At 38.2% G+C, this 53,737-nt stretch overlaps 1 protein-coding gene and 1 long non-coding RNA gene across 2 annotated transcripts; both read left to right on the top strand.

Moving 5' to 3' along the window:
• The first annotated feature begins 17,323 nt into the window (after positions 1–17,323).
• On the top strand, positions 17,324–21,713 carry LOC306869586. The gene is made up of 4 exons (XR_013784180.1): positions 17,324–17,471; positions 19,726–20,165; positions 20,261–20,407; positions 21,368–21,713. It is a non-coding gene; the product is annotated as an uncharacterized lncRNA (long non-coding RNA).
• Positions 21,714–21,783: 70 nt separating this feature from the next.
• Positions 21,784–33,078, top strand: LOC306868715 (5-hydroxytryptamine receptor 5A-like; the record flags this gene model as incomplete). The annotated part of the gene is made up of 2 exons (XM_079415013.1): positions 21,784–22,491; positions 32,746–33,078. The coding sequence occupies 2 exons, from the start codon at positions 21,784–21,786 to the stop codon at positions 33,076–33,078; spliced, it is 1,041 nt and encodes a 346-aa protein (XP_079271139.1).
• Between the last annotated feature and the right edge of the window lie 20,659 nt (positions 33,079–53,737).

The raw sequence follows: 53,737 nt of genomic DNA, 5'->3' as shown, positions 1-53,737 counted from the left end.
ATATACCATTTAATGTTTATCAAAATCAATTCCAAAATGTGTTAATATATTATTACATTTTAAAGTTTTATCTTTTGAACATGACTATTTTTCTAATATTAAAAATATTTTGTTCATTGTTAGTTCGTTGTAAGTTCATACTATCAATGAAGAATTAACATGCTGTAAAAAATATATTTTTCATTGTTAGTTCATGTTAATTAATGCATTCCCTACTGTTAACAAAAGAGACTTAATTATAAAGTGTTATCAAAACCTTTAATGCTTTATAAGCATTTTTTAAGGATTTTATTGAGAAGTTTAAACAGACTCTCTCTCTCTCTCTCTCTCTCTCTCTCTCTCTCCCCCTCCACACTCACTGAACTCACACAGTCAGTCACCCACCCAGTCACCTACCGCACACATTAGAAGCACAGAGACAGGAGATCTCTGATAGTTTTAATTTTCTGCTCTCCATAGTGTATTGTAAATTCATGAAATTAATCACATATCTCAGACTGTCTTGTTCTGTGTATGTAATTTTTTATGAAGTGTTTGGAAGCTGCTCTTTAAAGATAAAAAAAAAGTGTTATTTTTTACTGTAACTTTAATAAATTGCCATTAAATCACCGTTCAAGATATCCTAAATCAGTCCGCAATGTAGCATCTTCAGTATCTTGGAAGCATGTGAAAAAATGTTTGGTGTGAATTTTTGGTTTCTGCTTGAAGGAGTATGAATTTGTTTACAGCCCGTTTAAAAAAAAAAAAAACACATAAAAAAAAAAAATAGCCGATTTCCTGTTGGTCGTAGCTAATGACTGTAAATTAGAAAGTTGTCCGGATTAATAAGAACAATTTATGTACCGAGTTTGGTGTCTGTAGCTATCATTATATATATATATCATTAATAATTATATACCATTTAATGTTGATCAATATTAATTCCAAAATGTGTTTATATATTATTACATTTTAAAGTTTATCTTTTGAACATGACTAATTTTCTAACATTAAAAAGATTAATAAATGCTTTAAAAAAATTGTTCTTTGTTAGTTCATACTATCATGGAAGAATTAACATGCTGTAAAAAATATATTTTTCATTGTTAGTTCACGTTAATTAATGCATTTCCTAATGTTAAGAATTGAGACCTTATTATAAAGTGTTATCAAAATCTTTAATGATTTATAAGCATTTTTTAAAGATTTTAAAAAACAGACCCTCTCTCTCTCTTTCTTTCTCTCACCCACTGCCTCAATCCACACAGTCACTCACACAGTCACTCACAGCCCACCCCACCCCCACCCCTCACTCAGCTGCAGGCTGGCAGGGATCTCTCACTCAGAAGCAGTCTAAGTCTAACTCTCTGATAGTTTTCAAATTTTCTCCTCTGCATAGTGTATTGTAAATTCATGAAATTAATCACATATCCTCAGACTGTATTGTTCTGTGTATGTAATTTTTTATGAAGTGTTTGGAAGCTGCTCTTAAAAGATTAAAAAAAAAAAAAAAATGATCTTTTTTACTGTAACTTTAATAAATTGCCATTAAATCATCGTTCAAGATATCCTAAATCCGTCCGCAATTTAGCATCTTCAGTATTTTGGCATCATGATAAAAAATGTTTGGTGTGATTTCCGTGTTTCTGCTTGGAGGAGTATTAATTTGTTTACAGCCCGTTTTTAAAAAAAACCCACATTAAAATAAATATAGCCGACTTCCTGTTGGTCGTAGCTAATGACTGTAAATTAGAAAGTTGTCCGGATTAATTAGAACAATTTATGTACCGAGTTTGGGGTCTGTAGCTAAAACTAACCCCCTCATTTTTGACAAAAGGTGGCGCTATAGAGTGCCTCTTCCACGCCCGTTTATGAGCTTTTTCCAGTTTCTAACTATCATTAATACTCATATGTGTGTTGAGTTTCATGACATTCTAAACATGTTATCTGCCTCAAAATCACCAGAAACGAATTTTCAACTTTGACACGTTGCCATGGCAACACAGTTTTAGATATCAATATTCCCTTCACAGTTTTACATCGGCCGTGTTTTGACATTATTCTGGTGAAGTTTGAAGCAAATCGAGTAAAAATAAGATGCTGAATTCAAATCATTTTGAAAACGACACACTTCCTGCAGCCAGTTGGTGGCGCTATAACTTTCAGTCATAATAGTCACATCTATCCGATCGGCATCATACAACGAACAAATCACTGAAGTTTGATCTACATCATACAATGTATGTTGACGTTATTAGGCATTTCCTGGGTCTCATTTTTCGCCATAAATTCATCGCCTCGCCACGGGCAAACCGTTCGACATATCAAAAATATCTTCGCAATTTAGCGTCCCCAATGTCTTGAGATCATGTTCACCGAGTTTGGTGGCAATCGTATGGAAATCCTCAGAGGAGTATATCAAATTCCAGAGCATGCGCTTTTTAAACAGCCCTGAATAGCCGACTTCCTGTTGGGCGGAGCCTAAGACATGCTGCGCGGAAGTTGTTCGGCTCAATGAGTTCTATATGTGTACCGAGTTTCATATGAATACGTGCAAGTATGTGTGAGCTATACATCAAGTTTTCTGACAATTTTCCAGGGGGCGCCGTAGAGCCCCTGTGCCACGCCCGGGTCCCAGCCTCAGCGGCGTCCTAATGGCCGCAGGTTCCAATGTGCGTGCCAATTTTCGAGAGTTTTCGGGCACGTTAAGGCCCCCAAAAGTGCCCGGATGATTGAAATAAAAAAAAAAAATAAAAAAAAAAAAAAAAAAAATAAAAATAAATATAGCTGCAAGCAGCGATGACGGGCCCAAGCCGTCAGCATACGCCACCCCGGTGGCATCGATAAAACGGTGCCCGGTGAGCACACGCATTACAGTAACCCTCTGGCAGTTTGGTTTTAAGGGATACGGCAATTAAAGGGTTAATCCAAACCATCAACTCTGTGAAACACACACACACAGAACAACATATAAAACTTGGAATTCTGTGAAAATATATTTTTCATTGGTAGTTGATGTTAGTCAATGCATTTACTAATGCTAACAAATGAGAAATTATTATAGTTACCAAAGCTTTTAATGATTTATAAGCATTTTTTAATTATTTATTTTTCCATTAACTAACATGAATAATTTACTAACAAAAATGAATAAAGTAAAAAATATATTGTTAATATTTAATATTATTTGTGAATTAACCAATGTTAAAAAACAACATTATTTAACTGTTGTTAGTTAACATCAACAATAATTATATACCATTTAATGTTGATCAATATTAATTCCAAAATGTGTTAATATATTATTAAATTTGAAAGTTTTATCTTTTGAGCATGACTATTTTTCTAATATTAAAAATATTTTGTTCATTGTTAGTTCATTGTAAGTTCATACTATCAATGAAGAATTAACATGCTGTAAAAAATATATTTTTCATTGTTAGTTCATGTTAATTAATGCATTCCCTACTGTTAACAAATGAGACTTAATTATAAAGTGTTATCAAAACCTTTAATGCTTTATAAGCATTTTTTAAGGATTTTATTGAGAAGTTTAAACAGACCCTCTCTCTCTCTCTCTCTCCCCCTCCACACTCACTGAACTCACACAGTCAGTCACCCACCGCACACATTAGAAACACAGTGACAGGAGAACTCTAAGTTTTAAAATGTTCCTTTCGCCATAGTGTATTGTAAATTCATGAATTAATCACATATCCTCAGACTGTCTTGTTCTGTGTATGTAATTTTTTATGAAGTGTTTGGAAGCTGCTCTTAAAAGATTAAAAAAAAAAAAAGTGTTCTTTTTTACTGTAACTTTAATAAATTGCCATTAAATCACCGTTCAAGATATCCTAAATCCGTCCGCAATGTAGCATCTTCAGTATTTTGGAATCATGAGAAAAAATGTTTGGTGTGAAATTTTGGTTTCTGCTTGGAGGAGTATGAATTTGTTTACAGCCCGTTTAAAAAAAAAAAAAACACATTAAAAAAAAAATAGCCGATTTCCTGTTGGTCGTAGCTAATGACTGTAAATTAGAAAGTTGTCCGGATTAATAAGAACAATTTATGTACCGAGTTTGGTGTCTGTAGCTATCATTATATATATAATCATTAATAATTATATACCATTTAATGTTGATCAATATTAATTCCAAAATGTGTTTATATATTATTACATTTTAAAGTTAATCTTTTGAACATGATTATTTTTCTAACATTAAAAAGATTAATAAATGCTTTAAAAAAAATTGTTCTTTGTTAGTTCATACTATCATGGAAGAATTAACATGCTGTAAAAATATATTTTTCATTGTTAGTTCACGTTAATTAATGCATTTCCTAATGTTAAGAATTGAGACCTTATTATAAAGTGTTGTCAAAATCTTTAATGATTTATAAGCATTTTTTAAAGATTTTAAAAAACAGACCCTCTCTCTCTCTTTCTCTCTCTCACCCACTGGCTCAATCCACACAGTCACTCACACAGTCACTCACAGCCCACCCCACCCCCACCCCTCACTCAGCTGCAGGCTGACAGGGAGCTCTCACTCAGCAGTTTAATAACTCTCTGATAGTTTTTTAATTTTCTGCTCTCCATAGTGTATTGTAAATTCATGAAATTAATCACATATCCTCAGACTGTATTGTTATGTGCATGTTATTTTTTATGAAGTGTTTGGAAGCTGCTCTTAAAAGATAAAAAAAATTAAATAAATCTATTTTTTACTGTAACTTTAATAAATTGCCATTAAATCATCGTTCAAGATATCCTAAATCCGTCCGCAATTTAGCATCTTCAGTATTTTGGCATCATGATAAAAAATGTTTGGTGTGATTTCCGTGTTTCTGTTTGGAGGAGTATGAATTTGTTTACAGCCTGTTTTAAAAAAAAACCCACATTAAAATAAATATAGCCGACTTCCTGTTGGTCGTAGCTAATGACTGTAAATTAGAAAGTTGTCCGGATTAATAAGAACAATTTATGTACCGAGTTTGGTGTCTGTAGCTAAAACTAACCCCCCCATTTTTGACAAAAGGTGGCGCTATAGAGTGCCTCTTCCACGCCCGTTTATGAGCTTTTTCCAGTGTCTAACTATCATTAAAATGGATATGTGTGTTGAGTTTCATGACATTCTAAACATGTTATCTGCCTCAAAATCACCAGAAACGAATTTTCAACTTTGACACGTTGCCATGGCAACATAATTTTAGATATCAATATTCCCTTCACAGTTTTACATCGGCCGTGTTTTGACATTATTCTGGTGAAGTTTGAAGCAAATCGAGTAAAAATAAGATGCTGAATTCAAAGCATTTTGAAAACGACACACTTCCTGCAGCCAGTTGGTGGCGCTATAACTTTCAGTCATAATAGTCACATCTATCCGATCGGCATCATACAACGAACAAATCACTGAAGTTTGATCTACATCATACAATGTATGTGGACGTTATTAGGCATTTCCTGGGTCTCATTTTTCGCCATAACTTCATCGCCTCGCCACGGGCAAACCGTTCGACATATCAAAAATATCTTCGCAATTTAGCGTCCCCAATGTCTTGAGATCATGTTCACCGAGTTTGGTGGCAATCGTATGGAAATCCTCAGAGGAGTATATCAAATTCCAGAGCATGCGCTTTTTAAACAGCCCTGAATAGCCGACTTCCTGTTGGGCGGAGCCTAAGACATGCTGCACGGAAGTTGTTCGGCTCAATGAGTTCTATATGTGTACCGAGTTTCATATGAATACGTGCAAGTATGTGTGAGCTATACATCAAGCTTTCTGACAATTTTCCAGGGGGCGCCGTAGAGCCCCTGTGCCACGCCCGGGTCCCAGCCTCTGTGGCGTCCTAATGGCCGCAGGTTCCAATGTGCGTGCCAATTTTCAAGAGTTTTCGGGCACGTTAAGGCCCCCAAAAGTACCCGGATAGTCGAAATAAAAAATAATAAAAAAAAAAAAAATAAATATAGCTGCGAGCAGCGATGACGGGCCCAAGCCGTCAGCATACGCCACCCCGGTGGCATCGATAAAACGGTGCCCAGCGAGCACAAGCATCACAGTAACCCTCTGGCAGTTTGGTTTTAAGGGATACGGCAATTAAAGGGTTAATCCAAACCATCAACTCAGTGAAACACACACACACAGAACAACATATAAAACTTTAAATTCTGTGAAAATATATTTTTCATTGGTAGTTGATGTTAGTTAATGCATTTACTAATGCTAACAAATGAGAAATTATTATAGTTACCAAAGGTTTTAATGATTTATAAGCTTTTTTTAATGATTTATTTTTCCATTAACTAACATGAATAATTTTTTCTAACACAAATTAATAAAGTAAAAAATATATTGTTAATATTTAATGTTATTTGTGAATTAACCAATGTTAAAAAACAACATTATTTAACTGTTGTTAATTTACATAATTAATAAATATATACCATTTAATGTTTATCAAAATCAATTCCAAAATGTGTTAATATATTATTACATTTTAAAGTTTTATTTTTTGAACATGACTATTTTTCTAATATTAAAAATATTTTGTTCATTGTTAGTTCATTGTAAGTTCATACTATCAATGAAGAATTAACATGCTGTAAAAAATACATTTTTCATTGTTAGTTCATGTTAATTAATGCATTCCCTACTGTTAACAAATGAGACTTAATTATAAAGTGTTATCAAAACCTTTAATGCTTTATAAGCATTTTTTAAGGATTTTATTGAGAAGTTTAAACAGACCCTCTCTCTCTCTCTCTCTCTCTCTCTCTCTCTCTCTCTCTCTCTCTCTCTCTCTCCCTCCACACTCACTGAACTCACACAGTCAGTCACCCACCCAGTCACCTACCGCACACATTAGAAGCACAGAGACAGTAGATCTCTGATAGTTTTTAAATTTTCTCCTCTCCGTAGTGTATTGTAAATTCATGGAATTAATAACATATCCTCAGACTGTATTGTTCTGTGTATGTAATTTTTTATGAAGTGTTTTGAAGCTGCTCTTAAAAGATAAAAAAAAAGAAAAGTGTTATTTTTTACTGTGACTTTAATAAATTGCCATTAAATCACCGTTCAAGATATCCTAAATCCGTCCGCAATGTAGTATCGTCAGTATCTTGGAAGCATGTGAAAAAATGTTTGGTGTGAATTGTTGGTTTCTGCTTGGGAGGAGTATGAATTTGTTTACAGCCCGTTTAAAAAAAAAAAAAAACACATAAAAAAAAAAATAGCCGATTTCCTGTTGGTCGTAGCTAATGACTGTAAATTAGAAAGTTGTCCGGATTAATAAGAACAATTTATGTACCGAGTTTGGTGTCTGTAGCTATCATTATATATATATAATCATTAATAATTATATACCATTTAATGTTGATGAATATTAATTCCAAAATGTGTTTATATATTATTACATTTTAAAGTTAATCTTTTGAACATGATTATTTTTCTAACATTAAAAAGATTAATAAATGCTTTAAAAAAAAAAGTTCTTTGTTAGTTCATACTATCATGGAAGAATTAACATGCTGTAAAAATATATTTTTCATTGTTAGTTCACGTTAATTAATGCATTTCCTAATGTTAAGAATTGAGACCTTATTATAAAGTGTTATCAAAATCTTTAATGATTTATAAGCATTTTTTAAAGATTTTAAAAAAACAGACCCTCTCTCTCTCTTTCTCTCTCTCACCCACTGCCTCAATCCACACAGTCACTCACACAGTCACTCACAGACCACCCCACCCCCACCCCTCACTCAGCTGCAGGCTGACAGGACCTCTCACTCAGAAGCATTATATCAACTCTCTGATAGTTTTTAAATTTTCTTCTCACCATAGTCTATTGTAAATTCATGAAATTAATCACATATCCTCAGACTGTATTGTTCTGTGTATGTAATTTTTTATGAAGTGTTTGGAAGCTGCTCTTAAAAGATAAAAAAAAAAAAGTTTTCTCTTTTTTACTGTAACTTTAATAAATTGCCATTAAATCATCGTTCAAGATATCCTAAATCCGTCCGCAATTTAGCATCTTCAGTATTTTGGCGTCATGAGAAAAAATGTTTGGTGTGATTTACGTGTTTCTGTTTGGAGGAGTATGAATTTGTTTACAGCCCGTTTTTTTAAAAAACCCACATTAAAATAAATATAGCCGACGTCCTGTTGGTCGTAGCTAATGATTGTAAATTAGAAAGTTGTCCGGATTAATAAGAACAATTTATGTACCGAGTTTGGTATCTGTAGCTAAAACTAACCCCCCCATTTTTGACAAAAGGTGGCGCTATAGAGTGCCTCTTCCACGCCCGTTTATGAGCTTTTTCCAGTGTCTAACTATCATTAATACTCATATGTGTGTTGAGTTTCATGACATTCTAAACATGTTATCTGCCTCAAAATCACCAGAAACGAATTTTCAACTTTGACACGTTGCCATGGTAACATAATTTTAGATATCAATATTCCCTTCACAGTTTTACATCGGCCATGTTTTGACATTATTCTGGTGAAGTTTGAAGCAAATCGAGTAAAAAGAAGATGCTGAATTCAAAGCATTTTGAAAACGACACACTTCCTGCAGCCAGTTGGTGGCGCTATAACTTTCAGTCATAATAGTCACATCTATCCGATCGGCATCATACAACGAACAAATCACTGAAGTTTGATCTACATCATACAATGTATGTGGACGTTATTAGGCATTTCCTGGGTCTCATTTTTCGCCATAACTTCATCGCCTCGCCACGGGCAAACCGTTTGACATATCAAAAATATCTTCGCAATTTAGCGTCCCCAATGTCTTGAGATCATGTTCACCGAGTTTGGTGGCAATCGTATGGAAATCCTCAGAGGAGTATATCAAATTCCAGAGCATGCGCTTTTTAAACAGCCCTGAATAGCCGACTTCCTGTTGGGCGGAGCCTAAAACATGCAGCGTGAAAGTTGTTCAGCTCAATGAGTTCTATATGTGTACCGAGTTTCATATGAATACGTGCAAGTATGTGTGAGCTATACATCAAGCTTTCTGACAATTTTGCAGGGGGCGCCGTAGAGCCCCTGTGCCACGCCCGGGTCCCAGCCTCAGCGGCGTCCTAATGGCCGCAGGTTCCAATGTGTGTGCCAATTTTCAAGAGTTTTCGGGCACGTTAAGGCCCCCAAAAGTACCCGGATAGTCGAAATAAAAAATAATAAAAAAAAAAAAAAAAAAAAAAAAAAAAAAAAAAATAATAATCCTTAGGGGAACAATAGGGCCCTGCGCCTTACTGGCTTGGGCCCTAAATATAGCTGCGAGCAGCGATGACGGGCCCAAGCCGTCAGCATACGCCATCCCGGTGGCATCGATAAAACGGTGCCCAGCGAGCACACACATTACAGTAACCCTCTGGCAGTTTGGTTTTAAGGGATACGGCAATTAAAGGGTTATTCCAAACCATCAACTCTGTGAAACACACACACACAGAACAACATATAAAACTTTAAATTCTGTGAAAATATATTTTTCATTGGTAGTTGATGTTAGTTAATGCATTTACTAATGCTAACAAATGAGAAATTATTATAGTTACCAAAGGTTTTAATGATTTATAAGCATTTTTTAATGATTTATTTTTCCATTAACTAACATGAATAATTTATTCTAACACAAATGAATAAAGTAAAACATATATTGTTAATATTTAATGTTATTTGTGAATTAACCAATGTTAAAAACAACATTATTTAACTGTTGTTAATTTACATCATTAATAAATATATACCATTTAATGTTTATCAAAATCAATTCCAAAATGTGTTAATATATTATTACATTTTAAAGTTTTATCTTTTGAACATGACTATTTTTCTAATATTAAAAATATTTTGTTCATTGTTAGTTCATTGTAAGTTCATACGATCAATGAAGAATTAACATGCTGTAAAAAATATATTTTTCATTGTTAGTTCATGTTAATTAATGCATTCCCTACTGTTAACAAAAGAGACTTAATTATAAAGTGTTATCAAAACCTTTAATGCTTTATAAGCATTTTTTAAGGATTTTATTGAGAAGTTTAAACAGACCCTCTCTCTCTCTCTCTCTCTCTCTCTCTCCCCCTCCACACTCACTGAACTCACACAGTCAGTCACCCACCCAGTCACCCACCGCACACATTAGAAGCACAGAGACAGGAGAACTCTGATAGTTTTAATTTTCTGCTCTCCATAGTGTATTGTAAATTCATGAAATTAATCACATATCTCAGACTGTCTTGTTCTGTGTATGTAATTTTTTATGAAGTGTTTGGAAGCTGCTCTTTAAAGATAAAAAAAAAAAGTGTTCTTTTTTACTGTAACTTTAATAAATTGCCATTAAATCACCGTTCAAGATATCCTAAATCAGTCCGCAATGTAGCATCTTCAGTATCTTGGAAGCATGTGAAAAAATGTTTGGTGTGAATTTTTGGTTTCTGCTTGAAGGAGTATGAATTTGTTTACAGCCCGTTTAAAAAAAAAAAAAACACATAAAAAAAAAAAATAGCCGATTTCCTGTTGGTCGTAGCTAATGACTGTAAATTAGAAAGTTGTCCGGATTAATAAGAACAATTTATGTACCGAGTTTGGTGTCTGTAGCTATCATTATATATATATATATATATATATATATATATATATAATCATTAATAATTATATACCATTTAATGTTGATCAATATTAATTCCAAAATGTGTTTATATATTATTACATTTTAAAGTTTATCTTTTGAACATGACTAATTTTCTAACATTAAAAAGATTAATAAATGCTTTAAAAAAATTGTTTTTTGTTAGTTCATACTATCATGGAAGAATTAACATGCTGTAAAAATATATTTTTCATTGTTAGTTCACGTTAATTAATGCATTTCCTAATGTTAAGAATTGAGACCTTATTATAAAGTGTTATCAAAATCTTTAATGATTTATAAGCATTTTTTAAAGATTTAAAAAAACAGACCCTCTCTCTCTCTTTCTCTCTCTCACCCACTGGCTCAATCCACGCAGTCACTCACACAGTCACTCACACCCCACCCCACCCCCACCCCTCACTCAGCTGCAGGCTGGCAGGGATCTCTCACTCAGAAGCAGTCTAAGTCTAACTCTCTGATAGTTTTCAAATTTTCTCCTCTGCATAGTGTATTGTAAATTCATAAAATTAATCACATATCCTCAGACTGTATTGTTCTGTGTATGTAATTTTTTATGAAGTGTTTGGAAGCTGCTCTTAAAAGATAAAAAAAAAAAAGAAATGATCTTTTTTACTGTAACTTTAATAAATTGCCATTAAATCATCGTTCAAGATATCCTAAATCCGTCCGCAATTTAGCATCTTCAGTATTTTGGCATCATGATAAAAAATGTTTGGTGTGATTTCCGTGTTTCTGCTTGGAGGAGTATTAATTTGTTTACAGCCCGTTTTTAAAAAAAACCCACATTAAAATAAATATAGCCGACTTCCTGTTGGTCGTAGCTAATGACTGTAAATTAGAAAGTTGTCCGGATTAATTAGAACAATTTATGTACCGAGTTTGGGGTCTGTAGCTAAAACTAACCCCCTCATTTTTGACAAAAGGTGGCGCTATAGAGTGCCTCTTCCACGCCCGTTTATGAGCTTTTTCCAGTGTCTAACTATCATTAATACTCATATGTGTGTTGAGTTTCATGACATTCTAAACATGTTATCTGCCTCAAAATCACCAGAAACGAATTTTCAACTTTGACACGTTGCCATGGCAACATAATTTTAGATATCAATCTTCCCTTCACAGTTTTACATCGGCCGTGTTTTGACATTATTCTGGTGAAGTTTGAAGCAAATCGAGTAAAAATAAGATGCTGAATTCAAAGCATTTTGAAAACGACACACTTCCTGCAGCCAGTTGGTGGCGCTATAACTTTCAGTCATAATAGTCACATCTATCCGATCGGCATCATACAAAGAACAAATCACTGAAGTTTGATCTACATCATACAATGTATGTGGACGTTATTAGGCATTTCCTGGGTCTCATTTTTCGCCATAACTTCATCGCCTCGCCACGGGCAAACCGTTCGACATATCAAAAATATCTTCGCAATTTAGCGTCCCCAATGTCCTGAGATCATGTTCACCGAGTTTGGTGGCAATCGTATGGAAATCCTCAGAGGAGTATATCAAATTCCAGAGCATGCGCTTTTTAAACAGCCCTGAATAGCCGACTTCCTGTTGGGCGGAGCCTAAGACATGCTGCGTGAAAGTTGTTCAGCTCAATGAGTTCTATATGTGTACCGAGTTTCATATGAATACGTGCAAGTATGTGTGAGCTATACATCAAGTTTTCTGACAATTTTCCAGGGGGCGCCGTAGAGCCCCTGTGCCACGCCCGGGTCCCAGCCTCAGCGGCGTCCTAATGGCCGCAGGTTCCAATGTGCGTGCCAATTTTCGAGAGTTTTCGGGCACGTTAAGGCCCCCAAAAGTGCCCGGATGATTGAAATAAAAAAAAAAAAAAAAAAAAAAAAAAATAATAATCCTTAGAAGAACAATAGGGCCCTGCGCCTTACTGGCTTGGGCCCTAATAATAATCCTTAGAAGAACAATAGGGCCCTGCGCCTTACTGGCTTGGGCCCTAATAATAATCCTTAGAAGAACAATAGGGCCCTGCGCCTTACTGGCTTGGGCCCTAATAATCCTTAGGGGAACAATAGGGCCCTGCGCCTTACTGGCTTGGGCCCTAATAATAATCCTTAGGGGAACAATAGGGCCCTGCGCCTTACTGGCTTGGGCCCTAATGAATCGCTTTCCAGTAAGGCAGACAGAGGCTCCATGTCCCATCTATTTCACACCTGACTGGTGTATGCAAGATAGGCCATTCACATTTTCTGGCACAGAGGCTGTTGGTATGGTCTTCCATGAAAGCACCATCTGTCACTGTGCCTCTCTCAAACATACACAAACACATTTATTTCAAAATGTGTGTCACTACCACCCACCTTAGCAGTGCGGTGAGTATATTTCATACATAGATCTTTCGGAGTGCATGTCATACACATGTGCACAGATACTGTATATTTTGAGACAAACAGGCTGATAAATGTTAACTTTTTGAAGAAAACCGCAGTGTTGGGGGTAACGCGTTACAAGTAACACGAATTACGTAATCAGATTACTTTTTTTCAAGTAAGTAGTAAAGTAACGCATTACTTTTTAATTTACAAGAAAATATCAAAATGTTCAAAAAAGTAACGCCAGTTACTTTTTTCCCATTTATTGACTGACAGTTCTCCTGTCCCCATGTTGGGAGAAATCGGAAGTACAGTGTGCGCTGTGTGAACATGATGTTACTGTAGTTCTAGACTAAATGTGAATGTGCATTAATTCATCCCACTCGCAAAAAAACATTTAGTATTCATCAATATGAATTAAAACTTTCAAATGCAAATTCGGAATATGACACAAACCTGCAATAATTAAACATGTTAAACTACTCAAATGTATCTAATCCCATTATATTAATCGATGTCTTTGCTGTTGACCTTTGATCCAGTTCAACCATACTAATAAGCAAAAATGAATTTAGATAAACTAACAATTGTGCTTCATTGTTTTTTTATTGCTGAAGAGTGTTGAACCTTCTTCTCCTGCGTTCTACTTTACAGACGTGAATTTACTTTTCCTTCAGCCTGAGGTTTATTTATTACACTTTTTGGTGTGAAAGGGCTTTTACATTTGCTATGATTAGAACTTCTTGTATTAAAAATATTGAAGCCCTGCTCATATTTAAAAAGTAAAACAAAAGTAACAACGCATTACTTTCCATAAAAAGTAACTAAGTAACGTAATTAGTTACTTTTTTATGGAGTAACACAATATTGTAATGCATTACTTTTAAAAGTAACTTTCCCCAACACTGGAAAACAGTATTCTTCGAATGAACAGAGAATGTAGAAAAGCACTGCAGAACAACCTTCACCTTAACTGCCTGTTCACACAAACTTGTCCACAGAACAATGGATATGAAGGCCAAGCCAAAATACTGTTGGCATAAACAAATGGACAGACGAGCGACAACAGCAAATATGAGTAAATATTAAACTGCTGAATGCTGCGATTGACCAATTAGAATGAAGCTTTCCGGAGTGGTGTGTAAACATTTAAACTCCTAACTAAGAGAGAGAGAAAAGTGATTGGAAAGCAGTCTGTAGTGAATGGTGTCAAGTTAATCACTAAATTTTCTGTATTGATTTTTCAGAGATGTTTCCCCCATATTTTGAATTACACTTGGTATTGTGTTTTGTTTTGTGGTTAATGTCTGTAAACATAATGGAAAATTACCAGTACCTTTTCTGTATTTCTTCAGTTTATTTTCCCCTTGTGTAAGAGTTTCCCAGGTGCACTTGAAGCAGCATAAGTCATGATGAACGTTTCATGTGCCTTTGTATTTATTTCATATACAAGACAATTATTTTTTTGTATTTATTTTGTTGCTCTAATCAAATTCAGACATCTCTTCTTTAAAGAATTTGACTTCAGTATCATTACAGGGAAATTTGTCCAGTTCACAGAATTCATAAAATAATGGAAACAGAACAACAAATGGAATTAATCTACTCTTGGGTGCATTTCTGGCTGGCAGAATCCAACACAAAGGTTACCTCAGTGGCCAGTTCCTCACTATGATTAGCTCAGTGACCAGCAGCTTTTTATTATTTTAGTAATGGAAACACACTTGAAGTACCAAGGACTTCAGTGAATTTAATGTCTCCTCAGGGGAAGAGAAGCAAATGACTCAGCAGCCGGTATTTCACATCTTTGACTACCTTCCCGCCACTAAGTCTCATATCTTCTCTTCCCCATGTCTCTTGCTATCTCTTACTTAAAAACACACATGCTCCTACTGTCTGCACACACCAAAGAGAGAGAGATGATGGTACAGAGACGGACAGGGGAGGCTTCAGGTGATTTCCTGTATGTTAAGGCTACCTGATGAGAGAGTGGTTCTGCTGAGTTAGTCTATACAGATTTGCCATCTGCTAAATTGTAATTTATTCTGCTCCTCTCTTACGGCTCTAATGTTATTTTGCTTAATCCCTTTTTTCACATTTAATGTTCCTACTCCCCCTCACCTCATTTGCCTCTGCTTTTTCAATTATCAAGCCTTTTTGGTCTTTCCATTCTTAGTTTTTTTTTTTCCAAATCATTCTTGTACCTTTTTTGCATATTTCTCTTCAACAGTCTATCAGAGCTTTTATCGGTTACTTCTGATAACTGAGCCTAGATTCCTGCGTGAATAGAAATGTAAACAAAATAGCTTTAAGAATGAATTCAGATTGGTTCATCCCTAATATAATAAAAATCACGATGCTCCAGGTACCTCTCTCCAATATCCTTCAGAATAAGAGGATGCATAGACCATGCATTTGCTTTAATAAACTTTGGATTTGTTATGCACCACTGAAGAAAGACTTTTGTAAAATTCCTCCAAAATGAGACTCATTGATTCCTCCAATTTAAGAATTACCACTGCTAGTGGACAAGTCTGTGAAATTAGGACAATGCTAATTACAGACACACATGACATAAAACTGATGATGCTGTTTTAATGATTTATTGAGGATACTGGTGCACTGACTCTTAATTTCTAAAATCTGATTGCACATTTCCAACCCTGTACACACAGTCAAAATGAAGTTGCATCAGTTGGATCCGACATGCAGTGTAAAAATGAATATCTGTAGTTGTTATCTTAAGTTCAGCAAAAAAGGGTCTGAATATTGTAAGTGTTAACTGAACATGAAATGTTTTATATGCCTCTGATACTACATACACATTCAGAAATCAGTGTTTAGGTTGATCATCCTATACAGGCATAGTTCGTTATCTGTTGATTTTACACTACACGGTCTGCATGAGTCTTAGATTGAGATGATAATATAATCAGTCGCTGAGTTGAGAGCAGGAATTGAAATGCATGAATAGCTTATTTTTCCCTTGAGTCCCTGCACAGATTCATTAAAAAAAGACACTGAATGAAAAGGCCATTCTGCTGGTCTCCAACATTACCCTTGTTACGACCATTTAAATTTGCCCTTTTCAAGTGAAAGTTTTTAATCGCTATGCTTATTTGAGGTATTATGTTGAAAAAGTACGTGGAAACCAACCCAAACACATTATTTTCAACATGTTTTGTTAAATAGAAGTTTGCATATTACCAAAGTTGTTGTCTCATAGTTTTAGTATAGTGATTTTCCAGTATTTCGATGAGTGATTGTAGGGTTCTTCAAAGACACAATATTGGCTGGACCAAATTGTTTGGGAGAAAAAAAAATAGTGAAGATGACCCTCTCTAGATCTTTTAAAATGATGGTTCACCCAAGAAGTAATATTCGGTCATCATTTCCAAACCAAAATAGGAATTTGTGTTCTGCAGAATAAAGAAGTGCAAACACTTTTGGAATGACATGAGGGTGAGGAAACACTTTCCAGTTTTAAATGAACTTTAATCCTGTTTTCCCTGAACCTTAAAAGTTCTGTCTGTGACAAGTCTATTATGCCAGAAGTCCAACAATAGATACAATAGAACAGATACAGTGGCTACTGTTAGGACAAGCTAATTATTTTTCTTTAAACTGTCCCTTTATTTAGACCAACAGGATTTCACTTACTATTTAAAAACCTTAAATTGGTTATAAATAACAATTATAGTTTGTTCCATTGACCAGGTAAAAATCACATATATGGCATCAAACTGGGATGCAATTACATTTCATACTGGATACAACAAACATGATTTCTTATTGGATTATCGACTTGTCTTGGGTCTAGGCATTGAGGAAATCGTTTCCTGTCTATTCTGAGTTATGAGAATCTCTGCTAGTTTTTGTGTTTGACATATGAAGACCTTTTTCGATTCAATTAAGCCGCGTGGCCACTAGGATTTTATCATTCCAGTTTAATGCACGCGCGGGTCCCATAGGAAAGCGCGCGCTCAGGGGAAACCCAGATAGACCTCGAGGGAAAAAGCAGCTGTAACTGAAATAGGTTTTTGATTGAACTAATTAAATATTAATATAAATCATTTTGTGGAACAGAGCGTTAACGTGATCTAAACTGAATCCATGTCACTTAGATACAACATAACTTTTAATAACTTTTATTCAAGACCGGTAAAACAATGCTCTTGATCTGTTATTAACAATAGTGTACAAATTACCGATGTTTTCAGCATTTTCAGGAGTCTCTTACTCCTAACAGTTTAACGTCCCTAATAAACTGCATGTGATGCAGCTAGAAATCTTCAGCGTAAGGTATGCGCGCAACACCCCTACACCACACATTGGTTCAATCCACATGCGGTGTTGAAGCCTTGACTCAAGTATAGTGTGTTTTTAGATGAAGACGGTTTCAGGTGAGCAGAACAGTTGCGCTCGACAGCCAAAAAGAAAAGCAATCCTGCACTTTTGCAGCATCTTCGTATTGCTATTGTGATTAAGGGTGAGTATTAACAGCTTTAGTAGACATTTGCTGTGTGCAAAGTGTAAATAACGCTATGTTAAGTGCGCTGCATTGGCGACATTTACCATGATACATGCGGACTGTAATGTAGTCCATATCAAAATAAGTGATTTGGGGCGGTCGTTGCGAAATGTTTTTTATTTTTGTCCTGTCCTATAGGATGTAAAGCTCTGAGAAAACATTTGGGTGCTCTTGAAGTGAAGTGTAGACACAACGTTTTTAATGCAGCACATTTAAAGCCTTTGGGATTAAAATATAATGATTAAAAGGCAGATATCAGAAAAGGTAGGAGATAGTTTCTGTCCCCAGTGGATGCAGGAACATTTGATTGGCCCGTGTCGTGAAGCCAGAAGTAAACGCCCGTTATTTTACGTTCATGATCGCTCTCGCTTTAATTTCTGAAATGTGTTGATTTGAACTTGGCAGGTTTGAAGTAGGTTGTTGTTGAAGTGAGATATTTTCGGCAAACTACTGAACAACAGCTTTGTGCTGCTAGTCGCGAGCATTTTCTTAGAAATCAGCTATTGATGCTTCAGCAGCGCGCGAGACCCTCATTTGAGAGACAGAGAGTTTGCACTCATGCTGAGGCATTGATCTAGATACATGAAGCTCCGCTTTTGTGTACAGTATAAATATAATGTCTTGCCACAAAGAACATAACATAGCAATAGGAATAATGTCATGTCGTTAACAGTCGGTCCAACCACGGTTTTAAAACAGAAAATGTCATTAACGTAAAGGGAATAATGTGTCAATAATGAGCGAGTGATGAGATCTTCTTTTTAATGATATTATGTGGCGCATTTGACGCATCTCTCGCTGAACTATTGTCCTCCGTTCACAACAGCTCCTTCAGAGTAAATCCATTGAAGGAATCTCTCTCTCTCTCTCTCTCGTAGGTTTATTGACACAGTAAAACCATGCAGTAAAACCCTCCTCTCATTAGAACAAGTATAATTGGAAATTTAATATTATCACTGTGTATTAATTGTGGACTCTTATTGCTGCTTACTGTTTTGACAAACAAAAGCACTATCCTCTTACACACTAGTTCTGTTCAATGGCTGTCATAATTGCCCTCATTAAGTACTTTTGGTTTATCTAGACACCACAGACCAATCATATAATGCATTTGCATATATTTATAACAATTAAAATTTTTTAAATCAGTTTATTCTCATTAGGTTGTAGTGTGTCTGTGGGGTATTTCTTTATTTGACCTTGTTTAAGCTTTCTTTTCAGCAGGGTCTCAGTGGACACGGACAATTCAATGCACATGATAATATCCAGTGTAACGTCCACGATTTAAATTGCACTGTAAAAATGTGCTTTATGGTAACACATAAACTTACCCATTTTATTCAAGTCAGATATATTAAATTGTATTTATTCAAAATAGCTTGCACTACACTGATTGCAGAGACAACCCCCTGGAGCAGCTTGTGGTTATGTGCTGTGCTCGAGAGCACAGTGATCTCTGTAACTATTCAGTTCCTGCGTCAACTTAATTGGAAATGAACCTTGTGGAATTTATCTGTAGCCACCCTGGGAACTGGTTCCTTGTCTTTCTAATCAGGTTGAAAAGCTAAATGTTGTTGTCAAATATGGTTCAAAACCTTTAAGTACTTAAGAAAAGTTTATGCAGGTTAATTGCTTGAGTTTATCACCCCAAGGACATTGTTAAATATTTAGATAGAATTGAACAAGCCATTAAAGAGTTCCAAGAGCACACCTTATGTATAAAAGAGAATTTCAAAGTATATTGGTACACGGTCTCTTTTCTTTTCTGTCTTTTTCTTTTAGGGAATGTTCTCTCAAATCTGAATATTCTGTCATATTTTCTGTTATACAGAACACTAAAAGTATACAGGTTCAGAACAAAATGGTGCGGAATAAATGATGACAATTTTCATTTTTGAGTGGACAATCCCTTTAATCTCTTACTGTTTACAGTATTTCAGTCTCTGTCATGTGGCATGCTAAGTAAATATGGCTCATAAACTCTAAAACACAATAGAATTATTTTTATCCTCTGAAGCTCGTATAGACACAAAAAGCCAGAAATAAACATCTCACTCTTGTGGCAATGGCTATAAATGACAGGTGTCTTTATCTCAGCATGTGCGTCCAGTGCCCTGGTTGATTTGCTGAGGGGAAACTGTCAGAGATGATTAGTTGAACACAGCCAAGACCATATGCTGAGGGCTTTTCTTGCTGCTGATTATGTGTTTAGGTGCATGTGTGTCCAATTTCATGGCTTTGGGCACAAGCTAATAAAGGAGATGGAGGCAAAGGAGAGCAGGGAAAGATTTAAAGATGACGTGAAGAGATCCAGAGAGACCAGGAAGATGAAAGTGGGTGAAATGATAGGTAAAAAGGATGAATGTTATCAAAAATAATAGTAGGCTATTTTAGCAAGCCGCTATGATTGTCATTTTTGATGTATTTCTTAGATCTTTTCCAGAAATGTCATTTTCTCCTTAGAGTGACTTTGTCATACCAACAGCACTGAGAGAAAATGAGCGGGAATCAGTGTTCCTATGTGCTGGTGTGTGCTAATGAGCCTGTCGAGTGTGGATATTGTGTGTTTCCTCTCTGTTCCTCCTGACAGGACAAACTCCAGACTTACTGATGAGCATGCTGGGTAATGATATGCACTATGGGCAATGAGAGGTGCGTTAATCAACACGAAATGTTTGTTGACACCTCAGTATCTTTCTGTCAGCAATCCCATTTATTTTCTATTTTTATGTTTTGTCTCTTTTCAGCCAAAGAACTACAAGAGTGATTTTTGTGTTAGTTTAATTCTTTTCAAACAGAGGGCAAGCACACACCACAATCAACAGAGCAGAAAACTCAGACCTCTCATTGTTTTCATCACTGATACGACATCACTGATGTAGTGCTGCTGACAGGTATTTGATGTTTTGATGATTCTATCACTGAGCTCTCTTGACAAGCATGCTGGCCTTTGTACTCCTAATCGAGTTTTGAAGGCCAACAGAGGTTCAATTTTGACACGCATAAACCAGGAACTAATGAAAATCAAAGCCTTTTAGCTTTATAATAATGTCTGTCTCTTTGACAGCCTCTGGTACAACAACTTTTGAGCATCAGTGTTGATTGCTGTGCTTTTGGGATAAAGATGCTTCTTCCTGTGGGATAGATCTTTACCAGCTGAAATTATTGCAAGAAAGTCAATATGAAGATAGGCAGTCAATTGAAGTCTCCTGTGTAACTTCAGTTGCTACAAATAATTGAACCGAATCTGTTTCACAAGCACTTAGAACAAACTACATCTAACCCAATAGAGGATTTAAATCCTCAAGGACTCCATGGACCGAATTACTGACAAATAAATAATAAAAGAGCCCTTTTTTTATTAAATAGTCAAAATAATAAAGAATGAGCTTTAAATCATTTTCCCTGTTAGGATTCTATTGTACAGATGACTTGAGCGGCTAAAATAAGAATAAGTCATATCATAAAAAGTCAGGAAATCTGAGCACAAGGCATAACCACGAGGAACAAATGTGCAGTAGAGTGGAATGGAGTAATTATTCATCAGCCCAAGTGTTTTGCATTATTATTCGTCCTTGCTGATTTATAATATTGGTACAGCACAATGGAACATCAAAACAGATGAATATCCCCTTATAGGGGACATTCAGAGGAATGCGAAGTTATACAAAGCTTGCAGTTTGCACTGTTCATGGCCAGAAAGAGACCCTTCACAGTGTGGACATTTGCAGTTATGATGTGATTACAATGTCCTGGCACAAACTGAAATGTTTTCTATTTTATGTGGTCGCTGAATAAGATGATTTTGTGCGATGAACTGACATTTATTTATAGCCTTTTTTCTTGTGTTACAGGATGGAGGATGGCTTCTCACACCCTCCGATATGTGTCCTGAGAACCTCTAAATTGCAGAAGGCTATAAACTCATGATTATCAATGTGTGCAATCATAATGTCATCTATAATCAGTATGGCGGCACTTTAAAAAGGCCTACTACGCGGACTACTTTTTCAGTGACCAGCATACAGAACTGTGAGCTAAAGTACAATAAGCTCTCAAATTGTAGTGCCAAGAACACATGACGCCCACTCAGAAAACAAACTCTTGCAAATATTTTCAAATGAATGAACTTGAAAACATCCAACAAGAAATCTATGTCTGACCTAAAAAAAAAACAGTAAAAAAGTAATCTACTCTGACAGTGGCATTTATTTTCACTTTGTCCTCTAATGAGAGCCAGATATCTATTTGCATACAGTCACATGCTGCAATGACTCAACCCAATATTACAGTTCTCTCAGCTAATATCTCTGGAGGATCCGAATCGGGTAATCTGTACCGTCCATTTTCTGTGTTCAGTGTTCTTACGCTCACTTTGCTGGCCATGCTAGTGGTGGCCACCTTTGTATGGAACCTTCTGGTTTTGGTGACCATCCTGAGGGTGCGCACCTTCCATCGTGTTCCCCACAACCTGGTTGCCTCCATGGCCATCTCTGATGTGATGGTTGCAGGACTGGTAATGCCCCTCAGTCTGGTTAGGGAGCTCTACGGAAGGCGTTGGATTCTGGGTCGGGCCCTGTGTCAGGTCTGGATCTCTTGCGATGTGCTCTGCTGCACAGCCAGTATCTGGAATGTGACGGCCATTGCCCTAGATCGTTACTGGTCCATCACACGCCACCTGGAGTACACGCTGAAGACGCGCAAACAAATCTCCAATGTGATGATTGGCCTCACGTGGCTGCTCTCTTCTGTTATCTCACTTTCACCACTCTTCGGTTGGGGTGAGACGTACTCGGAAGACAGCCTGGCTTGTCAAGTAAGCCAGGAGCCCTCTTACACAGTCTTCTCCACCTTTGGAGCCTTTTACCTGCCTCTCTGTGTGGTGCTCTTTGTCTACTGGAAGATTTACAAGGCTGCCAAGTTCCGCATTGGCTCTCGCAAGACCAACACCATCACACCCATGGCTGAGGTCATAGAGGTAAAAAAAAAAAAAAAAAGATTATTTAAGACTATGTAATACAGTGTCAAACATAAGTTTGCCAACACTTTAAAAACATCTGGATTTCTGCATTGTTTGCTCATAAAATGTGGCCTGATCTTTAACTCAATTAACTTATACTACACAAATAATCAAATTTTTCACTTTTTTATTGAATACATTGAGTAATTATTCACATTGCAGGGAGGAGAAACCTTTAGTAGCAAAACATCCACCAAACATTTTTTGTTGCTGCTTATAGGACTTTTGATCAGTTTTGGACCAATCTGTTTCAGTCGTGGCCTAATGGATAGAGAGTTGGACTTGTAACCTGAAGGTCGTGGGTTCGAGTCTCAGGTCCGGCAGGGATTGTAGGTGGGGGAGTGAATAACCAACACTCTCTCCACCCTCAATATCACGACTGAGGTGAGACCCTTGAGCAAGGCAGCGAACCCCCAACTGCTCCCCGGGCGCCGCAGCATTGGCTGCCCACTGCTCCGGGTGTATGCTCACTACTGTGTGTACACTTGGATGGGTTAAATGCAGAGCACAAATTCGTATGGGTCACCATACTTGGCCACGCACCACTTCCCCTTCCCCCTTCACTATCCGTGCTGTCTTGATAGCACAGCCCTCTTTAGGTTATGACAACATTCAAATGTTTGGCCAGTGCCTGCTATAGCAGTTGCAGCATGCTGCAGAAACCCTCAACCTTCCCCTAGCTCCACCTGTGCAGATATGTTATGCGGTCATTTCATGTACAGTCATGGCCAAAAATATCAGCACCCTTGGTAAATATGATCAAAGAAGGCTGTGAAAATTAATCTGCAGTTAATCCTTTTGATATTTTATTTAAAAAAATTCACAAAAATCTAAACTTTCATTGGAGAATAAGAATTTAAAATGGGGGGAAATATAATTATTAAATAAATGTTTTTCTCTAATACTCATTGGCAACAATTAACTGCACCCTTTTATTCAATAATTTTTGAAACCTCCATTTGCCAGTTTAACAGCTCTAAATTGTCTCCTATAATGCCTGATGAGGTTAGAGAACACCTGACTAGAGATCAGAGACCATTCCTTCATCCTGAATCTCTCCAGATCCTTCAGAGTCCCAGCTCCATGTTGGTGGTGCTTCTCTTCAGTTCACCTCACTCATTTTCTATATGGGTTCAGGTCAGAGGACTGGAATGGCCATAGCAGAAGCTTGGTTTTGTACTCAGTGACCTATTTTTGTGTTGTTTTTGAGGTTTGTGTTTGGATTTATGTACAGTTGGAAGTTCTAAACATGGCCCATTATAAGATTTCTAACAGAGTCAGTCACTTATTGATTTTTTAATCTTTTGGTATTTGATAGAATCCATGATGTCATGTGTCTAAACAAGATGCCCAGGACCTCCAGCAGAAATGTAGGCCCACAACATTAAAAATACAGCAGTATATTTCATTGTACACATGGGGTACTTTTTTATCCCTGTGTTCACCAAACCCATCTTGAGTATTTGCTGCTAAAAAGTAAATTTCATCTGACCATAGAAGCCAGTACCATTTGAAGTTCCAGTCGTGTCCGATAACTGAATATGCTGGAGATTGTTTTTGGATGAGCTAGGAGAATTTTTCTTGAAACCCTCGCAAACAACATGTGGTAATGTATGTGCAGCAGGCGCAATGATATTACGCAGCGCCTGAAAATAGTTCCCGGCTAGGTAACTAGTTATGATATAGATCGGGACTACTTTCAGGCGCTGCGTAATATCACTGCGCCTGCTGCACCCATGGTACGGCAGCAAAGTTCCTTGATTATTACGCCAGAATGAGAGTATAGTTCCTAGCCATATCGGCCCAGAAAATCGCAACTTTTTATTTTCCGTCAGTCTTAGTACATGATGTAACTACAGAGGAGTCAAGTTTTAAATAGGAAAATTATTGAAACTCTTTGGTCATTTTTGAGCGAGATGCTAATGGTCTAATCCGATTCAATGATCTATGCTAAGCTAAGCTAAAAGTGCTACCGTCAGACCCGGAGATCGGCTGAATGGATTCAAAAACAGTCAAACTCAACTGTTTAACTCTAGGGGAGTTATAAAATGAGCCTATTTCCAAAAAAAGTGGAGTGATCCTTTAAGGTTTTCTGACCCCGAGACTCAACTATTTTCTGCAATTCTCCAGCTGTGGTCCTTGGAGAGTCTTTAGCCACTCAAACACTCCTCCTCACCGTGCATTAGGACGATATAGACACCCGTCCTCTTCCAGTCAGTTTCGTAACATTTTATGTTGATTGGAAATTCTTAATTATTGCCCTGATGGAGGAAATGGGAATTTTCACTGCTCTAGCTCTTTTGTTAAAGCCACTTCACTAATTTGTGAAGCTCAATTATCTTTTGCTGCACATCAGAAATATATTCTTTGGTTTTTCTCATTGTGATGGATGATTAAGATCATTTGGGCTTTGTTTTCCCTCCTATTTATATTTCTGTGAAACAGGAAGCCATGGCTGGATAATTTCATGTTCATAATCACCCTGGAGTGCTCAAAATTGTGAATATGAATGGGAATATACTTCAGAGATATTTTACTTATAAGAATTTCTAGGGGTGCCAATAATTGTGTCCAACGTGTATTTGAGAAAAAACATTTCATAATGATATTTCCCCCCATTTTAAATTCTTATTATCCAATGAAAGGTTAGATTTTTGTCCAAGATCAAAACCATTAACATTGCCATGTATACTACCATGCTAAACTCTCCAAGAGTTGTCATAACAGAACTGTTGTCTTGGGTAAACATCAGACATGCCTCAAGTTTTTTGGCAGCAATAGTTATGTTTTCCTTTAGGGAACACCATTCTTGTTCAGTGTTTTTGTGATAGTGGACTCTTGAACAAAGACTTCTGCAGTTTGTAGAGTTTTTGGATGGTCTTTTGCTGTTACTCTTGGGTTCTTTTTCAACTTTTTCGGAATTGCCTTTTTTTTTTCTTTTTTTTCTAAGGAGGTTATGAACATCCAGAATTTTCTACATTTGTCTATTACTGTGGATTCATTAGCAATGCTTTTGTATAGCTTATTCATCTTTTTGCATCTCTGTGGTGCATTTTTAAGCTATTGGGATCAAGGCATGGTTCACACTAACCAATCTGTTAAGAAAAGAACATATTTGTGTAAGTAATCAGGCTTTGTGCACCTTTATTTAAAGGGCAGGGCACCTGCGTGACCCATACTTCCAATCTCATCTCCTTAACTAGCTCCAATTAGCAGAGTTCACTGACTTTTTCACTGACAGCCTGCCCTCTCAATTATCACACAATGTCTTCAATAAAATGTAAAAGAAAACAACTGGTTGTGTGCTAGACAATATTTTATTAGCAATCAATGCAGAAATTCAGATATTTTTAAAGGGTCTTCTAATGTATTCTTGCCACTTAGTGTTTGTGGATGCACCGATAGATAGATATATAGATAGATAGAACTCGTTGAGGAAATGATTCAGTGAGTCACTTATTAAAGATTGCTTACTGTACATGCACTCCGGGTGTATAGGTACTTTTTGAAAATTATTTGTTTATTTACTTTTTAAATCAAGTATATATTTTTTCTTGAAATTGAGACCGTTAAATAGGATCATAGAAGTTTAAGAGCCTTGACTTCGGTTATCTGTTCATACAGACAGTAATCGAGTTGCTCCTGTAAGCTGACAGTTCACACAGGATTGTCAAACACAAACCCCACTGTGGGAACAAGCCATTGAGAGTTAGTGAGGTGCCAAAAGGAAACAAAACGAAGGCTAAAAGACAGAGAATAGAAATGTTTTGGGACCAGTGCAGAGATGATCAAACGTAGCGGAGCTGTTTTCTCATAGGCTCAAACCACAGGAGCTGACACGTGCCCCACAGAGACACACAGTTCCCACCCAACATGCTCATGCCCAGAGTGAGAGAAAAGGATATAATTAGAAGCAGCTTCTCACTGCTTCCTCACACAGAACAGTCATTTGTAAATAATATGCAATTCTGTATTGGCTTTTAAGATTCCCAGATAATGTTCATGTTATTTTAATGGGCTCTACTGTCAGTTTTCAACATATAATAACATTTCAGTGATTAATTCCACATCAAATAACACTACATGACTATGTAACATCCTATTAGTTTAGCATTATCATTAAATTCTCCATATACATTTTAAATTAATCACAGTAAAAATTGAGGCTGGATGTGGCCACCCTTTTTCCTCAAGGGGAAAATGTTCAACTACAATGTTAATGTATACACAATTAAAGCCTAATACCATTTATTTGATTCTTCTGTCGCTCTCATTTTTATTCTATTCTCTTCCTTCTCTGTATGTCTCACCTTTTTATGTCTTTTCTTTTGTCTGCATTTCCAAATTTATCCACGTCAACATAGTGATAAATAAAAAAGTAACAGAGATGGCATTTGATAGTAAAAAAGGCAAACTCCTTAATCCAACCTATATTCTATTATAAAACATTTACAGACATACGGTGTATATATTATAATATTTTTTATTTTAATTGATTTTAAAATTTGAAATAGAAATCTATGTTTGAGTTTCTTATGGCTCACCTTGCTAAATAAAAGTATTAATTTCTAATATTAAAAAAAATGTACAACAGAACATGTACAAAAGCAGTCAATATACATTCAACATTCTCTACATTCATTCAGTTTGAAGAGAGAATGTGGCATCTTTGGGGTTTGTCAGAGACCAACTTTCACTCCTCTTCAGAAAAAAAAAAAAAGATTTTTCATACAGTTTGCATACACATCTTTACTACATTTTATTAGCTTTTTCTGTAATGAATTTTTCCTCAACCTCTCCATCATCTCTTATGTCTTGTTCTACCTTTTGTATGTGCACAAACATACTCACACTCCCCCTTTTCATCTGCGTTTTCAGTGAAAGGTGGAAAGAGTACTGAAAATATATACTCAAGTAAAAGTACCATTACCTTCCAAAAAATGTAGTTTGAGTAGAGTAAAAGTACTTGTCCAAAAAAACTACTTGAGTAAGAGTAAAAGAGTAGCCTATTTAGAAGTACTCATGAGTATTGAGTAGTGAGTACTGATCTGTGGATTCTACCCCGTCATAATAACTGCTCTACATTGCAATTTATACATGTGTGACCCTGGAGCACAAAACCAGTTTTAAGTCGCTGAGGTAAATTTTTTGATTCTTCTTTTATGCCAAAAATCACTAGGATATTAAGTAAAGATCATGTTCCATGAAGATATGTTGTAAATTTCCTACCGTAAATATATCAAAACTTATTTTTGATTAGTAATATGCATTGCTAAGAACTTCATTTGGACAACTTTAAAGGAGATTTTCTCAATATTTAGATGTTTTTGCACCCTCAGATTCCAGATTTTCAAATAGTTGTATCTCAGACAAATATTGTCCTATCCTAACAAACCATACATCAATGGAAAGATTATTTACTCAGCTTTGTATAGATGATGTATAGATCTCAGTTTTGAAAAAATGATATGGTTTTGTGGTCCAGGGTCACCTTTAAAAAACGTTGTACATTCAGTAATTCACATTATTTTGTTTGTCATAAAGAATATCTATAATCCAGCAGTTTTGATTGATTTTGACTGCCAACTCTAAACACATCAAAACAGCACAGAAACAGTATTCAGTTGAAGAAAAGATGAAAGTTATTCTCAGTACAATTATCCCCATTTAAATCATAAAGTTTGAAAAATAGATTTAAAATCATGTGTAAGGCCACTGACAGCATGCTATTGTTGCACATAAAATATTAATGTTTAGAACAGTGCAAATACAAACACCATTAGAAACTCATAGTTCAGCATCACACACCACGATATGGGTTAAAATGAGAGCCCATTTCTCTCCAACTTGATCATTTATGTTACAATTTTAACAAATGCACATTGTTCTAGAAGGATGGCATCATGTATATTACATGTACATATACATTACTCAAATTGTTATGTCGATAAAACAATTTGTAAGGAAAAATGCATTAAATAAAGTATTTCTGGGGAAACTTTTTCAAAAGAAAACACAAACGCACGTCTCTTGCTGAGCCGCGGCGGTCTCGGTGAATCTGCAGCATCCACAACTGAATGCAACAAAAAGTGTTGAAATTGAAATTTGTTTATGCGCGAGTGCACATGCTAAATGAAGGCGGATTGAATAAAATGGATAAAAAAGAGATTAAAAAAGTTTATTAATGAGCTGCAGTTTTATTACATCACGCGCTGACACAGATGCAGTATTAACGCCACAGGTAATCAATAAGGTGCAGATTGGTCCTCAATTTGAGTACAATATTGCAAATCGTTTTACAGTGTTTCCAACACACTTTTTCACAGCGCGCATCACACGCTCAAACTCATCAAAAGTCAACAAGTTCAACAAGCAAAAACTTATCCAAGTGACTGCAGCTGAACGCGCGTGAGAGAGACGAAGCAGCGCAAATCGCGCGGCTCTTAAGTGAATTTACTGAACGTGGCACTTGCGGGAGTTAACACTGTACGCAATACCCGCGACCTCACACCAAATTTCAGGTCGAGTAGATAGTCAAGCATATATACAAATCATTTAGTAAGCAGAAATCCAAAATTTACCTTAACATATTAGAGGAAGATGTGACTGCATTGATGCTTGAGGAATGCACTACCAGCAGCCATGATAGGCTACACAGCAGTTGGCGCTTAAAGTTTTCTATGCACAATTTGATTTGACGAAAGTCACGAGACACTATCTCCCTATCCAATCACATTAATGGATAAAAATAAAATTAAAATAAGCATGTAACGACCACAAACGGAGGAAAATAGCGGATTAAAAGTACCGACACATCACTGAAAATGTACTCAAGTAAAAGTAAAAGTCCACAATTTTTAAACTACTCAAAAAAGTACAATTACTGATAAAACCTACTTAATTACTGTAACGTGAGTATTTGTAATTCGTTACTTCACACCACTGGTTTTCACACAAAATACTTAAGTCCATTATTCTCACTAACGTACACTGATCCAAAAAAGTCATTTAATTGCCTGGTTGCCTGCTTTATCTGTCGAAAAACACACAAACAAACACACATATATGCTGTAATTGTGCTTTGTTCTGTCACCGTACTCTGTGCACTCAACTACAGCCTTTCAAACAAAAAGCTGCTAAAGGAAATTTAAATACTCATTTTAAAAACAAGATGCGATACACAAAGTTTTATTGTTATATACTGTAGTGTAGAATTTAATGTGAAAGTGAATTTATACAGGTATTTATATAGTTGGACATTAAAGATATACAAGTAGTCCTCTGGATAAGCTGTGATTTCGAGGCATTAATAGTTCATAACAGCACTTTAATGTTTTACTGTTTGTATCACTCTGCTTGTCTGTTTGCCCCGTTCTAGAGTATGTGAACATTATGGAAACAGAGTAGAGTGGTGTGAGTTTAACACACTGTCATTATAAGCTTGATGCTTCTTTTAAAACTTTATTTGGCACATAAAAATGTGTGATTATTGCTTAATTATACATGTTGGTGATTTACCAACATAGAGAATCATCTAATATTACCAAGGGCAGTTTTCCAAAAGGCTGGCTGTGGGGCAATTGATCCAAATGCTTTGGGCAAGTTGTGTGTGATTCAAACAATTCAGATGACTTAGTTGGCCATAGTAAACTTTGTAAGCAAAAACAGGAAATCTAATGCTGTCTTTATTTAGAAAGATCACACCTCTGCTTTAGAAACGATGTGAGATTTGTCACATAACATGTGTTGCAGAAGCTACGTCAGTTTCACAAAGCTGGGGAAATCTGCTTTATATTTTCCAGCATTAATGCATGTATGTGGAATGGTCTTAGATAATTTTTCTCCTTACTGTACGGCCCTCACTGTAATTGGGTAAACTGCTTTAAATGTATGCTAACTATGGTGTTGCAGCAGAAAAAACAGTGTCTCGTCGACATTGCAAAATCACTTACCTAACTGTTTTTTGAGGGCTGGCCATATGGGGAATTATCTGAATGTATAACATGTGCTGTGTTCACGCCATGTCACAATTACCATAATTTCTAGATGACATCACGTGACATTCTACTCTGAGCTGTTCACATCCTCGGACTCAGAATTATGTGTTTCTATGGCAACACTATCAATGCCTAATTGAATCTTCGGTGGTCACATGGTACAGGTTGGAGCTCTCTGAAGTTGTAATTATAACTTCTACAAGGACATGAACACTTTTTACAAGTTGGAATCTTGTGATTATGGTAATTACAACATGATGAGAACGCACCTGCAGTGAAGTATCTGAAAGCCATACTCAAGTAAAAGTACAGATACCTTACCAGGAAATAACTTTGGTAGAAGTTGAAGTCACCGTTTAGAATATTACTTGAGTAAATTTCTTAAAGTATGTGATTATTTATTGTACTTAAGTATGAAAAATATTTTTAAAATCTTAAACGTACTTAAGTATTGAAAGTAAAAGTACAAGTAAATGCAAAACGGAAAAGAAGCTAATAAATATATTGTCATACACAGCTTGAGTAGCAAGATTGTGTTCAGTTTTAACTCTTTCTTCGATTTTGTATGTTTGAGTAAGAATAAGAAGCACTTCATCCAGTTCTTAGTGTCTTTCATTCCAACATAAGAAAACATTTCTGGAATCTGCATCTGAAATAGCATTTAGATGTATTTACACAGTTTAATGTATCTCACAGGGGACATGGATGCATTTAAACTGCAGTTACAGATGCATAAATAGGCCTAATATTTTGTTTTTAGCATAAAATGTTGAATACTGATATTTAAAATAATTTAAGCCATGAAAAAAATAGTCAATGTGAAATTAAATGTAATTTTTCATTCAAATAGCTGATTCATTCAATAAGTAAACACCATCCATTGCTCAGAGACGCAAAACAGTGCTATATGCTCTTTGCTTGGAACCAGAGCCGATCCTCCCTATATGCCAGGGATGTCAAACTCAGTTCCTGGAAGGCCGCAGCCCTGAAGAGTTTAGTTCCAAATCTGCTCCATCACACACATCATGTACTTTTCAAATAAGCCTGAAGGACTTGATTAGCTGGATCGGGTGTGTTTAATTAGGGTTGAAGCTAAACTCTGCAGGGCTGTGGCCCTCCAGGAACTGAGTTTGACACCCCTGCTATACACAGAATACGCAAGCTGCGTAGGGCCCCCAAAACACCAAGGGGCCCCCTTGCTCTCAAAGATGTTATAATTTTAGTTTCGTTTTTGAATTTGGCCAGCGGTTATGAAAACATGAATGATCATTTCTTTTAATGCAGTGCGCTGTCACGCTCTCTACGTAAAAATCAACCAAATCATGTAACGTGAAGGTTGTACAGTCTCTTGCTCCAACTTAATTTTTATTGCAAATAAATGCCTTTCCGGTGCAATATGAGATTTGAGAAGGAAGAAAAAAAGTTCGGCAAAAGGCGAGCTCGAACTCAGGTCGATCGCGTCAAAAGCACGCGCCTTACCATCTCCACCATTGAAAATGATTCAAAGTGAGCGTCTTTTTTTAATCTTGACTAACTCCACCCACCAATGCGTGATTGGGTTAGTGTAAATAGCCTTTGCCAACAAGGCGGGCTATTTGCACTTTGAGGCTATAAGGCTATATATAGGCTATAAGAAATAAACTCATTATAAAATGCACAACACGTTGGTTACACTTTCAAGAAGGCTACTTAGATTTGTGTATATAAAAATTTCCCAGCAGAAGTATGTTTGTTAACAAGTCAACTTTGTTAATTATTGTGTGTTCGGGGAGGACTTAGACCATAATATCAGTGTGATCTTGCGCTATTTCCTTATCACTTCTCGTGTGCGTTTGGCTGTAGTCTGCGGACCAGACAGAGTTGTCGGTGATTCTTCCTATTGTAAAGTCATGCAGTGTGTAACCTCCTGTAGCCGATACATCGTGCAATGTGTACACAGCAGCGACCGAATGCTACCCCCAGATAGTCGTGCAGTGTGAAAACAACGGTGATCTGATGACTTTGAAAATTGTGCAGTATGAACTCGGCATAAGCAACAAAGAAAGTGGATATAGGTTGTAGGAAAGCTAAAAACGTTGCCTTCTATCAGACAGTGACAAGCCATTTAAGCTTTTAAGATGAAAAATAAAGTCTTTTATGAGCAAATTCTTTCAAATGTGTACTTCATTAACACTACCAATACATTTCTTCATCATCCTGTTTGTTTTTCTGCCAGGTTAAGGAGGCTGAACGACAGCCACAGATGGCCTTCACAGTTCGTCACGCTACTGTATCTTTCCAGACTGATGGCGAGACGTGGCGAGAGCAAAAAGAGAGGAGAGCGGCTCTGATGGTGGGCATCCTGATTGGTGTGTTTGTGCTTTGTTGGATTCCCTTTTTCCTTGCTGAGCTCATCATTCCGCTCTGTTCATGCGACATTCCTCCTGTCTGGAAAAGTGTCTTCCTCTGGCTGGGTTACTCAAACTCCTTCTTTAACCCACTCATCTACACAGCATTTAACAAGAACTACAACAATGCATTTAGAAACCTTTTTTCCAGACAGCGATGAGGAACAGAAAGACCAGAATGAAAACCTTTGGGTTTTATGAGTAGAAAGTGAGAAGAGCATCAAAAGAAGCCGTCTTCTCAGTTCAGATACAGAAGATACAAAAGCAATGCACTCGCTCTAACCTTTGTTCCAGGAGGAAAGGGGGTTTCCAACACTCATCAAAAAACCTACAGGCCTGGTGTACAGATTTTCACCTGCTGGTGATAATATCTGTCTGTGGCTGCTGCTGCTGATGTCTTAACAGATAGTGCCCAACTTGTCTAACCATTAAGTCATCAGTGCTGAGATAATGCAAGTCTGCTGAACCATCCAAGTGTCCCCTCTAGCAAAACTGAACCACTCATTCGGAGGCTGAGCAAACTATCTGGTCCTTATCATTTCTGTGCACTCTTGAGAGAGAAACCATGGATGTTTTCCATAGTTCTGAAGGATGTGAAACATCAAAGCCATTTTTATTCTAATTGCCCATGAAGACACAAAGTAGGCATATGTACATATTATGAAAATCTGGCCTAATTGACCATATGCACGATTACTTCCTGGTTTTGAATAAGCCAGCTCAGTCATTTCCGGTCAATTGTACTGTGCCATAAGGGAGCGCCCTTTGCTCGTTTCTCTACATAAAACGTTTCTCCAAATTGTGTTCATGGCTGAAGGCAAGATGTTGATTATGGAGAATACCATTATGATGTCATTTAAGAGATTAGCCTAACTGCCAAAACAGTTAAGATAGTGTTTATTTGTCAGCATTAAATGTACAGTTACATGAGTATACTTTTCTGGGATTAGGTTACGTGACTATATATATAAATGTATATGTTCTTTAATAACATAAAACAGTATGTTAATTCCGCTATCATTATTTATGGTTGAAGTTATTTTGTTTCTCAGTTTCTGATGGGAATGAGGCAGGAGAGATTTCTGTGAGAGTCTCTACCTATATATAGCACATATAAAATGAGCTTCACCGGAAGATTACGAGTTGGCTTATCTTTATCCGGAAGTTCTAAATAGTGCTCCGTGCATTGGCCATTCATATCCTTTCGCTCCTTAAAAATTATCTGGCTAAGGAGCAGTTTATATTTCCATCACATTTCCTTTCATTAAATTAATTTTTCCTTAAAGTCGATGTGCAAAAGATGTACAAAGACGAGACATGATTTCAGGTGAGGCATGAGCCCCTTTCACACAGTAATACCAGTAAATTGCCGCAAAATGACCAGAACGCCTTTACCGGTAAATTAAAAAATGCGCTGTTCCAACGCTATCTCACTGCAATTCGTACGTATTTTACGAGGTGGCTAATTCGTACGAATTCATACGACCTCACTCGTACAATTTAGTACGATTTGTCTAAACCCCAGTGACGGGTAGGTTTAGGGGCGGGGTTAGGTGTAGGTCATTCGTAAAATACGTATGATTAAGCAAAAATCGTATAAATTTGTTGTATGAATTCGTATGAATTAGCCACCTCGTAAAATAGCTCCAGAGGCTGTTTCAAGGCTCACAGTCACATCCAAAGCCGCCTATAGCGAGTATCATATTGAGTTATTTTACGTAGTTTGTTTATTTGTTGTACTTAAGTGGCCAAATACACACAAAATTACACAAAAATGGCCGTCCTGGCGAGTATCCAGGTTTTTTCTTAAGTAAATGTGAACAGTTGAAAAAAACAAAAACAAAAAACAGTTATGTTTACACAAATGCAGAGGCCTGTGCGACGGACATGGGAAAGTGTGGAGTGAATGCGTCATCTGCGTCAGTGTGTTATGATTGGCCCGGAGTAGAGTCTTACGTCAGCGCGTTCTGAACTCATACGTGCTCATACCGATAATTTTCCTTCTGCGTTCACACACAGCAGAATTCCAGCAATTTACTGGTAATGTTACAACTTCTCATACCGGTAAATTGCCAGAACGAATTTACCGGTATTTTTGAAAAGGTCCTATTCACACATGATCTCTTTACGGCAATTTACCGGTAATTTTCCAGAAAACTCTGTATGTGTGAAAGGTCTTATGATGTAATAAAGTGAAATGGAAATTTTGAACAAAATAGTTGACCTCATAAATGTTGTTGTTTCCAGGCAGCACATCTCAGCATTTATGTACATTGCCATGAATGGATTCTGCTTTCCTATACCATTGCGGCAGAGTAAACTGGACATTACATGAAATGAAATGTAAATATGCCTGCAATTCCTTTGTGATGGGAGCTGTTAAATAAAATATATTGATCCGGCATTCAAGGTCATTGAAGATACAGGATAATTACTCTGCTTATTGGTTATCAATAATTGGAGGATCAGTAAATAAAACAATGTGAAAAGCTCAATGTCTCTCAATAGTTCTTTATCTTTATAATTGGAGAAGGCTTTCTGATTTTGTATTGCCAGAATCTTGTCCACACACGTCCAGAGCTGAATTTTGTTATCATCCTCACTGAAATGGCTTATTATATTAGCAAAAATGCCTTGCTAAAAATGAATAAGGTGGTCAGTGACAGCTTTTTTATGCTCCCAGCAGTTATCACAATGCTTCCAGCAGTTATCACAATGCTTCCAGTGCATGTGCAGAGAATCACAACAAGTATGAGAACACTGATCTCACCCCATCTCTTTGAAATACTATCCATGTTTCAAGACTGTCCATCAATTTGTCAGTTCATCCATTATCCTTACACTCACACTCTTAGAAGAAAAGGTTCTATCAGGCTTTACATGTTTGGAACCCCTAAAAGGTTCTATATAGAACCCTTTTTAAGGGTTCAATCAAAATAACCGTTTAGGGTTCTTCGTAACCAGGAAAAAGGTTCTATATAGAACCCTTTAGGGGTTCCCATCATGGCATCATTCTTTGGATTTATGTTAATGTCTGTAACTGTTGCACTATGGATTGCTGTGCTATATATTGCTTGTCACAGTAAATGCTAATAAAAATGTCTTAAAAAAATGATCACACAAAACCTTGATGTGTTATGCTTATGGATATTTCAGTTTTTCTAGTGATAAATTAGTTATATGAGCTGTTTAAGCCTTAAAATTGAATTAAAACAAAACTCAAATTAAATCCAAAGAATGATGCCATGATGGGAACCCCTAAAGGGTTCTATATAGAACCTTTTTCCTGGTTACGAAGAACCCTAAACGGTTATTTTGATTGAACCCTTAAAAAGGGTTCTATATAGAACCCTTTAGGGGTTCCCATCATGGCATCATTCTTTGGATTTAATTTGAGTTTTGTTTTAATTCAATTTTAAGGCTTAAACAGCTCATATAACTAATTTATCACTAGAAAAACTGAAATATCCATAAGCATAACACATCAAGGTTTTGTGTGATCATTTTTTTAAGACATTTTTATTAGCATTTACTGTGACAAGCAATATATAGCACAGCAATCCATAGTGCAACAGTTACAGACATTAACATAAATCCATGTTTCTTTATTTATTCATACTTTTTAAAATCATTTTTACCTGTCTAAAATAGCACTCTCCGTTTTAGAAATATCGTTTTTTCAACCCCCTCCACCTTACTCACCCATCCAACATGTCAGTCACGAATATATGTTACATTTACATTTATTCATTTAGCTGACGCTTTTATCCAAAGCGACTTACAATTGCTATATATGTCAGAGGTCGCACGCCTCTGGAGCAACTAGGGGTTAAGTGTCTTGCTCAGGGACACATTGGTGTCTCACAGTGGATTCGAACCCGGGTCTCTCACACCAAAGGCATGTGTCTTATCCACTGCGCCATCACCACCATGTTGATTGCTAAGAAACCACAAAAAACAACAACAACTGAATGGAACGTTAACTTGCACAAATAAATAAATTTAAAGTTAAAAATTATTTCTTTTTTTAATAAATACATGAGTAAAGTTAGAATGTGAAAAGTTTGTCATCAAATAGTACCGGTATATTAATGACACTCTTATTTTGCATCTCACCACCAGGTCATTACCCTTTACCTTAAATAAATGTCAAGTATTTACTCCACATTCTCCTATAAACCAAGTAGTCTGACTTTATCTTTTTTTGTATGCTGCAATTTTCCCCAATTCTGTAACCCATGAAAGATGGTGAACCACATGTTTCAGAAAAGGGAGCTAAAAGACTAACTATAGTATTGTTTTTAAATTTATAAGCATTAAATATAAATTTTACATTCAGATAAGCATTTAAACAATAAAAACAAAGGACCCATGACAATTTCCGCACTGGGAAGGGCTAAATAGTGCTGATTGAAATTAACTGAGTGATGGCTTTTGGATGCTCCATACTGAACAAAAAGTAGACCGCAAACCCATACTTCTGGCATCTCTGTGTTACTGATCAGTGACGCATCCATTTTGATGCTAACTCTCCTTGCGATGAGTAGGCTTGACATCCTAAGATGGGGATACAAGTCAGAGAAACATTTATTAGAACTATGGAGAGTACAGTACAACAGGAAAAAGAAAGGAATCTCTCACAATTAAATCAAATCTTAAAACTTACTTGAATTGGTTAGGAGTGTGGTGTTTTCATCTGTATGTTGATGAACAAACAAGTAATGCTGCACTCAAGAGTCCAGACCTGCAGTGACCGTGCAAAATATGCATTTATTTATCAATCAATCATAAGAACCTGCATGATAAAACATGGAAAATAGAAGAAAAAAGTTATCAGTAACTTCAGATTAGCGGATTGATGAGTTTCAGCTGGTACTGTGAGGAAAAATAAATAAATGTACCTTTCACGAGTTCACACTTACATATATTTAGCACGAGTAAGGTAATGCGTATTTGGCGTGTATAGTAATGCGTAGTTGGCGTGCTGTCCTGGGGAAGGGCTCCGGGCTCAGGAATGGCCCGACCCCAGAGTACCCCCCCATAGTGTGATGAGAACTCTAGTGATACCTTCTTTGAGTGGAGAAGGGGTGGAGGAGGGATGCTGATTATCCGTCGAGTGAACAGAGGTATGTCAGCTGTATTTATAGCCGGACATTGATTAACTGGAGTGGGAACCTCCTGTGTTAATTAGGCTAAGTATCTGACGCGCTCCTCCCGAACCTTGTTAATAAAACATCATTTCACGAGTTCACACTTACATATATTTAGCACGAGTAAGGTAATGCGTATTTGGCGTGTATAGTAATGCGTAGTTGGCGTGCTGTCCTGGGGAAGGGCTCCGGGCTCAGGAATGGCCCGAACCCAGAGTACCCCCCAAAAAGCAATTGTAATAGACAGCCGCCAGACTAAGAACCCCCCAAATACGCACTGATGTCTGGCGGGAGATAGTTTTGAGAATCGCTTGTATGATAGGCCAAATTTGCGTGCTCCGTGGGAGCCGTTTGGCATAGGATGTGTAGGCTCGACCGGCCGCTGGTGGATTGCGTGGTTGGTGCTCGGTCGGGTGCTCGACAGTGTGCTCACTGGGTTGGAACGGGTGAGCCCTACTGGCCGATGGAGGAGGAGCAGCGTCATTGTGGCCCTGACCGGTGGGGCCCGCGTTGCCTTGAGTGGAGCAGCTCACAGAGTCGGCGTGCGGGCCCTGCTGGCCGTTAGCCCCCGCTAATCAGAGGACGGAGGGCAGGTAGCTGACCGAGAGAGCCCATGAAGCCTCCGACTGGAGATCAAGACTCCGGATGTCGGATGAGTGGGTCCTATCGGCCTGACAAGATAAAAAGAGTTTGGGACGCCCGGCAAGGACGCTCTCACGACATCCGACGGGAGATCAAGACTCACGACATCGGATGGATGAGCCTTGCTTGCGGGCGTCGAGTATAGGAGCCCAGCCGGGAGAACTCTCGCCGACGTCTGACGTGAGATCAAGACTCGCTGTGTCAGACGGGTAAGTCTCGCCGGGCAGGTAGGGAGAAAAGGAAAACCGGTACTGGGAGGGCTCTCGCAGCATCCGATGGGGAGATCAAGACATCGAACGGGTAAGCCTCGCCAGGCGGGGTAAAAGGTGTGAGGTTTTGGCTGAGAGGTTCGGACAGCGTTCGGCTGGCGGGACGAGACCCTTGGCATCAAACGGCTGGGCCTCGCTGACCGTCGGACGGAAGGTTAAGTAGGGCGGCCGGGAGACTCTCGCCGACGTCCAACGGGAGATTAAGACTCGCTGTGTCGAATGGGTAAGTCTCGCCGACCGTCAAAGGATAGAGTAGTTTAGTCTAGCTGGGAAGCTCTCGCCGTCGTCCGACGGGAGATCAAGACTCGCTGTGTCGGACGGGTAAGCTTCGCCGAGCGTGGGACTTGAAAAGGTAAGGTTGTCTGGTCGGGAGGCTCTTACTGACGTCCGACGGGAGATCAAGACTCGCTGTGTCGGACGGGTAAGCCTCGCCGGCCATAGGATGGAAAATGGAAGGTTGTCTGGCCGGGAGGCTCTACGTCATCTGATGGGAGATCAATACTCGCTGCATCGGAATGGTTAAGCCTCGCCGGTGGCAGACTGAAAGCCAAGATTTCCTGGCCGGAGGCTGTTTTAGCGTTCGACGTGGTTCGATACTCGCGGCACGAAAGGCAAACGTCACCAGTAGTTGAAAGAGAAACGTATTCTGAAGGCTCTTGTTGCGTTTGACGGGAGATCGAGACTCGCGGCGTCGGTCGGAAATGCGTCGCCGCGCGAAGGACGGGAGGGCAGAGTTATGTGGTCGGGAGACTCTTGCCGACATCCGACGGGAGATCAAGACTCGTTGTGTCGGACTGGTAAGTCTCGCCGACCGTCAAAGGATAGAGTAGTTTAGTCTAGCTGGGAAGCTCTCGCCGTCGTCCGACGGAAGATCGAGACTTGCTGTGTCGGACGGGAAAGCTTCGCCGAGCGTGGGACTTGAAAAGGTAAGGTTGTCTGGCCGGGAGGCTCTCGCCGGCGTCTGATGGGAGATCAAGACTCACGGCATCGGACAGGTAAGACAGAAAGGTAAAGATGAGTGGCCGGGAGGCTGTTGCCGACGTCCAACGGGAGATCAAGACTCGCTGTGTCGGACGGGTAAACCTCGCCAACCCTAGGATGGAAAAGGTAAGGTTTGTCTGACCGGGAGGCTCTCGCGGCATCCGATGGGAGATCAATACTCACTGCATCAGAATGGTTAAGCCTCACCGGTGACAGACTGAAGGCCAAGACTGCTTGGCCGGAAAGCTGCTTTAGAATTTTTGACGGTGGTTTGATTCTCACGGCGCAAGTAGGCCAAACGTCACCGGTATTGCAAGAGAAACGTATTCTGAAAGCTCTTGTATTTGACGGGAGATCAAGACTCACGGTGTCAGTCGGGAAAGATTTGCCGAGCGAAGGTCGGGAGGGCAAAGTTATATGATCGGGAGGCTCTCGCCGACGTCCGATTGGAGGTCAATACTCGCTGCGTCGGACGGGTAAGTCTCGCCGAACGTAAAAATGGAAAAAGTTAGGGTTGTCTGACCGGGAGGCTCTCACGGCATCCGATGGGAGATCAATACTCACTGCATCGGATGGTTAGGCCTCGCCGGTGGCAGACTGAAAGCCAAGATTGCTTGGCCGGAAAGCTGCTTTAGCGTTTTGACGGTGGTTCGATACTCACGGCGCAAGTAGGCAAAACGTCACCGGTATTGAAAGAGAAACTTATTCTGAAAGCTCTTGTCGTATTTGACGGGAGATCAAGACTCGCGGCGTCGGTCGGGAATACGTCGCCGAGCGAAGGGCAAAGTTTATGTGGTCAGGAGGCTCTCGCGGCATCCGATGGGAGATCAATACTCGCTGCATCGGATGGTTAAGCCTCGCTCGTAGGCTGACTGAAAAGCCAAGACTGCTTGACTGGATGGCTGTTGAAGCGTTTGATGGGGGTTCGATACTCGCGGCGCCGGACGGGTTTGCTCGACCGGGAGGCTCGAGCCAGCATCCGACAGGAGGTCAATACTCATGGCGTCGGATAGGTAAGCCTCACCGTTAGTTGAAAGAAAACCATCTTCGGAACGTTCTTGATGCATTCGACGGGAGTTCAATACTCGCAGCATCGGATGGATAAGATTAGCTGGTAGTCGGCCGGAGAAGCAAGGTTGCTCGACCGGGAGGCTCTCGCCGGCATTTGACGGGAGATCAATACTCGCGGCGTTGGATGGGCAAGCCTCGCCAAAACGTAGGACGGAAGGGTAAAGTTGTGTGGTCGGGAGGCTCTCGCTGACGTCCGACTGGAGAGCAAGACTCGCGGCGTCAGACGGGTAAGCCTCGCCGACTGTGGGATGGAAAAGGTTAGGGTTGTCTGGCCGGGAGGTTCTTACGGCATCCGACGGGAGATCAATACTCACTGCGTCGGATGGTTGAGCCTCGCCGGTAGACCGACTAAAGGGCACGGGTTGCTTGACCGAGAGGCGGTTGTAGCGTTTGACGGGAGTTCAATACTCATGGCACGAGCGGGTAGGCGTCGCCGGTTGTTAAAAGAAACATATTCGGAAGGTTCTGGCCACGTTCGATGGGAGATCAATACTCGCAGCATTGGACGGCTAAGCGCTCGGCCGGGAGGCTCTCGCCGGCATTTGATAGGAATTCAATAATCAAAGCGTTGGAGGTGAGCCTTGCCGGTAGTTGACAAACGTATATGCTCCAACGGGAGCGCTCTTGGAGCATCTGACGGAGAGTTCGATACTCAGGATAATTTGAGTCGACTAAAAGGGGAGACGCTATGAGGATTACTTGCGCAAATGTAGACAATCCAATAAGCTACTTCTGATGACGTCAAATCTTGGTGCTACTTGCGTTCGAAGTTAAGCATACGACAAAATAGGACTTCCTTTGCTAGCGTAGCCCAAATAAATGCCTTGGATGGATAGGCATGGCTTTGGAAGCGGAGGTGATGTCAACTTTTGACAGCCAGGCACTGACCCATGATTTTATCAAATGGATTGCCTGATCAATGTCCTACTATTGCGAGAGAATCGTCGAGAGGAAATCGAAGCGTTTATGCTTGAAACGGGGAGTTATGCAGAGCTGATAGATCGATTAGAATGCATTTCTTACCCCGGAAATTTTCCTAGCAGCCACACCGATGGGCTAATGCTGAGAAGGTGATCACTGAAAAGGCTGATCATGAACCCTTGTTTAATTGCTCCGCCTATAGAGGAAAAGGTGAACAGATTATAACGGTGAAACAGCTGAACGTAATGAAAAACTCAGAAGAAAAAAAAAAAAAAAACGACTTTTGATGTCCACGTTCAATGACTTATGATTGTTACAGCATTTCTGTCATAAGGAAATGGCCAATATTAAAGATTAAGTGGACATTTGAATTAAGAGTTGTTTAGCCGAATGGGGATTAGATCACACAGTGACAATTAGACGATTGTCGGCTATTTGAGTCCTCTGTAGGCTTTGATGAAATGCGTATGCATGTTTGATGATATTGTTTGATATTTTATTAAGTTAGTTCAACGGAACCATAAGTTACTTACTTTTGATACTTTATTCAAAACGATTATGGCCTATTGTGGCCTGCAATGCATCTGTTACCAAATTGCTTGTTAGTGATGGCCTTGGATGAGGGATCTATGGCCGCACCTGCCTGGATCCGTACTCGGATGTTGTAAGCCACTAGCGGTGGCTCCGAGGTAACAGCATTTGGTGGGACGGGCAGTGATGTTGCTGTAAAAGAGGATATTGTGACTTTAAATGAAATAAAAGAGCTGAGAGGAAGAGAAGCGGGGGCCCAAATTTCCATTAGAGGCAGCCTCACGCGTCATATTTGTGCTTGCTTCACCGGCCATAGCTATAAGCCATGGGAAGAGAGTCCTAAATAATTTGAGAAGCCTGCTCTGCTAGCGGAGGTAGCCTCACGCTAGTGTCTGCTTCGTGAGCTGGAGGCCACTGAAAAAACAAAATAAAAGGGGGTTATTAGTTTCTATAGAAAAGGCTCCTGCGGGAGCGGTCACTGCAGCGGCAGTGGACAAATATAGAAAAGGCTCCTGCGGCAGCAGTCACTGAAGCGGCAGTGGGCAAATACAGATAGGGCTCCTGCGGGAGCAGTCACTGCAGCGGCAGTGGGCAAATACAGATAGGGCTCCTGCGGGAGCAGTCACTGCAGCGGCAGTGGGGAAAAATAGAAAAGGCTCCTGCGGGAGCAGTCACTGCAGCGGCAGTGGGGAAATACAGATAGGGCTCCTGCGGGAGCAGTCACTGCTGCGGCAGTGGAGAAAAATAGAAAAGGCTCCTGCGGGAGCAGTCACTGCAGCGGCAGTGGGGAAATATAGATAGGGCTCCTGCGGGAGCAGTCACTGCAGAGCGGCAGTGGGGAAATACGGATAGGGCTCCTGCGGGAGTAGCCACGAAAGTGGTTTGAGACTTTTAGCTGGACATGCTGGAATGTCCAGGTAGCCTGCAGTGTTGCCGATTTAGCCATTTGTTTCACTAACCTAGTAACTTGTTTACCAAGCAACAAATGTGGTTTAAAAATTATTTGGTAAAGCAGAGTTTTTTTTTTTTTTCTCTTTTCTTTTTTATTGTGGTTATATGTGTAAACGCTAGCCAGCCAGGTGGCATATCGGCTGGTAACTTACTCTTTGGGAGAGGTGCCTAGCAGTACACGCTTCACATATGAATTAAGATGCAGTTGTGCTTGTTGCCTTAATTTTTGGTTTGTACCTATGATTGTTAATCATTTACTGTTGGTCCAGAAATTCTCTCTTTTCCACTGTTGGTTTTAACCATAAAACAAATTAATCTTATCCATCTTATGTCCATTTATTGAAATGCAATGTGTAAATTAATTATAGGTAAAAAAAAAAGCTGGTGAAAAATAAGGAAAGTTTGAGTAATTCCAGTCTGTATCCTGAGCACTTGTGTCATGGTTATGTTACGCACCCCACACAGAAGGCCGTGTTGACAGATCAGAAAGTCCTGTAGAAACAGGAGAAATTGAGGAGACCGAAGCAAGTGCGTCTGTGTCGCACATCATCTCCAGAAATTGTGAGAGCGCTGGCGCAAGCACAACGCTACTGCCCTATACGAGTCCTCATTTTCAAAATAAAAGTCCCGATCTCACTCAACAATAGACAGCGGTTTTTCAGCTTCCCAATATATTTGACATAGAATATATGTAAGATACGACACAGTATATGGACAATAAACCTTTTCTTACGAAATCACGATACCCAAAATGTGCACATACTTTAGGGTGTCACAGTGACATTAACATGATGTCACGACGTCTTTTAACACTTGATCAACAAATTACTTGCCTTTAGCGAATTATTTGGCAACACTGGTGGTTGCGCCGCTAGCGGGAGCTGCCTCGCGCATGCTGGAAGCAGAAGCTAAAGGTCCGGCTGCATACGGCGCTGCGGCCGGGAGAGCCGCGGTGAAGGCTGAGCCCAAGCGGGAAGCGAGTGGGGCTTTGTTGCGGTGAGAACTGGGAGCACGGCCCAGGCTCGTTGAAGGCCTGCTGCTGCGACCCGACGCTCGTGGAGACGACGGTGGTGTCGAGCGAGGCGAGTTCAGAGCTTTTCTCGATCTATTGGCCGCCTTGTCGGCTGGAGTGGATTTAGGAGTGAGCCTGGTTTGCTCTGTGAAGAGTAGATAGTGTAAATCCGATTTGTTTACTCTCGCGAAGACGTTGCGCCGGAATTAATCAGCGTTTGCCACAGGCTTAAATACGAACCACTTTCCTATCGGAGGGATTGTTGGCACGGACATTTGCGTCCGAATGATAAGAGGATGGAAGCGACGCCAGAGGAGGCGAGGTAGCCTCGGTGTCGAGCTGAAGCAGCGGCCGCGGCAAAGCACTGAAGCTCGGCGGCCGTGTCTGGCGGAAAAAGACCGATCATGGGGCCGGCAGATTGGCCCAAAGATCCGAAAAATCCTCAGTATATGTCTCGTTGTTTGGACGGGACGCGTTGTGTCTGAGATGTCGTGGTAAAAGGTGCAAACCGAATGCTGATTATCCGTCGAGTGAACAGAGGTATGTCAGCTGTATTTATAGCCGGACATTGATTAACTGGAGTGGGAACCTCCTGTGTTAATTAGGCTAAGTATCTGACGCGCTCCTCCCGAACCTTGTTAATAAAACATCATTTAGTGTTATTGTTTTGCAGCAGGTTGGTCATGTTTCCTCTGACTACCACTTTTCAACACTTTGATAAACTGGTGGTAAAACCTTAAAAGTGCTCTCCGAGTTACAAAAACCAAATACAGCGTGTTTAGAATAATATACAATTAGCTACTTCAGCAAAACAAATAATTATATTTTACTATACTATAACTGCAAACACCAAATACTCTCTGTTATCCACAGAAAAAAGGAAACCTCTCCATCAGCTGCTTCTCTCTTTGTTCTTCTTGGTGTTAATTCATGTTTCTCCTGAGAGCTGAGCGCACCGTGAACCGTGGAAGTTTAAACAGCGGTGCCCGCGCGCTTTTAAGTGGTCACTCTCGCGAGAGTCACGCGACTGAAATGCGCCTCTGTGCAGACGGGACAAAACTGATCAGCGCATAGACGTTCAAGTTGTTCGCCGTTTATGTCAAAGATCATTTTATGCATCTGTTTGGAGGGATGAGTTATAAGAAAAGCCTTTTAGAATCTAAATGAAACACTGAAACGCATATGAGCATGTTACTTGTCAATAAAAGATCTGCAGGGCATCTTACATGACATGATAACCAGAACTTGATTAAATAGAAGACTAGCGTGTACCTATTAATAAATAGATCAAACTGTCCAGATTGCTATACACTGCTAGAACACATGTATTTCTACCAGATCAGTTTGTTGGTATATAATAGGTTGATTCAGTGCAGATGCAAATGTTAAGTTTATTTTTTTTGGAATAAAGGTGTGTCAAAGTAAAATTGAAATAAAAGCACAAATATAATGTAGTATAAAAAATTTAAATAGCCTAATGTGTAAATATACATAAAGCATAGTTTAGCCCTATAGTTTAGCCCTTTTTGTGCCAAAAAGGGTTCTTTCTCCTTATATAGAACCTTTTTGGCATAAAGGGTTCTTTGGAGTTGAGTATAGAACCCTAGGGTTCTATATAGAACCCAAAAGAACCTTTTTTTCTAAGAGTGCAGTTTTAGGGCAGCACAGAATTTTACTTTGCATGTGTGTCTATAAGAATAAAATAATGTCTATGGTGAGAGTAGTTCTCAAAGGTTGAATAAGAGGAGTCAGATACTGAGAGATGAAAAAGGAAATGGAAAGCAAATAAAGATGCTCTGCTTTCTCTTGATATGTTTACTTTGAACATGATAGGGCTTTTCACAAATACCCACTCTTACCCAATCTCGCTTTATTGTGTTCCATGTTTCACACTTATAAAGGAATTTTTTCACACTGCACATTCGTAATTTTTATGGTGTCAATATTATTGATTGGACAAGCACAACACGCGACCTGTATTTTAATGGCTTGTCTCGCTCTTGCTCTTCATCAGTTTATTTATTTTTGACTGTGCGATCCAGTTTGTACCATCCAGGTGACTATAACTGTCAGAATAAAATCATCTAGTCCTCAATTCAATTTACTGATTTCCTGTCAAATTCAGAGTTTGATTAAAGATTACCAATACAATCTGTGGATTAACTTGCACATATTGTTCACCTCAAGACCAGCAATGTACGCTAACAAATTGAATAGTCTCAAGTTTGATTTCATGCAGAATTTAATATTTGGAAACCCATTTGTACAAACAGCACCACAAAATGGATTACCAGCAAAAGTCGGTAACTTGCTCAAAATACTTAGTTCATCTCTCAAAAGTAAATATTTATGTCAGTGAACATATCATTGGCGTCATAATGACAAGTCCTTGTGTCATTGTTCACAAACAAGATCATTGTTCAGAATGATTAACCATGTTTTCTATATATCAATGCAGTATTTCAGTGTAAGAAATGACTAATGACAGTTTTGATCACAATGAGTGAAAATGCGCAATGCTACACTTTTCCTGTATGGTAAGTATCAGTTTCAGTAGTACAAACTGTGAAATTACAAAATTATATTACTGTATGTGGGATACTGATGGCAAGAGATTGGACAGGGAAAATGCAAAGAAAAAACAGGCAAAACTAGAAAAGTAAACAGGAAAAACCACTAAAACTGTAAATGCAGCACTGTATGGGGGATTACAGTGCATTCTTTGTACACCCCCTGATGTCCCGGTCTGTTGGACCACGGATTCTCCTCCACATCTCTAGGGATTTCTTCACTTGCAGTGCAGCATAAAAATAATCCTTTGGAATGTCTTCCAAAGCCACATTCGCCTTCATAGGGCATAGATGGTAAGTTTATGGACATTTCTTTTAACCCTAAAACACAACACAATGAAATTCAAAATATGGGTAGAACACCTGTGAAAAATCAATATTAACACAGTATAGTGGCCTATTTTTGACTTTTTTTTTTTTTATATACTGTACATAGACTGTACAGTATATGGAAATGTCCTTTTCTTTTCCCACCATGTAGCCAAATATACAATTTGCCTTGACAGGAAAAGTATATGGAACATAACGTGTTTGCTGTTAAATACCAATGTGTCATGTTTGAAAAGATGAAAGAGAAACAAAATTGTGCTTTGTGTAATGTAGTTTGCAGGCACATCACATAATGTTATTGTCTGTACACTGCTGCAATGAAAAATGTGTTGTAAATAAGCATGCTATTCACAGTGGAATGCATCAGAGGAAAAGGTGCTTTCATGGTAAATTTGTTCAATTATCTGTGCTATGCTCTTTAGAGACATTCAGAAACATGTTTACTCTTCATTGTTTTGCAGTTTAAAGGTGAGTAAAAGATAAAGGCTATGAAATTACTTTTAAAATGCTTTTTAGAGAAAGACAGCAAGATGTTATTAGATACATATCCTCAGGTTGAGAAAAACATATTAGAAACACAGTTAATTAAAAGATAAAATTTCTAAACAAATTGTACATTTCACATTACAAGTTTGTGAGGATGAAATATGTGAGTTCCTATAGCATATTTGCCTTTAATAGTGTATGTTCATATTATACTATGCTGGGGTGACAGTCCTCTTTTATTCTGGACATGTCCTGGCCGGGATTTCTAAATAGCCTAAAATGTCCAGGTTTTGGCTTTGTTTTGGACATATGGTCACACTATTTTATGATGACTGGTGGTGTGTGTGACACAGAAGACTCGGGAGGCTCAAGAGGATCCATGTGCAGAGGTATTTATTGGAGTGAACAAAGCAGAGTCAAACAGGCGAGGGTCATACATAGTAAGTAGGAGTAAATCCAAGCAAACAAGTCCAAAACGACAGGCTGAGGCAGAAACGACAAGAGTCCAAAACCAGAAGAGACAAATAAAGGGTAACGCTCAGAATGCTAACGACAAACAAGACTTCAAGAAGCATGCACTGGCCAGCTAGGCCTTTAAAAACACTTGTGGATGATGTTGGAGGAACAGGTGAGGGCAGAACCGGACTTTAGAATTCAGGAGACAGCTCCCTCATGCGTTTGGAGCAGTGGGGATTTCTTTAAGACTGCAAGGGAAGCTCGGCTTCCCCTATAATGTCAAAAAATTAATGGTCAAACATGTACTATTGTGTTAACATTTTATTGATTAAAAATGCGTTAGAACACGTTCATCTCAGAGACGAGTTCGTTCAGAATCAGCTACATATAGCAGCTGACTCGATTTCCTTCTCATATATTCCCGTATCATCAATGTATTTGCCTGTTGAAGCCCGGCGTCCGTTGACTTCAATGGGGCTGCTTTGAACAGTTTTTTTCAGTGCTTCAAAACTAGACGCTCATTGGATAAATGCTGCGATTATGTCCCGCCCCCGGACGCTCAGCGTCTCTGGGGGTGAATGGAGGAGTGGGCGGGGCTGGACTCCGGGCTTCTGCGTGATGATTGGAGGGTTTGTCGAAAGACTGCATCTCCTTTTGATTGACAGCGATTGTTTCCTATAGCGAGGTCAGCGCGCACGCTCCTCTTTCTCTGTTCAGTGAGCGGCTGAGAGGAGCAGCGCGTTCAGTTCAAATAGATATTATGTTGCTTCTCTAATTTTACATGCAAATATAGCCAAAATCACAGCACAGGAATTGTCTTGTATTATTTGATTTAATCAGACGACGGCTCGATTATAAATTAGTATTTTTGTGCATACTAACTGGGAGGGAGAGCTGGTTATGTATTCTTAAAGGGCTGCATTTCAGTCACTATTTCATATTTATCCCGTTGACTGACAACATAAACAGTAAAATATATAAAGGAAAACAGTTTTATTGAGAATTTGGCTGCATTAAAATACAGTATGAGCACAGAGAGACAAACAAATGTAAAAGGTAATATGACGCGATGACGTAATGAATATGCTAATTAGCGCATGGCGTCATCTGGCGACATTTAGCGACTTTTCAAACTGGCTGCAGCTACTTTCCATCGAAAGTAAAATTATAAACAGGATTTATCCAACTAATGATTTCTTAGAACAGAGATTTAAAATGGATGTAGGAAACTGTAGCTTCTGTGAAGATGAACCCGAAGATTTGGATCACCTTTTTTGTTTGTGTAAAGTTGTACAAAGGTTTTGGCAGGACCTTCAACAATTGTTCATCTCCAAAGGAATTCAGATGATGAATCTAACAATTAATGATATAAAATTTGGTATTTTTCGCAATGATCACAATGATTTTGGTATTAACAATGTCATTTTGTTAAGTAAATATTTCATACATAAATGTCGATTTTTCAAGATAAATCCTAACTTTACGCAGTGGAGGAATGAGTTGAAACTTTTCTATAACTCTTTATTATTGATTAATAACAAGAATGCAGTGAAACTGGGTTCTTTTATAAACAATCTTATTGAATAATTGCCCTTTTGATTCATTTTCTTTTGAATGTGTAAATGCCATTTTTGCCATTTGTAATATGCTCCCTGTTCTTTTAGTATTTGTTTTCTAAGATGTGCACAGGTTGTAGTAAGACTTTTACATTGTACCTGATTTGTTTGTATTTGCTTTGTCAATAATAAAAAAAAAATGTAGTATTACATATATGGCAAAAAAAAAAAAAAAAAAAAAAAAAAAATACTTTCCATCGAAAGAAGTTGGCAACACTGATTCAAGCTCAGTCCCATAGTGGACTTTGCAAGTGTAGTCAAAAGACAAACTGCTGCAACCTATTTCTTGATATTTGCTTGGCGAAATTGCTGGCCAATTTTCATTATACATTTCACACAATTATACACCACATTCCTTGTTTCAGTTTAACCTAATTCCCACCTTTCCTCCGAGTTTAATGTTTTTTTAGATCGTTTGTTCATTCATTCATTCATACAGTAGGCCAGGCGGTGAACTAGCCAGCTAGCAAACTGCACAGAATGGCAGAATGTACGTATAAATAAATGGAAATTTTTATGATGTAGGCCGAAAATGAGCTTCCCCTCTTTGAAAGACCAGCAGCCGCCACTGGTTTGGAGGGAGTGGCAGGTGTGTGACTGGATATAACAGTGTGTGGAATTGCAACACCCTGGCAGATTATTTCTTGGAATTTGCCAAATATAGTTATTACCATAGAACTGTCCTGATTTGTGAAATTTAATAGACAGAATCGCACCATTCCCTATATGCAGACTGCATAAGGCACCAATTACCAAGGGGTGCAAAATAGTATAATCCTGCAGCCCTGGAGACTGTAGTTTAAGCCATTTAATATTTGAATATGCAAGGTTTCTCGTGTCATTCACTACTTGTTTTGGTTTTAGCTATGCAAAATCTGTTCATTATGCTGCTTGATGTTGTAAACTTGTATGTGTTATCATAATATTTTAATTTATTATCATAATCATGAATATGGTAGTTTGTAGTGCAAATAGTTTTACTGTTTACTGCACTGTACTGCACCCTAAGGTACAAAAGTGAAAAGGTACATCTTTGTACCTTACCTACCCCTAAACGGTATATTAGTACCTTAAACGTACATTTTAGTACTTTGAAAGTACATATTGGTACCTTAAAGGCACATATTACTTTAAAAATACATATACCTTTTCACTTTTGTACCTTTTCACTTTTGTAGCGACAGAACTGTACCTTTTTTCTAACAGTGTGCACATTTCCTGCACAATTACTAAACAATTAGTACAGATAGTTAATTACCTATAGTGGCTCATGAAATGGTCTCACACATACAAAAAAAAAAAAAAAATAGCTTCCACATGGAAAATTAAGATATATATGGCCATTCTACAGAACTGGTGCAGACTGCTGTCCCACAACCAACAAACACATTTAAAAAGCATTTAAGTGTTCAAATCTTAGATGTTTACTAAGATCCCTCTATTATCTATTGAAACCCACAATAATATTTAAAATATTAGTAAGCTTAATATATATAAAATCATAATTTATTGGATACTTTCAATTGGGAGGTGGCTGTCCCGAACCCTAATCCCTAAATTTCAATTTATGAAAATGATATTGAAATTACTTTTATATTTTTTTCCATTATTTTTTTAAGTATCTGTTTAATTCTTTTAAAAAAGTGAAGTAAAAAAACAAACATTTCATATTTTCTTTGTAAATTATTAAACTTTATGTAAGAAAAAAAAAAGAGTCCCGCATTTTCCATGTCACTACCGAAACAGTGTATGTTTTAGTCCATTGGCAGAGACTGATTTTAACTACACCCCTAAATTAATGATCAGGAAATATTACTGTGTCCCCCTTTCTCATTGCTACAAGGTGTGAGTAGATGGGTCCCATCATTTTGAAGTAAATGTGTTCAAAATCTGAAAAATTTAGAACAGCCAAATTTAAAACAGTCACTACCGAAACATTTGGTGGCGTTTTGGTAGCGAAATCTTTAGTTTTGGGGGGGGAGTTATCCCACAGAATTGTCACTACCGAAACAGTCATGACTGAAACGCCATCAATGTTTTGGTAGTGACAAATGGGAGCACATAATCATCATATTTGGGGGAAATAAACAATTTTAGTACAGTTATGCAACTTTTTTGAATTTTAGTATATTTTTGTAGTATTTTAGTATGTGTGAATTAAAATTCTGTAATGTAATGTGGTTGCTACCAAAGCATTACTGTATCTACCGAAAATGTGCTGTCACGACCGAAACATGGGATTTTTTTGTCAAAAATAAAGTATACTGAATTATCAACTAAGATATTATGATTGTTTTTGGTTCAATGCATCTTCAAACTAATGAATCCTTAACTTTGAAATCAGTATGATCAACGTTTAGCCTTTTACAAAAAATTTTTAAAAATTTCAAAATAAAACAAATCTCATAAATTTCAGTTGAAATATTGTTAAAAATGTAATTGTAATTGATTTACCTCTGAAAGCAATTTCAATAAAATAGCAAATATATATATATTTACAATATAGATGTAAGCAAAATCTTAATAGGTCAATTTAACCATTCTAATTAAATTATTATTACTGTTTTTTGGCCTATATAAATATATATATTGAATAATAAGTACTATAAAATAGTATAAAGTACTAGTGTACACACACAAAGAAAACTTGGATAATAAAAAGGTGATCTTAGGACTGCCATAAAACGTCAGACTTCCGTACTGCAGGATACCGTATTGCAAATCTACTCAGGTTATACAATAGGGTTTAGTGAAAAACAAATCAAAGTTTTAACTTTTACTTTTTTGCAAAAACCCTGACCTTGACCTTTGGACCGCTGTGCAGGAATGCATGTTCATGAGACTGCATGTTCAGTTCTCCCAAGAAAGCAGAGAAAGAAGAATTGTTCTAAATAATATATCTGTGAAGTTCATAAGACAGATCTCTCTTCTTCCTCAAGGTGAAACCTATAATTCCACTCAATAGGCTTTATATTTTACAAAGGCCACAGCCACATTAAAAATCTAGAACGCTGGAAAATGCCGCATGCTTGTTATTTAGCCAACAAATCAGCCAGTGACTGTTTCCTCATTTTCAACTACAGCTAGAAGGATTCTAAAATACATACTGAAAACAAAATAACCCTACATGGTAAAGGAAAAAGTTATATGTATTTCTTTTGCCAGTTTTACTAGCTCATAAATCAATTAATGAAAAAGTATATTCACGTCAGCACGATTAGGTCATTGCCTAGCATTCACAAGATTCACAAGAGACCAGATACACATAGCATGCAGGTAGCAGGTGGACTGGGGAAGACAAATACCACTTGACAGCAACTTAAGTTCAACGCAGGCCACAAAATAGAGCCATTCTCCCAACAGTGTGTCATAAAAGGAGACAGTCACATGGTATCAATGTCCATCTTGAGTTATCCAACCCACCATGCAATCATGAGCTTTTATCCATGCACAGCACTAATGTATAACCTGGCAAGATTTGTGACACCATATTGGACTGTGAAATAAGATTTGAGAACTACAGTTACATATTATCAGTACGTTCCTCACACAAAGCAATTGTATGGTTTTCAGAAGGCTTGGACTATAGCACATGGGTGTGTACTCTTCATTAAATTAATGTGAAAGTACACTAAATTGCATTGCATTTTTATACAACATTGTGAAGTAGTATAATGTGTAACAGTGCTTACTGCCCACTTGTCTCTTCAATATGCATATAAGGGCACTATATACTAGTGCTGACTGCTGACTGATCACATTTACTTATGTAATTCATAAAGTACCACAACTAAAAATATTAGTGCCCCACTAAGTGCTTAACAGGCCATCCAG

Source organism: Barbus barbus, assembly GCF_936440315.1.
Source record: "Barbus barbus genome assembly, chromosome: 1".
NCBI classification, from domain to species: Eukaryota; Metazoa; Chordata; class Actinopteri; order Cypriniformes; family Cyprinidae; genus Barbus; species Barbus barbus.
This window is presented reverse-complemented; position numbering and strand designations above follow the sequence as displayed.